Source organism: Phalangium opilio, unplaced genomic scaffold (genome assembly GCF_054372755.1).
Source record: "Phalangium opilio isolate 3A_F unplaced genomic scaffold, DU_Popi_V2 ptg000095l_1, whole genome shotgun sequence".
Taxonomy (NCBI): Eukaryota; Metazoa; Arthropoda; class Arachnida; order Opiliones; family Phalangiidae; genus Phalangium; species Phalangium opilio.
Window position 1 is genome coordinate 1317155 of NW_028324200.1, and position 70926 is coordinate 1388080.

A 70926-nucleotide genomic window follows, 5' to 3' on the forward strand; every position below is an offset into this window, starting at 1 on the left:
CGTTCATCGGTGATAGGACAAGTTAGTTATAAATTGTCGATAACATAATTTAGCCCTATGGTTATAAATGAACGAGTAACTGGATAAAATAAAGAGATATGGTTGAAGACTTGGAAAAATTTAATATCGCTGTATATGTATAGATATAATGATGAAAAATAAAGGCGTTCATCGGCGATGGGAAAATTTTGTAAATTGTTTATAACTAAGTTTAATCTTGACCCAAGGTTTCACTCGAACTAGTTGGATAAAACTAAAGAGAAGCAGATATGGTTGAAGGTTTAAAAATAAAAGATATACGAATGAAAATTAATAAATCCATACCACAGTAACGATAATAAGTAATATGACTCTGTTTAAGTGTAATGAGAACGAGCTATTCACACCCCTTACATTAAAGAATAGTTCTCTTTGACTTAAAGCTAGAAAAGACAACACCCATTTAGTATAAAAGATCAGACTTAATGGACGAGTTATTTTATACAGCGAATCAAAGTAAGAGACACGCTCTTGTGAACGATACAAACAGGCTCCGCTCAAACTTCGTCCTATTTAAATATCTTGTCAACTGAATAAATTTCCCCCTTTTCCAAAATTGTATGTTTTACTTCAAATTAATTGCTAATTAGCTTGTTTATTGTCACCTTTTCCAAAATACTTGGGAAGTAATGACTATAAATTTAAAAAAAAAATAATATTTCCTTTATTGATTTAGGCTTACAAAAATGGAGAAAGAATTAAGAAATATGGGGGAAAACCTCAAAAAAATTGAGGAAACAACAAGTTTCCAAGGATGCCAGGTGTCCCAGGTATCGATAAATTTTTACGTTGGAGGCCGCCGGAACAATGGCACTGAGGAAAGAAACATTTGTACAAGTGGCAAAAAAATGGGGAATTTCCCGGAAAAAAAATTTCCTTTAACCTGGAGACGGGCTGAATGGTCTTTCGGGTTCGATTTGTTGCCATCTTTTTAAGTGGCGGCTAAAAACTTAAAACCCTTCTTTATGGAATAATGCCCGCATGAAAAGTAGCAAGAAATGTCCCGACGGGCTGACGGGCAACGCCGAGTGCCTTCGCTCCTTACAAAAATGGAGAAAGAATTAAGAAATATGGGGTAAAACCTCAAAAAAATTGAGGAAACAATAAGTTTCCAAGGATGGCAGGTGTCCCAGGTATCGATAAATTTTTACGTTGGAGGCCGCCGGAACAATGGCACTGAGGAAAGAAACATTTGTACAAGTGGCAAAAAAATGGGGAATTTCCCGGAAAAAAAATTTCCTTTAACCTGTAAACGGGCTGAATGGTCTTTCGGGTTCGATTTGTTGCCATCTTTTTAAATGGCGGCCAAAAACTTAAAACCCTTCTTTATGAAATAATGTCCGCATGAAAAGTAGCAAGAAATGTCCCGACGGGCTGACGGGCAACGCCGAGTGCCTTCGCTCCTTACAAAAATGGAGAAAGAATTAAGAAATATGGGGGAAAACCTCAAAAAAATTGAGGAAACAATAAGTTTCTAAGGATGCCAGGTGTCCCAGGTAACGATAAATTTTTACGTTGGAGGCCGCCGGAACAATGGCACTGAGGAAAGAAACATTTGTAAAAGTGGCAAAAAAATGGGGAATTTCCCGGAAAAAAAAATTCCTTTAACCTGGAGACGGGCTGAATGGTCTTTCGGGTTCGATTTGTTGCCATCTTTTTAAGTGGCGGCTAAAAACTTAAAACCCTTCTTTATGGAATAATGCCAGCATGAAAAGTAGCAAGAAATGTCCCGACAGGCTGACGGGCAACGCCGAGTGCCTTCGCTCCTTACAAAAATGGAGAAAGAATTAAGAAATATGGGGTAAAACCTCAAAAAAATTGAGGAAACAATAAGTTTCCAAGGATGGCAGGTGTCCCAGGTATCCATAAATTTTTACGTTGGAGGCCGCCGGAACAATGGCACTGAGGAAATAAACATTTGTACAAGTGGCAAAAAAAATGGGGAATTTCCGGGAAAAAAAATTTCCTTTAACCTGTAAACGGGCTGAATGGTCTTTCGGGTTCGATTTGTTGCCATCTTTTTAAATGGCGGCCAAAAACTTAAAACCCTTCTTTATGAAATAATGTCCGCATGAAAAGTAGCAAGAAATGTCCCGACGGGCTGACGGGCAACGCCGAGTGCCTTCGCTCCTTACAAAAATGGAGAAAGAATTAAGAAATATGGGGTAAAACCTCAAAAAAATTGAGGAAACAATAAGTTTCCAAGGATGGCAGGTGTCCCAGGTATCGATAAATTTTTACGTTGGAGGCCGCCGGAATAATGGCACTGAGGAAAGAAACATTTGTACAAGTGGCAAAAAATGGGGAATTTCCCGGAAAAAAAATTTCCTTTAACCTGAAGACGGGCTGAATGGTCTTTCGGGTTCGATTTGTTGCCATCTTTTTAAGTGGCGGCTAAAAACTTAAAACCCTTCTTTATGGAATAATGCCAGCATGAAAAGTAGCAAGAAATGTCCCGACAGGCTGACGGGCAACGCCGAGTGCCTTCGCTCCTTACAAAAATGGAGAAAGAATTAAGAAATATGGGGTAAAACCTCAAAAAAATTGAGGAAACAATAAGTTTCCAAGGATGGCAGGTGTCCCAGGTATCGATAAATTTTTACGTTGGAGGCCGCCGGAACAATGGCACTGAGGAAAGAAACATTTGTACAAGTGGCAAAAAAAATGGGGAATTTCCGGGAAAAAAAATTTCCTTTAACCTGTAAACGGGCTGAATGGTCTTTCGGGTTCGATTTGTTGCCATCTTTTTAAATGGCGGCCGAAAACTTAAAACCCTTCTTTATGAAATAATGTCCGCATGAAAAGTAGCAAGAAATGTCCCGACGGGCTGACGGGCAACGCCGAGTGCCTTCGCTCCTTACAAAAATGGAGAAAGAGTTAAGAAATATGGGGGAAAACCTCAAAAAAATTGAGGAAACAATAAGTTTCTAAGGATGCCAGGTGTCCCAGGTAACGATAAATTTTTACGTTGGAGGCCGCCGGAACAATGGCACTGAGGAAAGAAACATTTGTACAAGTGGCAAAAAAATGGGGAATTTCCCGGAAAAAAAATTCCTTTAACCTGGAGACGGGCTGAATGGTCTTTCGGGTTCGATTTGTTGCCATCTTTTTAAGTGGCGGCTAAAAACTTAAAACCCTTCTTTATGGAATAATGTCCGCATGAAAAGTAGCAAGAAATGTCCCGACGGGCTGACGGGCAACGCCGAGTGCCTTCGCTCCTTACAAAAATGGAGAAAGAATTAAGAAATATGGGGGGAAAACCTCAAAAAAATTGAGGACACAATAAGTTTCCAAGGATGCCAGGTGTCCCAGGTAACGATAAATTTTTACGTTGGAGGCCGCCGGAACAATGGCACTGAGGAAAGAAACATTTGTACAAGTGGCAAAAAAATGGGGAATTTCCCGGAAAAAAAATTTCCTTTAACCTGTAAACGGGCTGAATGGTCTTTCGGGTTCGATTTGTTGCCATCTTTTTAAATGGCGGCCAAAAACTTAAAACCCTTCTTTATGGAATAATGTCCGCATGAAAAGTAGCAAGAAATGTCCCGACGGGCTGACGGGCAACGCCGAGTGCCTTCGCTCCTTACAAAAATGGAGAAAGAATTAAGAAATATGGGGGAAAACCTCAAAAAAATTGAGGAAACCATAAGTTTCCAAGGATGCCAGGTGTCCCAGGTAACGATAAATTTTTACGTTGGAGGCCGCCGGAACAATGGCACTGAGGAAAGAAACATTTGTACAAGTGGCAAAAAATGGGGAATTTCCCGGAAAAAAAATGTGATTTAAATACTTATTTAAACTTATCGCGGATTCCTAACGTTATTTTTGAGGGGGTTTCAATGTGTCCGCGACAAGGATGCGATTATTCAGGTTTCAGTATGTGAATAATCAGGGAAGGAAATGAGGTTTACGCGGGAGGTGACGGAAGGGGTGTGGGGGTCAAGTCACCTCCGGCGGACACGGGGCAGTCGGCACCTATAGGGTAGGATCGCCGACATGTGTCGTATGCCCTTAAACCCAGAAGCTTGGCTTACCGAAGTGCGCCACACTCCCGGCTATTCCTAACGTTTCTCGGCGCAACTGTTATTGATTTAAATCTAGCTTCTGCTATAAGTTAATGGTAATGAAGTTTTATTTTTTAAAAAAGTGGCGAAAAAAAAGAAGAAATTAATGAAAAGGAACAGCCAGGCCCAAGCTCTTATATGGAACTAGACCCATGAATTTCCTCATATATTTTGGTGCGTTTTTCAGGTTTTTTTCCCGTAAGTGGAATAATGACAAAATTGCTAGGCCTAACTTCAGTTTCAAAATTTTCCAGCAAAAGTGAACAAAATTTTCGAACAAAGTAAACTTCATTGGTTTGTACAAGAAAAGGCTCGCTTGGAATGCTTTAAAGGGAATGCAACCACTAAAGCCTTAAGAAGATGGAAGGGAAGAGGGTTAAATTAAATTGTTCAATACATATTTGAAACCATTCCAAAAGTAACAAACAATTCCTGGAAAAAAATAAAATTAAACTTTAAAATAATAAATAAAAAATTAAAAAACACCTTTATTCATTGTATAAATTACAATTTTAATTTTAATTTAAAAACATTAATTTTTTTGTAGCAATATTTGTTAGTTATTGTTATTTATTATTATAAATGATTAAAAACAATAATAATATTAAATAATCACAAGAAAATTAATTAATAATTATCCATTAATTTTTTTAATTGAGAAGGAATTCAATGTTTGTCTGGTTTCTTTTACGCGGGATTTGTATGCATCTACAATTCCCAATGCAAAAACTGCAGCATTTATTAACCCTACTATCTACAAATCATCATTAAAATAAATTAATTCGGACGTTTTTTGGTGTATTGAACTAAAGTCGATGTTTTACCGATTTCGGCATAAGCAACAATTTTAACGATTTGATTTAGAGCTAGCTCGTGGTTTATGATACGGATCTGTTGACTGATTAGACGCGTTCTCCCATCTTTAATGCATTGAAATTCATAATATATTTATGTGGTAATTTTCAGACTCGGTAACTAAGGGTATCGATGCGTCAGACAATGGCATAAATGTGAACAGATTACCATGTTATCTTACAAGATTTATAGCTTTGCCCTCGCGTATAACTACACCCACTTAGCCTTTTTACATATACATAGATTTGATTGGATGGGGGATAATAGACCTTTTCAACGTAAAAAAGGGGCTCGTCAAAGTTACCAACCCTCGGGATCGGCACGTACAAGCCATCAGTCTCCGCGCACTCTCAAGATACAAAGAGACTAAAGCGCAGGCGCCAAAAAGCAAGATGGAAGGCAGTTTTACACCCCTGTTCTTTTCACTTCAATACCCTATAGTCCTAAGACAACAAGTTAAAATACACGTATTTATCAATGCATTGCTGTCCAACATTACTCCGTCTAGCAATTTGCATATCTTTCTGGGTTTCAAACCACGAATCAGGCATAATACAGCCTATAATGAATGCTAAAATCGATGGAGAATTTCATTTCCGGTTGAATTTACCCCAGACGTAAAAATTGTAATCTTACCCTTTCCCGACTTTGTGTTTCAACGTGGCGAAATAATAAATGCACGCCAAGTAATAGAAACATTCCAATAGGTTATTTAGATAACAGGAAGACTTTGAGTGCGTAAGCAGTTTTAATATTCTGCTTATATCCTCGAAAGTTTCTGATATCGCTACAATAGCCGCGATAATCGCGTAAGGATTGAGGTCATTGTCTGATTCGACCTCTGGGAACTGCTTTTTAACAATTTGCGGTGATATTTAAGATAACCCATCATTTCTGCGTTAGTTTTACGTTCGGCTCGAGTATTTTTCTTTTCAAAAATAGGGATATCTTCAATGATTCCAAAAATAAGCTCTTCTGGATTACTATTACTTGAACATAATGGGCTTCCACCAAAGGTTCACGGAATTACGCATTTTCTTATTCCTTAACGTGAATCAATCGCCATATACACCCTAAATTTAAAAAAGTTCTGAAATAGGTGTTCGCTAGAAGTGAAACGTAAACAATAGCTTTGTTTAAAATTATTTTAGGAATAAAGTTTCTTAAATCCACTTATCTATAGTTAATGTAAAATACTGACGAATAAAATAATTATAATCAATTATATTTATTTAATTATTTAAGATAAACTTCTTTCTTTGAAGTGACACAAGTAGGATTTTATGTAGAACGAGTAATGAAGATTTCATCTGAATTGAAACACTATACGCATATCGAAGTTAATATAGAACGAGTAATGAACATTGCATCTGAATTCAAACACCATAAGCGTATCAAAGTTAATCTACATTGAGTACGATGAAAAGATCTCTTACATAATGATAACAATTTCTTTTTGCAGAATTCTAAATGAAAATATTTTAAATATGTTTCGGCATTACGATTCTTTTTGTAGTTGTGTAGCTATAAAGCTCTGTCTCATCTCAATATTCCAGAAACATCTTTTGATATTATTATTTCAAATTGGGTGTTTACTTTTTAATTCAGCTTTACTACATTTATATAATAATAATCAAAGCTTTTGTCTTTGAAAGGATTTCCACACTACGCGTGTGGCTTATTTAGAGGTGGGCCCTTTTACAATGCATAGGAGGGTGGTGGCTAGCCCCTATGCCACAGCTAACCCACAGCGCCCTATACTAACTACTACCGTTAACCTCTGCAAGTTTTGATGGAAAGGAGAAATCGGGTTAGACCGCGGAGGAAAACTCCTTTTAACAAGTGGGGAGAGAACTTAAAAACTCAACGCAGAAGGATTTGTTCCATGATTTTCCCCGGTGTCACAATCCGGGACCGAACCCGGGATCCTCCTGATGCGAGGCGAAAGAGCTAACCGCTTCGCCACCCTAATTTCCACGTTATATAGTGTAAACGTAAATTTAGACTCCACTAAACAAAAGGATGTTAAGGCTAGTTAGCGTTAGTTAATCCATGGTGTGTTAGGTAAGTTTCGTTTACGTTTTGTTTTATCATTTTAAATCGAAAATAATGGTTGTTAGATCATTTCATTATCCATTTAAGACTACGTCGTAAGGATCGAAAGACGTTGAATATGGCTTCAAACAATGGGCTTTGGTGGACTGGTATCTTTGAAGCTCTATCTAACGTCTTAGGCTCCACATAAATTCCGGAGTTTCCGTCTTAACATATATCAAGCAGACGATAAGGTGGCCTCCTTCTTTTTGAATAAGGTCTATTTTAAAAGCCAAAAATATGGATTGAATTTCTATATTACTCATAGAATCTTGAATATCATGGAGCACAAGATTACGCACTATAAATCAATACCCAAGGGCCATGCAAATTATTTATGAGATGTCACAATGGAGACGATCTCCCGAGGAAATATCACCTTTGACTGTCAAAGTTGTCAGTGGGTCATTTTTTGCGGCTAATGCGTCTCGCTATTTCAACCTGCGTACTCACTGCAGAAATATTTTGGAGCTTCAAAAAATACTTTTAAAACCATGTGGATACTAACCTTCATTATATTGAATGCATAAAAAACTTATAAAGGCATCATCAAATTTGGCTTCGACCTAAAATATTTGTATTGACCATTTCGATGTAACTAAAGGCAAGCGCACATCTAACATCATCGGACGGACCGCACGGATCTTACGCATCGGATAATTTTTTTCAACTGCACACACGTAATTCGCAGCATTCGGATTTCCGAAATTCCAACGAGCATATGAGCAATTGAGCATGCGCGGAGGAATACTTGGGAAGTTTCAAAAGACGCGAAATATACATCTAGGCTTAACATAGTGGCTAGCTGTGTTTCTTTTTGTTTAGAAAAATTAGCGGTTTTATCTCATTTTTCCGTTTTAAATTGCTTACCGAAAAAACGTTTCAACTTTTAAAGAAATCCTATGAAAAATATTAACATGTACAAAAATGGGCCTAGCCTCGCCTCGTGCCCTCTCCGCCGTTAAAAGTTCTGAGATCCCATGTAGAGCCACGTCTGTATTTCTGTTCTCATTCAATCGCCAATTGAACAATTTTGTTATAAATAAAGTCCTTCTCCTAATTAATAACCAATATTCTTTGACTCTATCTGAGACGAAATATCTTTCATTTAATTAAATTTAATTGTTTAAATATTGTTTTTCTCGTTTATGATTTTCATATTAAAATTTGGATAAGAGTTTCCTTCCACATAATAAATTGAAGAATTAAATAAACCTAACCTTAATATCCTAAATAAAGATTGATTTAATACCTCCTACCTAAATTACACGGATCGCTTTCCCTTTACATGACTCAATAATATTTAAATTACATTAATTACTCTTGTGCTTAATTTGTAATAATTAATATAACATCCCTAACACTATACCTTGAATTATTACACTAGCCCGTGAAATTCCAAGTTTCCAAACTAAATAGAGTAGAAGTCATATATCACGATTGACATTAAACTCCAGAAAGTTGCAAAATCCCCGTACCAGGCTACAGCATTAACACGTGCCAAACCAGAGCAGTATTTTCAATTCAAGCATTGGCCTACGTAAACTACGTGCATGGGTTTTCCAGAAAGTTCTAGTTTTAAACTCATAACGTCATCAAGATGCCTCGTGATTCGTCCAGAATCTACTGCCTCAGAACCCATTGGTAAAAAGGATAAAAGCCCATTCCGGGGGCTCTTCACGACATTCGAGATAAAAATATCACGGCGAAGCCCTGTGCGGTTAAACCTCGGATCACACTAAATTTTATCATACCGTAATTCTTTACCCCTACCGGAGTACGGACATTCCTAGTGCGTGAAAGTGCGCGAAAGAAAAAAAAGAGAAATATTATATATCTTCATCGGACTCCAAAAAACCGTAAGAAACAATCTAAGATCAATTTTTTGAATAGAAACTTTAACGGAAAATTGTTTGCAATTGAGAATTGTCAATTTTATTATTTCGACATTGATGAATAATTAAGAAATAATCCCCTTAATGACCCCTTACAAAAGATTTTTTTAAAGAAAAGTTAATTTTAATGCATGCGCTAAATTTACATTTGGTCCTAACTTAAATATTTTCAAGTAAATGGCAGAAGGAGGTATTACCCTAAAAGAAATTAAGACCCCGGGAACTCCAGTCATTGCTAATCAAGGTTATAAATTCGAGAGAAATTTAAGATGTAAGTAAAACTAATGAAATTAATATCCCCTACCAGAATAGGTTTAAACATAAGTTTTTAGGTCCAAAGTTATCTTTTTCTATCTTAATAAATATTGATTCTTTGCAACTGATCTTATTTGACTCTTTTGACATACAAAACGCGGATACGCTTTTGGTCCAAAAATTTTATGAGCCACCCCGTTTATTTTTATAACTCACTCGCCACTACTAACTGCAATGATTCCCTTAATGAGTATACTCGAGGTTGGACCAAGGGTGTGAAGTAACGAAGGTTGGATCTTTATGATTTTCCCCCTACCAAAGATCTAAACTTTATTACCTTCGAACAAAAAGGCTTATAAATTGGCGCAGTCGGCAGGATTCGAAACTGAGAAATCTTATCAAGTTTAAGGATTTCTAATCGTTAAAGAGCAAAGTCTGATTATGTTAAATGTGTTAAGATAGGTCAACTGAAAAAAAATATAAATAAAAAGAAATTTGAGCAATCACAATGACGCAAATAACCCTTGACTCGTCAGATCTATTCCTGTATATATCCATTATCGTAAGTGTGGTATCGATATGAATATTCAGAGATACGATTTTAAATATTTTGATAAATGGCGTTAAAAACTTAGTGGTTTCCGCCCAACGTTCCCCTACCGACAAAACCCAGGACGATGAAGTACGACATTTGGTACGGCAAAACATTGACTCACAACGGGTATTTTCCAAAACGCTGGAAGCGCTACGGGACAGTTTGAAAGGCTTAGAAGATCGGAAATATTCCCCATCTTCATCGAAAAGTTCCAGCGAACATTCAGATAATGAAAACCCCCTTATCGTTTGAAAAGTCATTCCAAGAGAAAAGAATATTATAATTGCCCAACGGAAAGAATTACCCCAAGACCTATATTAACGTCAACCCCTTATGACCCAATTAATCATGAAAGAATGAAGAAAGTCACTCTACCTCCCCCAATAAACGATGACCCTCTTTCGCAAGAACCTTCTAATACTATAGCGAAAGAATTACACACTCCCGCTATTGAGAGGACAACGAGACTTGAGAAAGACGCTCTTTTCCCTCCATTTCGACAAAACGATGAACAAGAAACTTCCTTTCAAGAAAAATTGAGATCCCTTTGTTTCCCCTTACCCAAAGAGAACAAGAGATAAATAACTTTCCCTCTCTAGATCTTACAAATCTTACCAGAACCCCTCATTTTAGACCCAATCAAAGTCCACCTTCTAGACATAGAGCCTTACCCATTCCTCCCTTTACAAGCAAATTTAATGGAGAAGCAAACCGCATAGAATTTTTATATAGCGTAACGGACCCTATTTTGTTCATAAACGAACATAGAGGAAAGCTAGAGGGTTACGTAAGAAACAAACTGAGTGAGAAGAAAGGTATTAAATGGTACCTTGTTGTACACGCGAGATACACGCGTGAGTTACGGAACACGGGCGCTGTGACTGAAATTAGTCCGTACTTTCGTGGGTTTACACACGCCACTATATCACCAGACGTTATTCCGCGACAGGTCAACGCCAGTCGGGATAAAATAGTCGAAACTTTGAATGCACTCGAGTCTAAGGGGAGTGGTTGGGAGATTGACCGTATTTTATACATTCAAATTAACATTATCCAATACCTACCGCTAGTAGGTGGAACGTATTTCCAATTACCGTCTGTAATTGAAAACAAAAGGGCTACCTACCGTGAACGTTAAACCGAAAGATATGCGTGACAATAAGTGTTTTTTATGGTCGATTATTGCCAAAATCCACCCAGTTGTAGGCAACCCATGGAACTAACTAACGCTAAGGACGGTCCGCAAGCGTGAATATCTGAGAAATGTTCGGTGACAACGCACCCTAGCGAGATTTTGGTGCGAACCGGAAAAGTGATTCAATTTTTAAAAGGGCGGGGGGGGGGTAACAAAAAACCTTAAAAGCAGTCTGCTATTTCATAATTATGCTTAGGTTTAGGAAAAGCGATAAACTCTGCATATCTCATGTACTATTTATGAGCTTGGCGATTGTCACTTCTACAACCACTATACACACATATCCATATTTATAATTATTTTAAAAACAACGGTACAACCTTTAAAGTGTTAAATACTTAGTTCCGTAAATAAATTATGTTTAAAAGTTAGGGATAAAATGAATTTCTAAGCGTTAGTTAGTTCCATAGTAGCACAATTTACACAAAGGTTACGCCATGGTTAAGCTACGCCTAGCATAGCGGACGACTTCTACTGCGGATCCCGTATATTAGTACGAAAACTAAATTATAGGTGGCGTTAAGAATTACCTTATTTCCGTTTTGAATCACCAAATTTTAGGAGGGGGGATTTAAAAGCGGGAGGGTTTATCAACGAATGTTTTTCAGAGAGACTAATGTAAGTTCTATTGGTGCGGACCGTCCCTAGCGTTAGTTAGTTCCATGGGCAACCCATCTCGTATCGCCCATTATCAACAGTACGAGAATGAACTAAACTTGTGTGGAATTACATTCCCATTTGAACTCGATTCGTTTAAACTTAAACGTTTTGAGGAGGCGAACAATTTGTCTATAAATATTTTCGCAAATGAAAAGGGGTACTTCCCACGTTACGTGAGTTAAAGACAAGTTCCCAAAGATAGGGAGGTTGATTTTCTCTTGGTGTCAAACGGGGAATCAAAACATTTTGTTTTGATTCGCAACCTAAGTCGCCTTCTCAGTGGTTTCACCAAACACGCGCATCAGGCATTTTACTGTCGTCGGTGTTTAAAACGAAGCGCGTCAATTCGTACCCACGAAGAACACGTGCGTGAGTGTAATGTTCATGATCCACAACGTGTGATTATGCCACACGACGAACCTATTTTAAGATTCAAAAACTTCGGATGGAATCAAATGGTATTTATTTTTCTTTGTTTAGCTATTTATATAATTAATGGTGTGTGTGTACAACTATTATTCCTTTACAGGTTCCATATATTATCGTTGCGTACTTTGAGTCCTTACTTTCAAAAGTCTCAACATGTTTGCCTGACACGTCACTATCATCGACAACGACCTTGGCTTTGCATAAAACATGTGGATTTTCATATGTTATCATCGGTCCAACAGGTTAGATGAAAATTCGATAAACATACTTCGGTTTATCTAATACATAATTTATTTTCAGGGAATCACGTAAACATGAGACAAATAGAGGTGATGATGGAGCCATCAAATTTCTAAAAATGCTCTTGGACGAATCAGACGTTATAGGTGAAAAATTGAAAGTGAACATCCCGATGCAACTAACACCAGATGAGGAGGCGGCGTTTCAAGCATCCACTTGTTGCTACGTTTGCGAAGAACCATTCACAGAACGATCTGTGAAAACACGTGATCACGACCACTATACAGGCGCATATAGGGGGAGCGCATGTCAAGCATGTAACCTCAAGTTAAAAGCGCCTAAATTTATCCCAGTCGTCATGCACAATCTTAGCAGGTATTTTTTTTTAATTCTCTGTTGTTATTTGTGTGATTGGTTTCTCTATATACAACAATTTCCATCCATAGATATGACGCGCATCTTATAATGCAACATATCGCCATTATTAAAGAAAAGAAGATTGACTGTATCGCATCCAATAGCGAGACCTATATTTCATTCTCCCTCGGTAGTCTTCGATTCATCGACAGCATTCGTTTCCTTCCCGCATCCCTCGAAACCTTAGTTTCCAACGTAGCGAAAGGGGGGCAAACTAAATTCCCCTTGTTGAACTCCGTTTTCAACCCAACGGAGGAGTCATTTCTGGTTCGAAAGGGGGTGTATCCATACTCGTACATGGATTCAGAGGAGCGCTTCCTTGAGAAACAACTACCCACAATAGACTGTTTCCACAACGATTTAACAGACGAACCCCTGAGCCAAGACGACTACACTCACGCACAAAACGTGTGGCGAGCATTCAATATTCAAAATTTAGGTAGATATATATTTTGTTAGAGAAGATTACATAAAATAACTAAACCATATCTTTACAGGGGAGTACCACAACTTGTACGTCTTGTCTGACACCCTACTTTTGGCCGATGTCTTCCAGAACTTCAGGAAGATGTGCATGACGTACTACCACCTTGACCCAGCTCACTCCTATACCGGTCCCGGTTACGCTTGGCAAGCGGCTCTACACATGACAAAGGTGCGGTTAGATCTACTTTTGGACGAAGATATGCACCTCTTTATTGAAAAGGGAATTCGAGGGGGAGTTTCAATGATAAGTCACCGACTTGCAGAAGCCAATAATACATATCTAGATGGATATGATAAATCGAAACCAGAAGGATACATATGTTATCTGGGTATGTATTTTAATCAAACTTATATTGGAGATAGCGACTAACGTACCATATCAGCAGATTGCAATAACCTCTACGGGACGGTCATGTGCGACGCATTACCAATGAAAAAATTCCGATGGGTTCATCCCACGGAGGATTCCGAACGTGACGTTTTAGAGTGTACGGATACAGCACCAGAGGGATATATAGTAGAAGTGGATTTAGAATACCCCGAATCACTCCACAATGAACATAACTGCTATCCATTGGCTCCGGAATCGATGACGATAAAACCTCAGATGCTCTCGGAATATTCCAAGAACCAGATGACATCCTTGAATATAAAAATTAAGGAATCTTTGCCAAAATTAGTCCCAAATCTATTCAACAAGGAGAGATACGTGGTGCATTATCGTAATTTGAAGTATTTCGTATCGAAAGGGTTAAAAATCACCAAAATCCACCGGATCTTAAAGTTTGTGCAAGGTGCTTGGCTAAAGGAGTACATCGATTTTAACACTGAAAAAAGGAAATTGGCTACAGACGACTTCGAGAAGGATCTCTTCAAACTACTGAACAACGCAGTATTTGGTTTACAATTAATAAATAATAACAATAATAAGTAGACTAATAAAAATATATTTTATTAACTAATTTAAAAAGTAATTTTTTTTAAATACGGATATCATCATTTAACATATCGACAATATTTTTATGAAGTTCGTACTCATAAGCCTTAAAATAGCGATTGACTGGTAACTCCAATTTATGATATTCAAGAGGCTTTCGAACAGCCACATGATTGTCACGACTTGCATCACGTGTCACCTGAATTTCAAATTTGTTAAAATCTTCGCTTATATTCACCCAGTGATTTGGAAAAATTATTTCCGCTAAGCCGACTTCATACTCACCACTCAAGTTCAACGGTTGATGCAAATAATTTTTAAAACTCGACTAAGTATTTTTTGGATATATATCTAAACATGTATTAGAGGCTAAAGTTAAAAAAGTCGCCATTCATAACTAACGCTTGTTGGTAAACTAACACTACTTTCTTAGACTTACATTATTTTATATTTAAAAATATTGTCAATGGTTCGATGGCTTTTTTCAGGATTAGAACTTGTCTCCTTTTGGTTACCGCAACAGTAAACCCTGCCTTTACCCATCGAGCCATTGACAATCTTAAGAAACACGTGATTTTTTAAGTAAAATGGCACAATATTTGGGTGGATGATGTCATAGCCGCCATCTTGGGGTGGCGGCCAACTTGGATGCCTGCATATCTAAGTAATTCCTACTACTCATATTCTCTGAACTATTGTAAAATGCCTTTGTACATAATCATGATTGTGGATGGCAATCTAATGAACGAAATTGTGGCTTTGGCTATCGTATAGGGAAACGTCACAATCTGTGAAAACTGTTTTCGAGACGTTCAAAACCCATAATCAAAATTGGTCAAAGATAAAAAGTGTTATGGTTGATAAAGACCTATCAGAAATTAACGCTTTGAAGGACTGCTTTCCTGGAGCCTTGGTTGAAATTTGTTTGTTACATGTCTTAAAGGCAATTAAAGCCAAGATTAATTTGTTAAAATTGCCAAAGGTAGTGGAACTAGCAACTAAGGAATATGCACAAAAAATTGCCTATTCACTCACGGAAGAAAAAACCGATTTATGTACTAAGAACGTCGGATCGTAGCTTTAGCCTCTAGTACCATCCTCGCATACTTTATTGAGCAACTTCGTCTGCTTACATTTTGACTCCACCCACAAATTCTGTATATAGCGACTTCTAGAGATCGAAAATGTCATTCTTATCTCTATTTTCGTGGTTAAATATTTTTCCGAAATTGCGCCAGTGTTAAAAAGCAAAGTGGACAACAATGGGATATAACTCCCGATTTAATGGAATTAAGTTTTAAAGTTAAGAATATAAATAATTGATGTTTCTTTTTTTAAGTATCTAGCTTTTCTTTCTTTGTACTATTGTAGCAAATTCACTACCCATCCTCGACAACTTTGCATGTTTCGATGTGAGTGGCTTATAATCTCAAAAAAATGGATACTTCATAAGCAGGTAAATAATAATAACTTATAGTTGTACTACAATAATAATATTAGTACAAAGAAAGAAAACTTGATACTTAAAAAAAGAAATATCAATTATTTATTATCTTAACTTTAAAATTTAATTCCACTAAATCGGGAGTTATATCGCATTGTTGTCCACTTTGCTTTTTTACCACTGGCGCAATTTCGGAAAAACATTTGTAACCATGAAAATAGAGATAAGAATGACATTTTCGATCTCTAGAAGTCGCTATACACAGAATTTGTGGGTGGAGTCAAAATATAAGCAGACGAAGTTTCTCAAAGTATACGAGGATGAGTAGTGGATTTGCTACGTTCAACGTTCTTCTTACATAAATCCGTTTTTGACGGAAGGTATTTACAAAGAAAACGTTGAGTGCATGCTCCTTGATGAACGGTTAGTATCTGCACCAGCGTTCGTCAAATATCTTCAAGACAACTGGTTGCCTATAAAGGAAATGTGGGTGTTGTGCTACCGAAGACAAGACTTTAATTTAGGAGATACTACAAATAACCGCCTGGAATCGCTTAATCATAAAATTAAAAGCGTATGCCATAGAAACGCACCCCTAGACGAGTTCTACATCGATCTCAAACTCCTGTATCATTTTATTGAAAATCAGCATGATTTCGAAAAATTCAAAGCTAAAACCAAGACAAAATTTCAAAAATTAGACACAAACGACAAAGACGTCCTCCACGCCAGTAAAGTAGTTGCTGAATTGTGTGTACCGCAGATGTTGGATAGAATAACAAAAAACTTATTGAAAGGCGTCACTGTTGCCGATTGCTACCCTATTGACGTTTCAAACGATAAGGGGAGTTTTCATTATCTGAATGTTCGCTGGAACTTTTCGATGAAGATGGGGAATATTTCCGATCTTCTAAGCCTTTCAAACTGTCCCGTAGCGCTTCCAGCGTTTCGGAAAATACCCGTTGTGAGTCAATGTTTTGCCGTACCAAATGTCGTACTCATTCCCATTCGACCTAAAAAACCCGCACTTTGGCGGATTTACGAGTCTTTCCCCGAAAAACTCGCACTTTGGGTTTTCCTGATGGAATTTAAATAAAAAAATGCCGGGAACTCAAAGTGAAAATTAAATTAACTTAAAACAATTTAAGGCCTACGTAAAATGAACACTAGATCCAAACATTTTCTAAATTATTATTTTAAAACTAAGGATTATAAGAACAAAATAGTAATAAATGAGGAAAATATGACCAGGGATAGATATACTTTTTTTTAAGACGGAATAAACAATGTTTGGCCCTTACTTCAGTCCGACTCATAGACGAGTATATATAGTCCCTTCCTTCAACACGTAACCAAAAAATTAAATTATCTTATTGGCTCACCAAAACTACGTATTGGTGACGTTGAAGTTAAGATCCAGCGCAGTCAGCATCGTTCTAGCTTCCATTACCTCACTGTCAAATTCTTGCTGTTTAGTGCAATACTTCAGCATTAAACTGTGATACGATTCCAAAGATGAAGTGTGCGAGAATGCATTTACTTGCTTTAAATCTTTCAAAAGATTTTTATTGTGGACTATATTCACAAGCGCATCGTGAGGATCTGTGTCCGCTTCAAGCCACTTTTTCCTTCTTTCAGCATCATGGGATAACTTTTCGTGGATACAGGATTGAAAATGTGGGAGGCTGGGAAAGGTGTGTATATTTGTCACATGAAAGCAAACAGATTTCCACATGTCTATTAAAACATCAACATCGCCGTTGCACATTTCCGAACAATACCACAAGTGCCGGCTCAAAGATTTAACCCATGGATCTAAGTCTTCGTTTTTTTCTTACGAGCAGCTAATTTAATTTTGCTTCGAAGATTCTTAGACAGATGCCATACGTCAAACTGATGATTTATTTCTTCGTAATTTTCTCTAAGAAATTTTCCAATTTGTATGTGCCGATCACTGGTTAGCAATTTTCACCCCACAGTCATACATTTTTCTCAAACACCTTTTCAGTTCCATGTTGGTTGATTTATAATTGGTTTCTGCCTTATTGACTATTTCGAAATGAATGCATTTGTTTGTGTTTTGCTCCATTAAGGTTACAGTGCAATATTCTGAATTATGGCCTGGTGAATCATAACGGCCATCAGTAGAGACTTTTATTTCTGGACACTGTTTTAACTCCTCTATTACTTCAGTTTGTTCTTTTCTCCAAGCTCTCTTTATTTCTGGAACTACAAAATTACGCTGGATATCATAATAGGTGGTTTTTCCAATACCCACCAATCCCATAAATTTAAAAATTGAATCAACTAGGTGAAAAGTAGCCCCAGAGAGTAATATACTAGAAACTAAAAGCAAGTTTCCGGCAGGCACTTTACCCAACAAGGGCTGTGATTTCCAAATACCCTCATGTCCATTTGTACAAATTAATTTAATTGTTAATTGAGTTCCTTCATTTACACTCATTAACGATTCAGAAACGTCTATTGGGATGGTACAATTATTTTCATGGCAACGTACTCGACATAGCAGTTGATCAAGTTGACTCTCGAAAATTATATATTTTTTTCTTGAACTAAGCTCTCTTTCGCAGTTATTTCTGATTCTAAGAGGGAAGTGGAAGTACTGTCGTAACTGGGCTCGTACAATGAGGCATTAGCTGACACAAAAGTATCTTGCTCCAAATTGTCAGACTCCTCAGAAATCAGGCTCAAACAAGGTGATAAAAGTGTTTATGGCCCTTTCAAATTTGCCTTGGGTGTAGAAGTTAAAGCCGCTGTTCTTGGTTCATTACGTATTGGGCTCAATGATTGTAGTGATGAAGCTGCATAAGTGTGGTCTTTCATAGCCAAAGTGACTATTTTTTATAGAAGTCATCCAATTCTGTTTGGATACTTTCTTCCGTACAAGTATCTGTCCCAATGCTAACTTTCTCGGCATCATCCCACAAGTTACCAACGGTCTGTACCTCAATTGACCTTGAAATAGGTATTGCACTTCTACAGAAACTCTATTAGTTAATATTTCTTCTGACACAGCTTGGTCTTCACCGAGAATATCTATTGCTTCAGAAGCCCATTCACTCGTTTAGGGGAGATTCAATGAATTTCATAGTTTTCATAAAAGGGGGAGACCGCCTTTTACCCCTGAATTCATCCACCGTTCTCTACCCGGTGTCGGGCTGCCAGATTTTCTGTGAGCCAAACCTAGCAGACGATTTTTCAGTATACCTTTGATTCTTCCTATAGAATGACGGAACATTAGTTTAAAAATGAGTTCTAAAACGCCAAAACAATTTTTGAAAGGCTATTTCGATTCGCTTCTTGATGAAGACAAACTAATTTATGAAAAAAAGTTCCTAAAGTTTGTTGGTTTCGATCCTTACGAGGAGAAACTTGATAATTATACCAGTGAAGCATCAGAATGGCCAAGGGTTCAGTTCCCAGATATTTCTATGTATCTGTTACAATGGGCAAATAGCATTGGTGACGTAGCCATTACCCCCTCTGAAATAGCTCTATAGCTTTGCGCGTGCTGACAACTGATATTGTATTTCAGCACGCGCATTCTTTACGGAAGGATTAGGCTTAGCTAGTTTTATGGTGTAAAAGAATTCTGTGCATTTTACTGTTGCTGCTACCATGTAAGTTCAATCTCTATTTAAATCAGTGTTTACTGTTATTGTCCAGTTTTGGCCACTTCATGACAAGCTCGAGTTACAAACTAATGTTGAACATTTCTTATGAACTTATGAGTTATCCATGCTCGGTCTAGACAATTCCATTCTCTTCCCTCGGCTATGGCACCCTAATTTTTCCAATTTTTCCACCGCCTAAAATTTAAAGGGATAGTTCAGCCTCAGTTTATACATAGTTTACAGACTAGGACGATTCATACCATTTACACAGTACGCCAGGCTTAAGGTGTTACGCAAGGAGGCCTGACTCACTGAATGAGTCTAAAACCAGGCCTCCTTCTGTAAATGGTATGAATCCTCTTAGTCTGTAAGCAATACAGGATGAAATTTACCATAGTCTTACCTTTAAGTAAAACAAAGGTTAATACCAAAATAATAAATGTCTTTATTTCAAAATCTAGTCAACAACATGGATAGACTGATATCTATCTCGGATAATTGTAATATTACTGTGAACGTATATTACGAAGGAGCTTACGAAGGACCTGAAATGGGCCGCGGAGAAAGACGTCATGAAGGGCGACACCCAATTGTTCGAGACCACCATGATAATATCAACCGTCCACAAGACCAGGTTGAAGAGGACCAAGATCCGCCTCTAGAACCAGAAGAAATGGACCAAGAGAATTTTAGGGAACAACCCGCCGCACAGCCGCGAATACGGCGGCCTGTTGGCCGACCTAGAGGTGGTCGGCAAAATTTGCCAAGAAATAAAGGACGAGTGAATCGCAACCAACGTCCTCAAGACGCCCATCTTAGGCCATTAAATCAACAAAAATTATAAGTAACAATTGAATATTTTATTGCTAACTATGAAAATATGTTTAAATTGTGTTTATATGTTATGTTGTGTTAATAGTATTATTACTTTACCGAGTTAATGGTGAAGAAGTTGCTATTTTTACGGTAAACCTAAGTTAAATAATCTCACGTGATGGCATTTTCCACTCTCACATATAATAGGCTTTTTGGTTATAATTACTAAATGACATTACATTAAATAGTAGTTAACTATCCAATTCCTAGTTTATCCACATAGTCTGCATTTGTAATTAATCAAGTTGTTTCTTATCTAATTCAAATAGGCTGACAAAGAAGTCGAAAATACAATGCTACATGAAAATAAAATTTTCATGAATTTTGAAAATATCTTATAAATTCATGGTATACTTTCTTCTACATTTAAAGCTGAGAATGGCTCCACGTGCGATAAAAGTATCGGAAAAACAACGTCTAGTGATACTAGACCATTTTGAGGCTCACCTTGAATTAGTTTCTGCGAGGTTATCTGCGGAATACACAAAATTCGCGCAAGATAGATCGTGGGCTCAATTGGCAGAGATGTTAAATACGGATGCACTTTGTGCAGTGAAAGACGTGAAAAAATGGAAGAAGGTTGGTACACCTTTGACGTGGTTTTGTGTTAAGTACAGTCATTTGACTATTGTTTATTGCTTCAGTCATGGGCTGATTGGAAATCGGACACCAAAGGGAAGGCAGCTGCAATTAAGAATTCAGCCTGTGGGACCGGTGGTGGGAAGAAAAGCCCCGTAGAATTAACCGAGATTGAAAAACATCTTCTAAGCATAATTGGTGAAATGTGCGTTGAGGGTAACGCTTAGCTAATGGAATTTGGGTTCGGTAATCAAGCTGCCCAAGAAGTAAGATTTAATAATTATCTTTAAATGTTTATGCGAGGAGCAAATCAGTCGCTTAACGGTGTGTACACGGAATAAATCACACTTCTTTTATATTAATATTCATTTGGCCATAATCTTAACAAAGAGCAGTTGTTAAAAACGGATAATTGAATTATAATGTGCCTTCTAACATGCCTATCTTATAATAATTTATTAAATGTAAATTATCCCGATTAGGAACTAAAATCTCATTCGCATGCGGAAAAAAGCATTCGCAAATTGCTGACGACAGTTTGTCGAAAATCGTCCTTTAAATTGAAAGCCAGTGAATGGCTGTTGGACGAACACACCGGCTGCTCATGCGCCGAAAAAAAATCAAACTGCGTCGCCGAAGGTCCATAAGTCAAATCCATCAACTAGTTAACAATATGGATCGCCTATTTTAAATTTCCGAAAATTGCACGGTAAGAGTTCAACTCTTTAATGGGGATGAAGCTAATCGCGTAAGAAGCCGCCGAGGTGATAATAGGGCCATAGGGCGACCCGCCCGAGGCCGTGGGGCGGCGATCGGTCGACGATCTGGAAGACTCCAAGGCCCTGGGCCGACCCTCCACCTGGAATGCGATGTGGAAGGCCCCGAGGTCGTGGTATTGGAAGGCCTCGAGGCCGTGGTATCGTGCCACCCCAAGAACGTGGGGATATCATGCCACCCCAAGACCGTAGGGATATCATGCCACCCCAAGACCGTGGGGATATCATGCCACCCCAAGACCGTGGGGATATCATGCCATCCCGAGGCCGTGGTATCGGCCGTGGTAGAGGATGTCGGTACGGCCACTCGGGCTTGCTACAAGAGAACGAAGACGAGTCCGTGGTATAAATCATTTATTGCTTAAAGGTGAAAATTTACAATTATATTATACAATTCCGATAAAAGGGGCTGCTGGAAGCCAAGGGGGATCGTTGGAGCCTGTCCCTGGGTACGGAGTCGTTTTGTAAAGCCTTTCCCTCTCCCTATCCGTATTGGCTATGGGGGGCTCGAAAACGGGGGAATATCCTGGTAAAAAATATGAAGTCATTCATTGGATACACTGCTTCGCGCCGTCTCGCCCCAGAAAAATAATAACAAAAAACATATGTTAAAACCGGTTGGAAAATGTTCGATTTTGGCCCTTGGTCTGTCAAGGAGACCGTGACACGTGCATTTTTCTTACCAGTGGAGATGTAGACGCGATTTCTCTTTTATAAAATCAAGAATAAAAGCGTAATTAAGGATATTTCGGTAGATCATAATTATATCAAAAAATACAATTCAAAGAAACCGACAAAGGCCCAACGAAAAAAGATTGAGGAAGGTTAGTGAATATTTACAAAACTTGGGAGCCAGCTTGCCAGTACCCAACTATCTATTGACAAACTTGTATAAAGCGCGTGCTAATATAATACTTTCTTATTTTTTCAGGCATTAAACTTGATGAAAAGTACTTATAAGAAAATCTAGGGGCGATTCTTTGTAGTTCTTCAGATTTACAAAAGGTGACTTTTGTTGGGAGGCCGAAGCCAATTGTTGTAAGTTCTTAGTGCCATGTTATAATGTTAGCTCCCAATTAAAATTAATATCTCTTGTGTTAGGACGCTTTAGAAGAAATCAAGAAAAGTAAAATTACAGAGCTTTCAGAAGATGGATTCGACTTTTTATCAGATTTTATGGATGACAAACCGGGGCTTTTAGATAAAGAAAATTTTACAGTAAAAGACACGGGCTTTTTACCAAAGGAGAATTTGCCGAGGAGTTAAAAATGTCTTTTTTACATATGGAGCCATTTAGGATGCTTGGACCAAAGGATCAGGGTGTATCGACTTAAATTTTTACTCAACGTCTTTTCAATGAACTTTATTCTAATTATTTGGAAAAAGAAAAATTCGCTAAGAAGGTCAAAGAAACACAAATCAAAAAGTCAGACTTAAGTGATGCAGCAAGAGACAAAGAATTGAAAATAATTCAACAGATATCTCGGTACACAGTGAACCAATTAATTAGCCTCTACGGAAGCCCAAAATTTTCAAGAAAGTGCTTAGTTAAGAAGAGTGATGCAACCGAAGCATATCACCGGTGGACTGCAACTCAAGATAGGGGAGGGTTGTTATATTTGTCAAAACTAGCATATGAGTTTTAAATATATCTGTGATAAGATAGTTCCTTTTGTGCAGTGTGATGCACCTTTAAGAGACAATGAAAATAGAAATGCTAAGATCATTGATATTTTAGAGGAAGATATATTTATAATGGAAAATTGGGAAAAACTATGGGGGGATGAGAAGAAAAATTTGAAATCGGCCAGGAGAAAATATTTTAGAATTCTTATTAACTGTCACTTGAAGGGATTAACGAGAAGCATAAAAATGTATACCAAAATGCAAAAAAGGACAGTTTAACTAGCAACGGTATAAGGAAAGAGCTTAAAGTTCTAACCCATAGAAATTTAAATAAGCCTTTTACTAAGAGTAAAGAAAACTTGATTGATTGATAGATGTATTTATTTATTTATTTCTCCAATAAATTTTCTGATTTATTATGGGTTTGTGCAACATCTTGTGGCTCTTCATGAAGTTCCTTACGAGCAATTGTTTTTCGGTTACACCGTTTTTTCTGGGTTGGCGTGCAATTTCCATTTTTAACTTTAGGTATAATGGATTTCATGAGTTTAAGTCTTTTAGCCCCTTGCCCATATTGACTAACGGTGGGATTTTCCCTAGAACCACCAGATCCTCTCTGACGTCCAAAATAGTTTTCAACCAAATCCTGATTTAAATTCGCTGTTAATATGTAGGGTGCTCCTTTTTCTATCAAAAATTTTACAATCTCTATAGTTGAATAAACTAAAAGAATTAAAGAGAGTTAGAATTTGGGATTATTCTAGTTTATTTTACCTGTTATTCTTATGCCTTCAAGAGTTTCCCTACCAAGTAGCATTTTATTCAGATTCCCATTCGTCTAAGTAACCGAGAAAATCATCCTCTAGCCACTAGAAATAATTTAAAGTTCTTAAAATTTCTGGAATTATACATTTTGTTAGTTTTTGTACTTTAATACCTTAAAACGCCAGTCAGTTAAGTTCATCAATGGTTTTAATTCAGGTTTCTTCTTTGTGAAGAATGCGTAGGTGTTAGAAATATTCAAGATGTCAAAAAAAGCGTCAAAAAGTCTTACAAACTTGACAGCCTCTTCCGCTTTATCTCCCAACCAATTGCTCGACAGCGTTGGCGGTAGTACTGCTCAGGATTTGGGTTGAAAGCTTTACTCTCATACAACTGTGTGCATTAGGATACACATGATTGTATGTCAACTCAGGCGCTAACCTTAGCAAGGACTTTGAATCAATTTCATAAGCATCAACTATATGCTGCCATAGCAAATGTTTTCCAATTTTTTTAAAAAGTCTGATTGGTTTAACTGAACCATCTTTGTGTTTCTTCATTTTACCACTGTTGTTTAGTCCATTTTTAGATGTTTTATGTGACAAACATCCGACACGAAATACAAGGGTTCACCGTTATTGAAAGGATTTTTGGTTTTATACCCCACTCTGTGATTGTTTACTTCTCTATCAATCTCCGTACAAATTTTAATTAATTTCATATTCGTGGAAGCTTTATCGTATACCACAGCGAGAATTCGAAATCCCGCTGTCTGTAAATTCTCGATTCCCTCCCAAATTAAGGAAATAACTCTCCTGCGTATAGATTTCCACAAGGAAATAACGAGAATGGATACTTAAAATTGGTCATCAGTCCTCTGACCATGTACTGAAGAATTTGATTTGCCAAGTTTATGTTTGCAATTTCAACCTTTCCTTTAATGTTATTATCTAATTCAATGAATTTATTTCGGAATTCATTAAGATTTGCAGCTCCAATTAATTCTCCTGTACTGCTGTTGAATGCCAGTTCCTGTTTTATTTGAATTTCGTCAAGGATTAACGTGAAATACTTTTGGTGTTCGTCCATATTTTCTATATCAATTTTTCCTCTCATTTCCAAGAGACTGGCATCGTTAAATCCACTTTTTGTAGTTAGGTCCACAGAGTAATTATAAAGAGTTCGCTGGGAAGGCAATGCAATTACTTGACGCACGGCTTCGTATGCACAAGGAGACCTAGCTTTTATCGAAATACACCACTGTATTATTGCTGGATGCCATTTTCTTGGCCTGGATTTTTTGGTTTGGAGTATTTTCAATTGTTCGCTCATCAATAACTTTTGGAAAACCGATTTGCTCTCAAATGGATTTTTTCTGATTATTTCTTCAAAATCAAGACTTGCCTCTACAACATAAAAATTGCGTCCTTTTTAAAGCTCTTCTTTACCTTCAATTCCAATACATTATTCCTTTTTTTAACGCCTTATTTTTTATTTAATATTTTAACTCTGTCTTTCATCTGTCCTCCCGTGATGTAACGAAAATTGGCACGTTTTCCAAAGAATTTTACTTTTCGTTTTCGATTCTCTAAAACAATCTTCGGCCAAATTGTCATTTGGATAGCTCTTTTCCCCATTTTCACCCCGTTTGTGGCCGCCATTTTTCTTTAAGGGGAAAAAATTGAGAAAGGGTCCTTTTTCGTTGTCAGTTTCATATTTTTTGAGGATTTGCACATGGCTGGATTTTAAATATAATATAAATTAGGTTTCAAGCTTTAATATAAGCCTAATTTCATAATTTTCCACCTATAATCTATTTCTAAACTTCGCACCGTCGATTTTTGGCATTTAATAAAAAATATTTTTTTGCCCCTCGTTTTAAGGCCCGATACTTGTCCATCTCGTAGCGTCGTATTTTTAAGGTTTAGACTTAAAATGAATGCTTTGTTTTCTTAAATATTACCAGAAGTATATAATACTTCTCTTCGAGAGAAGTGTACCACAAAGTGGGGTAAGTGTAACGTCATTCTTCTCAACATCGGAACATTTGGAGCAAGGTTACTAAACCGAATCACATATATGATAAATAGTTCCATCATCATTACTCTATTAGCGTATAAATATTTGGCAAGACGCGCTTGTGGATTTTTGTCCCACGTTAGGGGACGACGTTAGGGATTTCTGGGGATTTAGTTCCAAACAGTTAAAAAATTCATCTTACGGTGCGATGCCCGTCTGAAGTTTGAAGAGCGTGAAAGCAAACGGAAAGGGTGAGCCTGGGAAGAATGACGTTACATAACTAAAGTATTAAGAGGCTACAGAGTGTCGTCCTTCCTCTATTATCCCCTTCTGATATTACTTAATTGTATAAAATTTCAATATTATAATTGCGTAAAAGTCCGCATTTACGAATTCAATGTTTTTTGTTGAAGGGACGCGCCATGCATTTGAATTTCGTTCCCTCGAAACTACCCCCTTTAACGGGCCGGAGGGTTTTTCTTTATCACCGGCTGTTTTCGGTCGCTTCAGCCCCGAAAACCGTTGTGGTGAGAAATTTATTAAAAATGTATGCGGTCAGTGTTTTGTTTTTACATTTTAATGCTTCTAATCGTGGTGCGCGTCGAGGTTTACGAATCCAACGTGTGTTGCGAAATGAAAATAAAGGGTTGATACTATATGATCTATGCTTTAAAAGGAATTTGACGGCGACAGTCAAGCAAAACGGTATTAGGCCTTGCCAAAAGTTGACTGAGCAGTCTGAGCTATAGTGAGCCTTCGTCAGATTATCAAATGTCAATGATATAAGAAATTGACCCTCGGATATCCTGTGATGAGGAGATGGTTATAAAGTTAACTTTCGATTTTGTAGGTAGATACTGTCTAGTGACACTTAAAGTAACGATTTAATCTTATAAACAGACTACCATCATAAGCCCATATCTTAAATTAACCGATGTTGATATCAAAGCTTAATTGAAATACCAATACCAATTTTTTTAACTCAATAAATCTTTAATATCAACATCAAAAATTATCTACTGAAAGAGATATCTACTTATATTCAATTCAAATTTCTCGCAACATTTCAAATTAAAGACTAGAAATGTGCAAATGAAGTTCAAGCCGATTAATTGGGAAAATTGCTACATTGGTCACCGTTACCTATCACAGATAGATTTGCATCCTTCAGTAGTGTTTATTATGCTTGTGAAATGGTAAGCGAAATCTGTGATTAAAGTTTAAAATAGACATGGGCAAAAAGTTCTTTATTCATATCAACTCGATTACCTAATTTCTAAATTTGACCTAAATTAACAAAATATTCTCTTCATGATTAAAAATCTTGTTTGAAGCAGCAAGCCATCTAATCCTTATTTACCTTCTTTTTAAAAAAGTAGGTTGGTACCTCTTTCAGTAGATGATTGATTGATATTTCAGTTTCATTGATTTTTTTGGTTCAGTGTCCTTCCTCCGCCAACTAGAATCATATAGAATATCGTGGTCGGATTTAAAATACTAACTGTAAAGTCAGTTGGAATTTGGAAGGGTATTAAAGCTCCTTGCTTGTGTTTTTGAGCTAAGCCTTGGTTGTCTTGGAATTTCAAACTGATATTCGCCGTCGCGCGCCAACATATAAAAATTTTGTAATGGCACGTGCAGCCTTTTACTGTGCTAAAGTCTCGTGACTAGGATCTTCCCAACAATTCTTAAGCCTATTTAAAATTAGATTTTAAACAGCGCAGACAGTGAACGAAACCAACCCGCTTTTTTAAAAACCAAGTTTTAGTAAACCGCTTTTTGAGCCTAGAACGACTGATAGCAGTTTATACAACCGGTGAATACACCGATATGATACTAGCTTTAGGCTATTGTGAAGGAAACTACGAAGCCGCATCGCGTCGTTACGCGGAATTGTTTCCATATAATAGGCGTCACCCAGATTCTCGCGTGATATCAAGAACACAGGAAAGATTGCGGGCAACTGGAAGCGTTTTGATTCAAGGGGTGGATCGTGGACGTCCAGCATTAAGAGCAGTGGCAGTCGAGGAAAATGTTTTGGATATGGTGTCAAACGACCCCACTCTCAGCACTACACGTGTCAGTAGGATGCTCAACATTCCCCAGCCGATCGTTTGGCGAACCATTCACGATGATAATCAACACCCATACCATTACCAAAGAGTGCAGCAATTGCGACCCCTCGATTTTCCAAGGCGTTAATTGTTCTACCAATGGCTCTTGGAACATCATGATGTGGACGACCATTTCCGTGGCCGTATTCTCTGGTCGGATGAGGCACAGTTCACAAGGAAGGGCATTCTAAACTTACACAACTTGCACTATTGGGCTCACGAAAATCCGCATCTCATTCGCAACGCAAGTTTTCAAGAAAAATGGCGTATAAACATTTGGGCCGGTATGCTAGGCGACACCCTGATTGGTCCATTTATCCTTCCGTTTCGTCTTAACGCGGAACGTTATTTGGAGTTTTTGCAAACGGATGTTCAAGATGTGTTGGACGAACACTACCATTGGCTGATCGTGCGCAACTATGGTTTCAGCACAATGGGGCACCGCCGCACATTGGCCGTCAAGTGCGGGCATATCTAGACGAGACGTTTGGCCCAAGATGGATTGGCCGAGCGGGACCCACGCCTTGGCCTGCCAGATCGCCAGACCTTACACCACTCGACTACTTCCTTTGGGGCCGCGTGAAGGATTTAGTTTACGCAACGGAAGTCCCTGACGAAGAAACCCTTCCCGCGAGGATCTTTGGTGCGTTTGACATCATCAGACAAAGAGGTGAGACAAGGAGGGCATGCTTTTCCATAGTCCGACGGTCACGGCTATGCGTAGACCATGAAGGGGGACATTTCCAGCAATTCCTATAATAAGAATCCGCGAGAGGTATGCTCGACCACTTCACTTCGCCCTCGCCTGGGAAATGCTTTGGTTCATTCCTAGCTTCCTGCATTACTTCTGATTGCTGCGGTTACATTGCGCCCAATGGTAGAGAGTAAAAAGCGATTCGAGGGCGCTGGTATGGCCCTCCACTAATTACAGCGCTTAATCAAAAACTAAACTGATAATGGCCACTTGTCGTCAAGGTCGTTGCGATGCTACTTTAACTCTTGGATTCACCACAGAAAAGAATTGGCGGGTTATTACGTCCACTCTTCATAAACTTTCCAAATTACCGCCAAAGATGTCAGAAAACCACTACAATTTAAACTCTTGCGCGTTTTGCAGCTTTAATACCCTTCCAAATTCCAACTGACTTTACAGTTAGTATTTTAAATCCGGCCACGAAAGCAAACAAAAGCCAGCGATGCATCAAGTTTTGAGAATCCAATGTGAGAACAGACTCTCATTCCATGAGGCAAAACACGCTACACCGTCAAAAACTGACATTTAGTTGATTTCTTAATTTGGCTTCTGACTTTACAATTTATACGTTACATTGCAGTAGAGCCCATGTGTTCCGTAACTTCTTACTCCATTGACGATCAAATTGTTAAAATTAAGTTTTGATCCGCTTTAAACAAAAATACGTGTAATTTTGCTTGAAAAGCTTCACTTCATTTTGCGATTCTCAGAAGAGAGTGGAAATAAAACATTAAACCTTTGGTAAGGTTTTTCTCAATCCGGCAAGAATCTTCCCATTTGGTCCTTTTTTATTAATTTGCAATCCATTTCCCCATTGGGTTAGGTTTTTCTCAATTCGGCATGAATCTTCCCATTTGAACCCATTTTCAAGCTTACATTGGTGGAGGACTTCTTTATGGAGTTCACGGGGAAGTAAATCGCGAGCGCTATTACTAAACACGTGAGTCCCCTTAAAAAATGAATTCAACCCGCTGGGCTTTTGTTTTCGAATTTAATTCATTTTAAGGGGTCATCCGTAAATGATCCTTATCAGAACTTTTAAACGGTGGCCTGGATGACAAAATGCCATAGAACATTTTCGACTTAAAATCGCTCATAGAACCCGCAGTAGTTCGGTTATACCACCATTTTAGAATCACCCTGTATATGGAATAGAGAAAGAGGCCTTAGCACCTTCAGCCAGCTTTACTATCTTAGCACATTGGAGCCTAGCAATTTTTCGTTCTTGTATTAATTATATTCATAATTAACGATACTGTATTTTACTGACCATATACCCCGTTAATACAAATTTAGCCACAATGTGATGGGTGTATCGTTCCCAAGTTGTCGTTCAATGCACCGCGCCATGGAAAGGAACGAACCTAACAGTGTCAGTACTTTTGAAGGCCTTGTTCAAGCGCTAAACAAGGATCCCAAAGCGGAACAATACAGGTATGATAAGAACATTCTTAATCGTAATCTTTTTTGCAGGGCATTCTACCTGTGTGGAATACTTTTTCGTATCAGGGTATATGATGCAGCATTTTATGGCGGATATGAAGTCAATCTTCTTAGATGGAACTTTCGAAGTTTTTTTTGAAGGCGGCCCACTAAAGCATTACGTCAGCGATTTTTTTCCCTTTGATCGCGATAGCAAGATTTTATTCTTATTATTTTTTAAATACGTAATCCCTTTTGTGTACGCTTTCATGACCAGAAAAACAGCGGGGGCGTATGATGAGGTTCTTGATTTCTTATGCCGAGAATACCTCGATTTTCAGTCTACTGACATCATGACTGACTTTGAAATGGGAATGCAAAGGACTTAGCATGACCATTTCCCTTTGGCGAGGCTACGTGGGTGTTGGTTCCACTACACACAGGTTATCGTTTTTAAATTCCATTTCAAAAAAATAGAAAAATGCCAACCCCGTGAAAATTTCTTCAGGCAATTTATCGCAGAGTCGCCGCGAGCCCTGAACTTCACCGTCATTATAAGACAGAGAGGGCCTAGCCACGGGAACAGAACAACATCCGCGATTTAATCAAATGATGATGGTGTTGCCTCTTTTGCCAGCTGTCCAAATTCAAGAGGGAATGGACGTAATATGAGATGGCATTGGTAGACCCTTTCGTGACCATGCGCTAAAAATTTACAGAACGTTTTCGGTCGAGCTTTATAGCCATTTTTTGACAAAAGTTTAATTTTTTTAATTGAATTTAGTAATACTAAATAGTATCAATACATTGGGTCATACGTTCAAGATTATTGAATAGATACTGTGACACCTTTTGTAATTTCCGTCCACAAGGCGAACAAACAACGATGTGGAGTCTTTCCACGCATATGGTTGTTTACAAGTAAATACGTTAAAAACATTTCAATTTCGATTCTTAAGCTAACGTTGTGTATATAAAACCAAAAATTTGGGATCAATTGAAGACAGAGAGCGTTGAGACATTGAAATATCAGAAGAGAGGAGGTCCATTCGAACAGGGCATAACGCGTCCCATCTAAATAACAAGTAAGTCGGGATAACACAAACAATGTAAATACCTTTGTAAAGATAAACTTAAATCAATCCGAATTTTATAGTCGCCTAGCAATAGTAACTGAACAGCTAGCTCGTGATGAGATAAATGTTCAACAGTTCTTACGTCATGTAAGACATCTAATAAATATCCTGATGTTGGAGAACCAGAAATTGGATTGTAATATTAACATAAATTAAACCTAAAGCCATAATTGGGTCTGTTTCAGCAAGCTATAGAAATGAACACTGTTTTGGATGTTGTTGAATCATGTCTCTGGTTCTATATTCGAATAGATTTTCAATATAATAGTTTTATGGTTGTCCCAATTTTAACAATTTGCAGAGAAAATAAAAATGTAAATTCGATACCCCCTATTCCTGTCGCCCAGCGCATCCAGAATCTTTGTCGCCCAACCCCAAACACTAGGTTTCAAAAACCCAGATATTCTCAGTCCCCAAACACTAGGTTTCAAAAACCCAGATATTCTCAGTCCCCAAACACTAGGTTTCAAAAACCCAGATATTCTCAGTCCCCAAACACTAGGTTTCAAAAACCCAGATATTCTCAGTCCCCAAACACTAGGTTTCAAAAACCCAGATATTCTCAGTCCCCGAACACTAGGTTTCAAAACCCAGATATTCTCAATCTTCAAACACTAGGTTTCAAAAACCCAGATATTCTCAGTCCCCAAACACTAGGTTTCAAAAACCCAGATATTCTCAGTCCCCAAACACTAGTTTTCAAAAACCCAGATATTCTCAGTCCCCAAACACTAGGTTTCAAAAACCCAGATATTCTCAGCCCCAAACACTAGGTTTCAAAAACCCAGATATTCTCAGTCCCCAAACACTAGGTTTCATAAACCCAGATATTCTCAGTCCCCAAACACTAGGCTTTAAAAACCCAGATATTCTCAGTCCCCAAACAGTAGGTTTCAAAAACCCAGATATTCTCAATCCCCAAACACTAGGTTTCAAAAACCCAGATATTCTCAATCCCCAAACACTAGGTTTCAAAAACCCAGATATTCTCAGTCCCCAAACACTAGGTTTCAAAAACCCAGATATTCTCAGTCCCCAAACACTAGGTTTCAAAAACCCAGATATTCTCAGTCCCCGAACACTAGGTTTCAAAACCCAGATATTCTCAATCTTCAAACACTAGGTTTCAAAAACCCAGATATTCTCAGTCCCCAAACACTAGGTTTCAAAAACCCAGATATTCTCAGTCCCCAAACACTAGTTTTCAAAAACCCAGATATTCTCAGTCCCCAAACACTAGGTTTCAAAAACCCAGATATTCTCAGCCCCAAACACTAGGTTTCAAAAACCCAGATATTCTCAGTCCCCAAACACTAGGTTTCATAAACCCAGATATTCTCAGTCCCCAAACACTAGGCTTTAAAAACCCAGATATTCTCAGTCCCCAAACAGTAGGTTTCAAAAACCCAGATATTCTCAATCCCCAAACACTAGGTTTCAAAAACCCAGATATTCTCAATCCCCAAACACTAGGTTTCCAAAACCCAGATTTTCTCAATCCCCAAACACTAGGTTTCAAAAACCCAGATATTCTCAGTCCCCAAACACTAGGTTTCAAAAACCCAGATATTCTCAGTTCCCAAACACTAGGCTTTAAAAACCCAGATATTCTCAGTCCCCAAACACTAGGTTTCAAAAACCCAGATATTCTCAGTCCCCAAACACTAGGTTTCAAAAACCCAGATATTCTCAATCCCCAAACACTAGGTTTCAAAAACCCAGATATTCTCAGTCCCCAAACACTAGGTTTCAAAAACCCAGATATTCTCAATCCCCAAACACTAGGTTTCAAAAACCCAGATATTCTCAATCCCCAAACACTAGGTTTCATAAACCCAGATATTCTCAGTCCCCAAACACTAGGTTTCAAAAACCCAGATATTCTCAGTCCCCAAACACTAGGTTTCATAAACCCAGATATTCTCAATCCCCAAACACTAGGCTTTAAAAACCCAGATATTCTCAGTTCCCAAACACTAGGCTTTAAAAACCCAGATATTCTCAGTTCCCTAACACTAGGCTTTAAAAACCCAGATATTCTCAGTCCCCAAACACTAGGTTTCATAAACCCAGATATTCTCAGTTCCCAAACACTAGGCTTTAAAAACCCAGATATTCTCAGCTCCCAAACACTAGGCTTTAAAAACCCAGATATTCTCAGTTCCCAAACACTAGGCTTTAAAAACCCAGATATTCTCAGTCCCCAAACACTAGGTTTCAAAAACCCAGATATTCTCAGTCCCCAAACACTAGGTTTCAAAAACCCAGATATTCTCAATCCCCAAACACTAGGTTTCAAAAACCCAGATATTCTCAATCCCCAAACACTAGGTTTCATAAACCCAGATATTCTCAGTCCCCAAACACTAGGTTTCAAAAACCCAGATATTCTCAGTCCCCAAACACTAGGTTTCATAAACCCAGATATTCTCAATCCCCAAACACTAGGCTTTAAAAACCCAGATATTCTCAGTTCCCAAACACTAGGCTTTAAAAACCCAGATATTCTCAGTTACCTAACACTAGGCTTTAAAAACCCAGATATTCTCAGTCCCCAAACACTAGGTTTCATAAACCCAGATATTCTCAGTTCCCAAACACTAGGCTTTAAAAACCCAGATATTCTCAGCTCCCAAACACTAGGCTTTAAAAACCCAGATATTCTCAGTTCCCAAACACTAGGCTTTAAAAACCCAGATATTCTCAGTCCCCAAACACTAGGTTTCAAAAACCCAGATATTCTCAGTCCCCAAACACTAGGTTTCAAAAACCCAGATATTCTCAATCCCCAAACACTAGGTTTCAAAAACCCAGATATTCTCAGTCCCCAAACACTAGGTTTCAAAAACCCAGATATTCTCAATCCCCAAACACTAGGTTTCAAAAACCCAGATATTCTCAATCCCCAAACACTAGGTTTCATAAACCCAGATATTCTCAGTCCCCAAACACTAGGTTTCAAAAACCCAGATATTCTCAGTCCCCAAACACTAGGTTTCATAAACCCAGATATTCTCAATCCCCAAACACTAGGCTTTAAAAACCCAGATATTCTCAGTTCCCAAACACTAGGCTTTAAAAACCCAGATATTCTCAGTTCCCTAACACTAGGCCTTAAAAACCCAGATATTCTCAGTCCCCAAACACTAGGTTTCATAAACCCAGATATTCTCAGTTCCCAAACACTAGGCTTTAAAAACCCAGATATTCTCAGTTCCCAAACACTAGGCTTTAAAAACCCAGATATTCTCAGTTCCCAAACACTAGGCTTTAAAAACCCAGATATTCTCAGTCCCCAAACACTAGGTTTCAAAAACCCAGATATTCTCAGTCCCCAAACACTAGGTTTCATAAACCCAGATATTCTCAGTTTCCAAACACTAGGCTTTAAAAACCCAGATATTCTCAGTCCCCAAAAACTAGGTTTCAAAAACCCAGATATTCTCAGTCCCCAAACACTAGGTTTCAAAAACCCAGATATTCTCAGTCGCCAAACATTAGGCTTTAAAAAGCCAGATATTCTCAATCCCCAAACAGTAGGTTTCAAAAAGCCAGATATTCTCAATCCCCAAACACTAGGTTTCAAAAACCCAGATATTCTCAATCCCCAACACTAGGTTTCAAAAACCCAGATATTCTCAATCCCCAAACACTAGGTTTCAAAAACCCAGATATTCTCAGTCCCCAAACACTAGGTTTCATAAACCCAGATATTCTCAATCCCCAAACACTAGGTTTCAAAAACCCAGATATTCTCAATCCCCAAACACTAGGATTCAAAAACCCAGATATTCTCAGTCCCCAAACACTAGGTTTCATAAACCCAGATATTCTCAGTCCCCAAACACTAGGTTTCAAAAACCCAGATATTCTCAGTCCCCAAACACTAGGCTTTAAAAACCCAGATATTCTCAGTCCCCAAACACAAGGTTTCAAAAACCCAGATATTCTCAGTCCCCAAACACTAGGTTTCAAAAACCCAGATATTCTCAGTCCCCAAACACTAGGTTTCAAAAACCCAGATATTCTCAATCCCCAAAGACTAGGATTCAAAAACCCAGATATTCTCAGTCCCCAAACACTAGGTTTCAAAAACCCAGATATTCTCAATCCGCAAACACTAGGTTTCAAAAACCCAGATATTCTCAATCCGCAAACACTAGGTTTCAAAAACCCAGATATTCTCAGTCCCCAAACACTAGGTTTCAAAATCCCAGATATTCTCAGTCCCCAAACACTAGGTTTCATAAACCCAGATATTCTCAGTTTCCAAACACTAGGCTTTAAAAACCCAGATATTCTCAGTCCACAAAAACTAGGTTTCAAAAACCCAGATATTCTCAGTCCCCAAACACTAGGTTTCAAAAACCCAGATATTCTCAATCCCCAAACACTAGGATTCAAAAACCCAGATATTCTCAGTCCCCAAACACTAGGTTTCAAAAACCCCGATATTCTCAGTCCCCAAACACTAGGTTTCAAAAACCCAGATATTCTCAATCGCCAAACACTAGGATTCAAAAACCCAGATATTCTCAATCCCCAAACACTAGGTTTCAAAAACCCAGATATTCTCAATCCCCAAACACTAGGATTCAAAAACCCAGATATTCTCAGTCCCCAAACACTAGGTTTCATAAACCCAGATATTCTCAGTCCCCAAACACTAGGTTTCAAAAACCCAGATATTCTCAGTCCCCAAACACTAGGCTTTAAAAACCCAGATATTCTCAGTCCCCAAACACAAGGTTTCAAAAACCCAGATATTCTCAGTCCCCAAACACTAGGTTTCAAAAACCCCGATATTCTCAGTCCCCAAACACTAGGTTTCAAAAACCCAGATATTCTCAATCCCCAAAGACTAGGATTCAAAAACCCAGATATTCTCAATCCCCAAAGACTAGGATTCAAAAACCCAGATATTCTCAGTCCCCAAACACTAGGTTTCAAAAACCCAGATATTCTCAGTCCCCAAACACTAGGTTTCAAAAACCCAGATATTCTCAGTCCCCAAACACTAGGCTTTAAAAACCCAGATATTCTCAGTCCCCAAACACAAGGTTTCAAAAACCCAGATATTCTCAGTCCCCAAACACTAGGTTTCATAAACCCAGATATTCTCAGTTCCCAAACACTAGGCTTTAAAAACCCAGATATTCTCAGTCCCCAAACACTAGGTTTCAAAAACGCAGATATTCTCAATCCCCAAACACTAGGTTTTAAAAACACAGATATTCCCATTTCCCAAACTCAAGGTTTCAATCCCAGGTATTTGCAACCTAAAAATAAGTCTTAAAGCCCAGATATTCCCAGATGAGGAACACTTGCTTCAAATCCCATAAATTTCCTTTTTTCAAAACCGATTTCGAGTCAAAGGTATTTCTATTATTTTCAATTCAAGGTATATCTAAACTAGATTAAATACCTCTTTATTTGCAATATTAAAAACTATTCTAATCCTTACATCTGAAACATGTCTACTCATAAGAACATTGCCTTGAAACAAAGATTTCAAATCGCAATTTATGTTTTTCAATCAAATTGGAAGGGAGAAGTTCGTCTGACGTGGCTTACAAAGCCAAACCTTCCATACCACGATATTGAAATATTTAAAAAATATTAAGCATTAATGCCATAAATCCTTACGAAAAAACTTTCCTTGTTTCACAGCCTCCTATTCGTTCTACAGTAGTCAATGTTTTTACACATAATTTTGAGATATTTAATCTTTCATCGGCAACTTCGAGAGACAAAGGTTTCTGTGTTCTAACTAAGAAAGCCGTTTTTACGTTCCGAGAGCGCATTAAGGCTCCTCAGAGAAGTCCGCACTTCTCTCGGAACTTCATATACTTTTACTTCAATTGAATTTAATCAACTTAACGTCACTTTATTACAATATAACCTAATTTCAACCCATGTTAAGCGGCACGGTGACTATCGAGTACCACCCTGCCCCGCGGTCCTCGAAGAAGTGAAAACGAAGAACTTATTGCTGAGTAACGTAGAGACTAGAGAGAGAGAGGCGAGAATCGGAAAATGGCGATTTGTCAGCGTGCTTGCCAAAGCAGGGGTTTTATAGAAGGGATAAGACACATTACCTAGAAATCATTACACTTCTCGTCTCTCGTGCCTTTTGGATTATGGTTTTAATTGCTTCTGACATATTTTGGCGGTTTTCGATGCATGTTTCAAAAAAATGATAGTTTCTATACAATTCTCAGTTCTTTGATTCTTTGACAATAAATTAATATGAAAACGCCAGGGAAGATAACGTATCCGACTACACACGAATAATTTCCCCATAACGACCCGGGAGCAGGGCAGGAAATAATCGCAGGACACTGGACATTGTCCAATATAATTTCAATATGTGCCATAATTTTTTTTTAATTTAGGGGGGTCACTGGACAGTTTGACCAATAAAGTTTCCGAAGTTTTGATATCTTGGCCATGGAGAAGCGACTCAATTTTTGCATAATTCAGCAGACAAAATCCTATCAATTTTCCATTCAAACAGGGGGTCACTGGACACTTGTCCCATAAGAAATGTTTCTTATTTCCGGCCCTGCCCGTGAGTCAGTTATCGCCATAGAACTGTAAAGGTTCTATTATCCCCTCTGACACTATTTTACCCCGAAAAGCCGAAGCCGAAGCCGAAGCTCGAAGTCATTTAGAATATTTTAGCAGACGACGTATAGGATGAATTCTCCAATTTTAGATTTTGAGGTAATTCGGGAATATGTTAGTTATGGGTTTTGGGGTAATATAGTGTTCCCCCATTTTCCATTAAGAACTTAAGGCTGGCGAAGCTGGGTAAACGTAATACTTGACTTGTAAATGATATTCCTTAAGTTTAACTGTAGGTTTTGTGGTTTTAAATAGCGCTGTTATAATTTTGTTACTATTTTAAACATGGAGCTAAGTTTTATTATTGTTATTCGTACAGTTAGGCAGGAATAAAGGTCTTTCAAAGTGAGATATAAAAAGCCCATATTCATTCCCTTACTCATCTTTTCCAATGGGAAAGGAAAAGAACCAAGGCTTAATGATTATAAGCTTTGTTAATTTATAATAACACATCATTCAGGAATAACAACTATAGAGAGCTTTCATTTGGGGAAGGGGGTTGAAATACGTGACGTAGACAATTGAAGATGTAGCGCCATCTTTTGGGACATGAAACGTTCCTTTTAAATTTAAATATCGCGGCTTTCAAGCCGCCATATTGGAGGGTGGTCTGTATCGTTTTTCGACTGTTTCGAAGGCAGGAAACGTGAGCCAGAGACGCTCGCTAATTGAATGTACGCCACCAACACCGGCGAGACCGACGTAAAAAGTTCAGCTCTGCGAACATTTTTTCTCTCTACGCCTCCTTCGACCAGCGCGGTTGGCGCGAAAATTTGCCAAGTGCGGACAGTGGTTTTTCTCGGCGTGCGTGGCGAGCGTAGCGTACGTAGCGTGGCGAGCGAGAATTTACGCCAAGTGCGGACAGTGGTTTTTCTCGGCGTGCGTGGCGAGCGTAGCGTACGTAGCGTGGCGAGCGAGAATTTACGCCAAGTGCGGACATACCTTTACTCTTTCGCCGCTTACGCTTTGTCGCGTCCTCCTAGAATTAATGACCTAGATGGCATCACTAGAAAAGTAAACATAACACACCATCCTTAGAAAGGTATAAAAACAGGACCCCTTGATTAGATAAGGCATTCCAGTACCGGGCACGCGGCTCCACAACTTCGGACTATGAACTATTGACTCTACTCAACTAAGCCGCGTTTACACGAGACTCTTTGAAACCGTTTTAAACCGTTTTGAAATGTACAAAAAATAATATTTAGCTGATAAAACGACATAATTTTCACGAGAAAATGCTAATATTGGGGTTTCTTTAGTAACTGGGGCAACTAGAAAATTATGCAGCTAAAATGGTTACGTAGATAAAAGTATGGACTGTGTTCAGATCTATGCAACATTGTACTAACAATAGTATTTGGACAAAGTTAATTTTCTCTGTTTTTCATCGAATAAAATGAAAATGTGGGAAATATTCTTTGATAATTCGAGGCAGAATGTAGTTCTGTAGCCAGTAAAGACAATTTTAACTCAATATTACGATAATTGTGGTTAATTTTTGCATTTCAAAATGTGTTTTGATCCTAACTTAGCTAGACCAAAATGGATATACTAAGGCAAATCATCTCCACGGCACCGAGCTCAGTATCCTAAGCTTGGAGCAGGTAAATCCTGCTGCCTCGAAATCGAGGCTTTCTCGGTCTGGAGTGGACCGAAAGTAAATTACACACTTAAATTATGCCTACATTTAGATTAATGGAATAGTCAGATTTCATTACATGGCCTCTTTTATTTCAGGGTTATTAAGATCATACACATTTTTAACACATTTAAGAATGTTTTGGAAAAGGTAGCAGCTAATTAATAGGAGAATATTTTGGAAAAGGTAGCAGCTAATTAATAGGAGAATATTTTGGAAAAGTTGGCAGCTAATTAATAGGAAAATATTTTAGAAAAGGTGGCAGCTAATTAATAGCAGAATATTTTGGAAAAGGTGGCAACGAATTATTGGAACCATGGTTTTTGGAAAAGGTGGCAGCTAATTAATAGCAGAATATTTTGGAAAAGGTGGCAACGAATTATTGGAACCATTGTTTTGGAAAAGGTGACAGCTAACTATTTGGAGAAAATTTTGGAAAAGGTGGCAACTAATTAATAGGAGAATATTTTGGAAAAGGTCGCAACGAATTATTGGAACCATGGTTTTGGAAAAGGTGGCAGCTAATTAATAGCAGAATATTTTGGAAAAGGTGGCAGCTAATTAATAGCAGAATATTTTGGAAAAGGTGGCAACGAATTATTGGAACCATTGTATATTTTGGAAAAGGTGGCAACTAATTAATAGGAGAATATTTTGGAAAGGTGGCAGCTAACTATTAGGAGCATATTTTGGAAAAGGTGGCAACTAATTAATAGGAGAATATTTTGGAAAAGGTCGCAACGAATTATTGGAACCATGGTTTTGGAAAAGGTGGCAGCTAATTAATAGCAGAATATTTTGGAAAAGGTGGCAACGAATTATTGGAACCATTGTTTTGGAAAAGGTGGCAGCTAACTATTAGGAGAAAATTTTGGAAAAGGTAGCAGCTAATTAGTAGGAGAATGTTTAGGAAAAGGTGGCAGCTAACTATTAGGAGAATATTTTGGAAAAGGTGGCAACTAATTAATAGGAGAATGTTTAGGAAAAGGTGGCAGCTAACTATTAGGAGAATATTTTGGAAAAGGTGGCAACTAATTAATAGGAGAATATTTTGGAAAGGTGGCAGCTAACTATTAGGAGAATATTTTGGAAAAGGTGGCAACTAATTAATAGGAGAATATTTTGGAAAAGGTGGCGGCTAACTATTAGGAGAATATTTTGGAAAAGGTGGCAACATATTAATAGGAGAATATTTTGGAAAGGTGGCAGCTAACTATAAGGAGAATATTTTGGAAAAGGTGGCAACTAACTATTAGGACAATAGATAAAATTATGGTGGAGGAATACCAAATGGGGGGTGTGGGTTAGGTGGTAGAGATAGACGAAACCAAAATTGGCAAAATGAAGTACCATCGAGGCCGTAAAATTGACGGACAATGGATGGGATGATAGACTGGAAGCGAACGCCGTGGAGGGAGGTTCCGCATCGAATTATGTCCGGATAATTGCCGCGATAGTACTACTTTATTGACTATTACTTTATATTGAAAAGAAGTATTTGTCGAGGAGGTGTTCAAACCAAGGACTTGGACATGCACCTATGCGAGTATTTGTGGCGCCGTGAAGCTTTACGATGTGGACATGACGTGTTTTTTCACTTTCTTTAATGTGTTCAAAATTTGTATGACCCTAACAACCCTGTAAAAGAGGCCATGTAATGAAATCTGACTATTCCATTAATCTTAAATGTAGGCATAATCTAAGTGTGTAATTAACTTTCGGTCCACTCCAGACCATTAAAGCCTCGATTTCGAGGCAGCAGGATTTACCTGCACCAATCTTAGGATACTGAGCTCGGTGCCGTGGAGATGATTTCGCTTATCCATTTTGGTCTAGCCAAGTTATGATCAAATTCTTTTTGAAATGCAATAATTAACCAAAATTATGGTAATATTGAGTTAAAATTGTCTTTACTAGCTACAGAACTACACTTTGCCTCGAATTATCAAAAAATATTCCCCACATTTTCATTTTACTCGATGAAAAACAGACAAAATTAACTTTGTTAACGTTATGTCCAAATACTATTGTTAGTACAATGTTGCATAGATCTGAACACAGTCCATACTATTATCTACGTTAGTATATTGGCTTCATAATTTTCTAGTTGCCCCAGTTATTAAAGAACAGCCCAAATATTATTTTTTAAAAAGTGTTAGGCCTTTCCAAAACAGTTGAAAACGGTTCCAAAGTGTCTCGTGTAAACGCGGCTCTAGTAAACTCGCGCTAATAATTATTTTAGTATATCTTTTACTTGTTATTTAATAAACTATAATTATTGCACATACGCCTATTTATTCACGTTTATCAGTAGCCTATTTATTCACGTTTATCAGTACATAACAGAATGGCGACGGAGGCAAGATCGTAAGTTAGCGGGAAATATTTATTTTGAACTCTAGATACCGGAAACCGATCCCGCGTAAAAAGACCCCTTAGTTCTGTACGTTATAGACCTTTCAATAAATTTCTCTCTTCGTGGTTCCCCCCCCCCGGCACGAGAGAAGAGGGGAAACTTTGATAGAAAATTTTTGGCATAGCGCACCCGTCCACGCGCTTCACGAGGCAAGCTGCTCGCCTCGCGCCACAGTCGGTTAAAAAATCGGTCGCGCCATGCCAAAAATCCAGTTTTTAACGGGTTCTTCTTTGGGAAACCGATGAAAACTTATATTTTTATTTGAAAATGTGTAACTATAGCATTCGGGAATGCAACAGGCATTTCCCCTAACATGGTTGCACGACTTAAGTCTTGTGCTTGAAGTTTACATCATAGAGATACATAGAGTCACAATTCATATCGCGAATAGAAGCCGCTTATCAGTGGCGTCACGTGTTTTCTGAAGAGTAAGGAAGAAACGCTAAATAAACTAAAATTAAGTAATAATTATTTCGAATAAAATATAATGACGATATAAATAAAGTTTAGGAATGTGCAATTATTTGTGGTCAAGTCGAAAATTAACGGTAAGCAAATGATTTTAATAATTTTTCTCCATAGATAAAAATAGGAGTTATTTATTTTCTTTTGAAAGGCGTGAATTTTTTTAACTTATTGCCCTTGAAAGAGAATTAATTTGGTAAGCTTTTTTCTCACTGCGTCTTTTTTGAGTTCATTGTTTATATCCATGCTGATTTTGTGTAAACGAATCTTCTTTTGACGATCCGTTTTAACAAAGAATTCACATGATGCTGCGAACCTAGTTCATCATCGAACATATGTTCAGACAAAGATGGAAATACATCAGCATTGAGAAGCTGCCTTAAAACCAAACACTCAATCCTCAAATCTATGTTCTTGGCAGAGGTGTTTATCGGCCCACAATATCTTAAAGCCTTCTCGGTTAAACCGCAAATCTTTACTACACTGTCGGACGGATGGCGAAGTCCTCCGTTGTCTTTCAAATGTAGGAAAAGTTGGTTTGGGTGTTTCTCATAGGTTTCATTTGAAAAGTTAGAATGTCTTTCAGTTTCGAGCAAAGCGGCTACGCATTTCTGGCATTTTAGTTCTTTTTGAAGTTTTTTTACCACATAACCACTCATATAATAAATGATATTTTCTCTGAAATTGTTAGATGATGATGACGTTTCATCATTAAGAAAGATAATAAAGTTGTCAATGTCATCTAAATCAAAAGAGTCTTGCTGAGCTTCAGCTATGTTGGTTTCTGTGATTGGAACCAAGACCTCGCATAGATTTGGGACGTGAGTATTGTCTAAAGCAATGACATTTCCACTTCTTGACGTTTCAATTTTTGTCACTAGTGTGTTTTTATACGCTGCGGTGAATTGCCGACAGCTTGGATTGTTGTTCCAGCCTCCTCTCTGACGGATTGTATTAAAATACAACTCTAGATGGTCTTGTGACAGTTTGTACGTCAAAAGGTACTTTTAAAATTAACAAATAGTTTGACATTGATCATGAGAGCTTTAGTTTATTTAACATTATACTTCAGTGGTGCGTCATTGGGAGCAACATATTTCTCCGCAATATCCAACACACTGTGAATGACGAGTGTGAATCCCAAAATGGCTGTTTTTCTTGGACTTTCTAGAATTAAGTTGCCTTCTATATCTGTCAAATTTAACAACAGTTCCTTCGTCTTTAATAGATCCCTTTTTGTAATATCTAGGTTGGAAGGTCGGATTGCTGCCTTAAAACCTTTAGCCATTGGGTTTCTTGAATTTAAAACATCAAACAATCTATACAAGACAAAGTGAAGTTGCATCTCAAAGTTTTCAAGACTGGACAATGAAGTGTAAGTAGTACCTATCAATGGATGATATAAATCTTGATGTTGGGGCACTGCCTTGGTATACTGGATCCCCTCCCTCCTTCAGAAACTCAATTCCCTTTGCTACGGAGCTACTTCTGGTTTGCGCTGCTTTACAAAGCTTGTTTGCCAAGGTTAAACCCTAGTATACTTGGTAGGCATGTAGGGTGGCTACGTACCCCAGTCAATTCGCTAAGTAATTATGCAGATTATTAGCAAAAATGAAAAACCATTTAGAAAGTGTTAGTTTTGTGTACTTCGGCCGTGCGTTGGTCAATTAAAACACCATAATGCTCCCATAAATTTCTCAACAGTTTACGCATGTGGCATGCATCGAGAAGAAAGTGTACTCTTTCACTGGGATCCACTGGAAGGGGACAAATAACATAGTTGGGCAAAGTTTATGTCCGAAGCGAAAACTAAAGAAAATAGGACCATATCAATTGTACCTGGGTTTGGGAAACTGCTCTGTACGGCGTCTTTTGTGATGGTAACCCCAAGTAACTGAGCCATCGTGATATTGCTTTTTGGTCCATCACCCACAAGAGCATTACATTTGGCACCTGTTATGTGTACATTGAAAAGACACTCAGTTACGAGAGTTTTTAGCATAGAGCTAGGGGTTCCGTAAACCGCAGGAAATCGCGGACTGGCACTTTCCAATGGCCAATTATTGCTACAGCCATGAAAACTAGGGCCGATGTTGCAATCTCGTCAGAATCTTGGTCATTGTGGCCTAACCCCAAGTTTACGTAACCGGATAACTCTTTCCCTGTCCATTCTGTATGTTTTTTGATGGACATTTCATCCATAGATAACGCTATTAATAGCAGGTGTTTTGATTTTAGCACCTCATTTTTGTTGTATGCAAAGCTTTCAACAGTGAAACCAGGTTGGCCATCAATTTTATTTACCCATTCACGTAAAGTGTTTGGGTGGGGCAAGCAAAGCGTTTCCCTCAAATATTCATACGCTTTGGGCGAATGAAAGTGGACCGTCAAGGCAAAGCTTCGAATTAACTGAGGGTGTTTTTGTTTTGTTGGATTTTTCACTCCTGAATGTCGTAAAAGTTTAAACATTTCTTTCGCAGTTGGTGCAAAGCGCTCTTGAATATCCACCGCATTTTCTTCTAAAAGAAGATTTTGCTTCCTCACTTCATTGAGGCAAGAAAGTTTTAAATTCTTTCGCCGTCGTGTTTGGTGAGCGACCTTGAGCTTTTTTCGAAGAGTTTTGTTTTTGTTTTGTTCTTTTTGTAGTGCATATTGAAGCGCCATCAAATGCATGGATGTTTCACTGAATTTCTGTTTATTGGAAAGTAAATTTCACGACGAAGAATTTAATAAACGCCTGGCAACATTGTGGTACGCATGGTACAACTAAAAAATAGGATGTGTATCTATCTTTCCAGTCACTCCAAGTCGTTAAGCCCTCATTACAGAGGATATGAAACACTATCGTAATTCCAAGTGTCTCGAATCTCTAAGTTCCTGTCCATTATGAACAGTGCTGAGAGAATGATACATCAGAAAGAGCCATTCAAATCGAATTGCCGAAAATATTATCCATATTTTCATTTCATATAACAGAGAAAACAAATTATTATGGTTCTGAGAGGAGCTTCCCATTTTGGTTGTTGTTCTCAAAAATATATCGCAATGAACGGGCCTAGATAGATACAGGAGGCAATGTAGGAAATATAACGCAATGCACGGGCCTAAAAAGATATAAGAGACAATGTACGAAATATAACGCAATGCACGGGCCTTGATAGATATAGGAGGCAATGATTTAACGACTTCGGTACTTGGGTTTATCTTTAATATTTAAATAAATATAATTATTTTTAATTATTTTAATCGCCAGTAAATAACTTTAAAATAGTTAAATCGTTTAAAATAAAGTTGTTCCTATTATCTTTCGAAACTTTGCTAATATTGACGTTTAAAGTGAAGGGTACCCCTCTTGCCCGCTTTTTTCAAATTTTGGGGTATATATACGTTTCGTTTCCATTATAAAAATAGATAAAAACGCATTCGCGTGAACCTTTGGTGGAAGCCCTGCCATTGGGAGGCTAGACGTTTCTCGTAACCCTAGCCGATCGCCGCGTATATCTTGGAACCAAACGATGACGGAGGAAAAGAAGCCAGAATGTACTGACTGGCGTCCATGTGGAATGGACAAAAGACCTGAAGATGTTGGTGCAATGAAGCTGGTGTCAATGTGGAATTGACGAAGAACAGAAGATGGTGGTGCATAGAACCTGGTGTCAATGTGGAATTGACGAAGAACAGAAGATGGTGGTGCATAGAAGCTGGTGTCAAGGTGAAATTGACGAAGAACAGAAGATGGTGGTGCTTAGAAGCTAGCAAGTACAGACTAGTGTCCATGTGGGATGGACAAAGACTAGCAGATTGTGGTCCTTAGAAGCCAGTTAGTAAAGACTTGTGTTGGTAGATGAATGGCCAAATTTCCGTGAACCGCGAACGCGTTCCGGAAATCGGGTATTTGTTTGCTCCAATACGCAAACTGCGAACGCGGTCACGTGGGGTCTGACAGACACACAGACAGACACACAGACACGGCCGGTGTAATACCTCTCCGTGACATACGTCACTCGGAGAGGTAAAAATATGAAAGTTGCAACTTGAATTTCCCGCCTTTTTTCAATAATTAGTATAGGGAAAAAATGAAAAACACAAAAAAAACAGAACATTTTTATTTTTAGTTTCCCCGTCCGCCATTAGATGGCTAGTGTCGCTTTATTCCCCACCCTACCGATCATACATGCCGAGGGGCAAAATTCGATTTTTGGCTTCATTGAGTCTCGAGCGTTGAATCAAAGGTAGTGTATCTAGGCTATAATAGTGTATTTCTATATCTATGTTTTTCTTGTACTTTTTCTCACTGTGGGTGGCAGGATTGTGTTTGATATACCGCTGACTAGATTGAGGGGCATGTTTTGAACAGTTTTATCACAGTTAGCATCTATTGATTCTTCCACGACAACCTTATTGGGCTTTCTTCTCTTAACTGTCTTGGTGAACTTTTGCTCATTAGAAGTATTACTTTTTTCAAAAATAGTTGAGAGGTTCTTTCTCTTCGGTCGGTTGGTCTGTTTTAGAGCTTGCCTTTTTTGGGAGTTGTATCAGTTGATCCATAGTTTATGATTTTATCTATAACCGGATCAGAGATTCGCTCACACGATGAAGACTTTGGCTATCACAATTAACTTTGGTGACTTTATTTTCACATTTATTAGTAATTTTTTTAGTAGAAACTGCAGCATAGAGGTCATCTCTCTTCTCACCCATAGTTTAAAGAAAGATATCACAGTTTCATCATTCTGATCATGCTCAACTGGAAGGCACTGGGTAAAAAGGAACCATAATTTTGGCATTTTTCATTAATATTTTTAGGACATTCCTTAAGCATGCTCTTTCCAAACATCTTAAATCCATCAACACTGGCATACTTTCTCGCTTCATTATTTAGCCTACCCAAAAATTCTAAAAAGCAAAACTTGGGGAATGACATATGTCCATTATCGCGATCTTTCAATTCTTCCGGTAGAGTTTCTTTTTCATCTCCCTGTAGACTTAATGCAAGGCCAAGTTTGTAAAGTTTTCGCTCTTTAATTCTTCGATCTAGGGGGTGGTGGTTATTTTCCTTGGCAAGCTTAGAAACGTTTACTATTTCTCTCATACATCCACCGCCCAACCGCAGAAGAGATTGCGGTGGTTCGTTAATCATTTCTTGTCCAGAGAGTGAGAAAAGGTTTTCATTAGTAAACCTCAGTTGTTTACAAGCAATGGAATTTTTAATTAAATCGTCATCGGATGGTATTTCAAAGATGAATTCAGATTGTTCGAACCATTCTTCATCTTGACTAGCACAAATGTTTACAACTGGTTCACTAGTGGCTTCGTCCTCTGCTGCGTGAGTAGTTATTTGAGAAATTTCACCAGTTGGAGATAGCTCCTCAACAACGATTCGCTTAAATTGTTTGGTGGAGTTTTTGATTGAAACGCAGGAAAACGTTTGAATTGCGCCGCAATCGCATTATTTTTCAGGTCTTCTCTCAAAAACGTATCGGCGTATGTCAAAAAAGGCTGCGACCATTTGCTACGATATTTCTCGTGCTGTTCTTCAAACTGTTCCTCGTTTTCACGTTGTAAAAAGGCATCCTAATGAAGCCGATATCCTTTAGGGTCTAAGTAATACCACCATTTCTACGCAACCAATATTTTACATCGTTTTTCATGTGGTTGTGACAAAACAATAAATTATCGTACGCCACGGAACAGCTTTGTTTAACAGCTTTGATGATACCCTTTTCTCTATCGATAACCACGGGAACATTTTTACCCAAGGTTTCAAAATCCAGTTCCAGCACTAGACGTGAACAAGCTCTTATGAATAGCTCCGAATTTATTTTGGAGTATCATAAATAAATTAAGTTCGCTGCCTGTTTTGTATTCCTCGGCAGTGCCATTGGTTCGATGTCGCTAACTTTCGGTTGCTGGACCTCTTTCTCAAGATTTTTTAGGTCAACTTTCACCTCTGCTGTTATTTCCCTAAAAGTTTCTTTTGGGTCATTCTTTTGATCTTTAACTTTAGAATTCACGTTATTTAACGTGGATCGATTAGTATGATACCAGGGAACTTTTTTGTTTTGTTTTGAATTTCCATGTGGTCTTTCAACCCATACTGTTTCATCACCTTTGTAGTGAATTAATACAGGATATAGGCCATTCGAACGATTTTTAAGAGTGTAAACATGCCTTTGAAACTCCCTACTACCTGCTTTTTCAAATCCAGGTCTAATATCGCAGTACAATTTGATGATGTCTTGGGACGTTTTGGTAGTGTGAGAATTTCTCCATTGCATTCCGTCATTGGCTGCGTTCAGTAACACTCATCAGGAAAAACATCGATGTTTGGGAAAATGAAATCGGTGTTCTTTTGACGTCATGATGACGTTGCAGTTGTTGAACGGCACAATTTTGTGTAATCGATGCTTTTCAAAATGGCGACGATATTATGATAACGTTACTGCAGAGGCTTAAATAATAAATCCGAAATATTTACAAATATATTGTACTTCAATTTATCAATTAAATCAAAATTCTGTCAGAATCCATTTTTTGCCGAAATAATATATTGCTTTTTAGTATTATTATCGATAAGGATAATATTTGTCAATTCTACATTATTTTAATTGTCGCGGCGCAAAATGACGAAATTTACGTCATGAATCCGATGCTCATCAAAAAAAACCTCCTCTCACAGCTGATTTTTCTGATGGGCATCCGATGAGCATCATGACGTCACGCCCAAAGACGCGAAAAACCGTTCAGTAAGACATCGATGTCATCATTAAGTCATCGATGTTTTTGATGCCGGTTACTGAACGCAGCCATGATATAGATCTCTTTCCTTCATTATGTCATCGGTACAAAGTAAAAAAATATCGCCCCCTTTAATTTCATTTTTTGGGCAAAATCTCAAAACGTTATTTTTTATAACCCCATTTTTTACATCCATTAAAATATTTCGAGCTTCTTCTGGTTTGAGGCTTCATGAAATACCACTTTTATATGAAAGGGTTTTTGAAGTTCCCAAAATATCACGCGCGAAATTTTCAATTTCGCCCTCAGATTCTGCTGGACAATTTGGATTTTCATTTCCGTCAAGGAATTGAGCCACAATGTGGTTTTCTTCTAATAAATTACTGTCATGCAATTCATTTCCAGAGGGGTTCCATTCTCTTCCCATGGACGTGGTTTTAGTGCAATCGGTCTCAATAGGTAATTCCTCGACCCCTCGAACTGAATTCTTTGCAGTTAAGCTTGTTTAAGAACAGTCATCACCATCACCAAATCTTTCAGATTGATCATTACGTTTATGCAAAGAAATGTTGTCACAATCGACAGTATCATTGTTCAACGACTCTAAAAGTTCGTTTACTGACGCTGAAAAATCCATAAGGAATTCTTTCTGATCAAATTTTCAGAACTCATTTTTAACGTAGCTTTTATTTTCGCCGATAAAAAGTACTAAATTTGTACTCGGCAGGATTTTTTATTCAAATCCGTGAAAACTGGCTCTTTAATGAAAGGCTCAGTTTAGAGGCACTTGGCTTTCCTTATATAATTTTGCCAAGAAAAACGTACAAAATTTGTACTTGGCTCAATTTTTCTACGAATCTATCTGATTCAATTATAAAATTAACCGAAAATACAGTTGAAAACAGCTAACGGTTTTATCGCTTGTAATAAAAGCGTTTTGGACCTCCTATTAAGAATCGTGTTTGGCTGAATCACGATAAAAAGGCTTTTCAAAAGCTGTAAGACAACCTATACGAAAGCAACGTGCGGAGGTCCCAGACGCCAAACAGATTCTGACTGGAATAATTTTGCCGCTCTTCGGCGAGTGGATGAGCAGAGAAAATTAATAATTGGAGTGGACGCTTCGCGCCATCTAGGTTTTCATCCGATAGAACACTTTCACTTTTTATTTCTGTAAACCCCTTTCAAGTATTCCCCCCTAATAAACACAAGTGACTCAATGGTGAGAACAGAAATTATAGTCTATTTAATTAATTACTTTAATGACCATTAGAGTCGGGATTGCTATAGTGTTTGGAAACGTTTCATAATTATTCTAGAAAATTAATAATTCGTTTTAATCCTGATTAGTTGTTTAAATTTAGTTAAATTAAATTTCTTACAATAGGCCAAAAAAGTTCAGAATTTTTCGAATCACCCGACGGAAAGATCCGGTTTGATTATTGGTTGAAAAAATAAATTTTCCTTATTAGTGAATTAAAATACATCTACGTCTCCTTAAATAGTGCTCCTTGGAAAACGGCATCAGCTTCCTTTTAGGTCCGCTTGGGGGCACCCTAGAGCGTGGTAACGTTTTTTTTTTGTCGTTTACTACAAATTCGGAGGGATTCGCGCGATGCCGTCAAAAACGGTTTAGCTTTGGACACGACAACAACAGTAAGAAAATGAACGCGTTAAAAATTGACAATCTCGTCGCAGTGTTACTTAGCCCGGAAGGGTTAATTACGTAGCGGGCTTTGTTTAAAGCGGAAGAAATCGGCATTAGAAGCATAAAATTATTAAAAAATAAGGTACGTTAAGGTTAAACTTTACTTTAGCTTGCGCATTTAAAAGTTTTTTCAATAAATATCAGATGGACCCTAAAAGGCACACCTTTCACAACAGCACACTTTTCACAACGCCTAAAAATACCCATTTCGTCGCAACAAAAACTCTACCAAGCAAGCGTGGTAAGGGTATATTTTTTCTCACGATGAGCTTATGCGAGCGGGGTCGTAAAATAGTGGAAAAGATTACAACTTGAAAGTCGAACACGAAACCATGGAAGCTACCCCCTTAATTTTTCGTCTATTTGGCCTACTGTAGTGGATTTTCAGAGTAAATCGTCAACATATTTTAAACTATATTTATAATTTGAATTTGAATTTGAATTTGAATTTGTTTTAATTGTCGCGTGAGAGGTTCCTAACACCCTTTCGGGAACACCCTGTACATACACTTTATGCGAGATGAACACAACATAAATTCGCAAGGTATCACCAGCATGTTGATTATTTGATGTTGTAAAATACGCGTAGAACTTACCATCCAAAATTGTAACCCTATCATTAAGCCTGTTTCGTTCAGAAATTTGAGACCAAAAGTAGGCCTAAACGACTGGCAGGAGCCATAAACTTGGATAAGTTCGTTATCCAATTTCGCCTTCCGTTCTAATTGTCTTGGCACTAGCCATGTCCTTTGTATAACATAAAATTTAAAGATAATAAGTGTAGTCAATTTATTTAATCAAAACTAAATAGTTGGTCGGGAAATAAGTAGGCGCTATATGATATGAGGTGCTTTCCTACTAAATTGGGTTGGCAGAAATTTTTGGAACCATCTCAACAAGTTATTGAAGGATAAATTATTTTATAGGCCTAATAATGCCTTTATATAATAATTTATGATAATGCCTTTATATAATAATTTATGATAATGCCTTTATATAATAATTTATGATAATGCCTTTATATAATAATTTATGATAATGCCTTTATATAATAATTTCTAATTATGCCTTTATATAATAATTCATAATAATCCACACTATAAAGAGCAAAAACATAAAATGGCGGTGGATCAGAAATTAGAAACATATTTTAAACAACTAGTCCTAGTGGCAATGGTTAAAGGTCATTTTTCGTCCCTTTTTCGCGAAAGGTCCGAATGTAATGGCCATGTCTAAAAATTACAGTCAAAAAATAAAAATATTCAAAACAAGTTTAACTACAATAAAAAAGGGGTACGGGGGGGAGAGAGCGCGACTGCTTGGATTGGCAGGCGAACTCTCGGGGAGACCAAAACCACCTAAAATTACACTCTGAACTTACTGCAGCACAGGGGATACAATGAGTAAAGGTCAGGAAAACAAAATATAAAAACTTGGGCTTTAAACTATAAAATCAAAAGTAGAAGTTGAGTTCGGGTGAAATCTGTATCATCCACTCTCGCTTTTAGCAAAGTAATAAACTTTCAAACGGGTATAAAAAACTAAAGGGGCATTGACAAACACGAAAAAGGGATTGTGAAACGATATAACGGTTACATCCCTCGCCACTTACATAAAAAATATATAGGTATAAATAATTTAGCTTAATATCTATATCAAAAGTTGCGATATTTTGATGGATACTTGAAACTGAAACTCAATTAAACTCTTAGGGAGCAATTAGCAACATACAATTTCTAAGAAAATATGAGAAAGACCATCCATAAGGTTGTGTAAGAGCTCTAGATTTGTCGATTCTAGTGGACTTTAAACCACGAACTTATCTCTTTCCCAATAAAGACTGACATGGCTAGTTATAATGTTTGGGCATCGGCGTGTGTCAAGCAGCGGTTTTACTTCATCCTAGCGAACTAATCAATCTATGAACATAAAAATAATTGATAAAGAATGAACTACAAAATTATTTAAAACAAAAATTGTAGAGTCAAAATTAAAAATAAACTATATAGCTAGTTGCAAATAGAAAAATATAAACCAAATAGCTGCATCTGTAAAATAAATAATAAAATCCCTACAATCAGAGTGGTTCTGCGTCGGCTTAAGACGGCGACGGACTTCTTGGGGCCTCCGGCTGGATATTCTTTGGCCAGGGAATTCTCAGTACGGGACCTCCTTTTATTTATAACCCCTTTTACCAAACCTAACAATAGCACGACGCACATCTTAGTCCTACCTTAAGTTCTATTTTTTTTAAAAATATAACACTACTACGTTAAAACCAATTGCTTGGTTGCCAATACAGTAGTAATACATAAAAGTAAAAGGGTCAAAGGGTAAAGATAATTGCACTATGGCTAAGGTGAGTCGGACTTGAAGAAATGAGAAGAAAGGTGCACGATTTTGGCGACAGTGAGTCGGACCTAAATTTAAAAAAGTAGGAAGAAAGGGGCGCGATTGTATGGCGCTAGAACACAAGACACTGGCAGTGGTTGAAGGGTTTAAGGAGATGATCGGTATGACTGATAAGGAAATTAGTAGAGGAATAAACTCGAATTTGCTCCACTGCCTAAAGTACAGAATTTTTCGAATCATCCGCCGGAAAGATCCGGGTTGATAATGGGTTGACAAATATCTCATAATCAGCGTGTGCCTAAGGGTGGTTTGGAGTGGTTTTAAATTAATAAAAATTACTTGAGGAAATAAAGTGTAAAGTTACAGGGGGTGAAATAAAGGCGATTTTTTTAACAATACCACTTGTTTATATTGTTAAATAAAATGAATTAAGCCAGGATAATTAAGAAACATAAATTGGCCTAAGATGACTAAAGTACAGAATTGTGGGCGGAGTTAAGTTAGCTCCCGACACCTGTAGAGCCTTTTTCAAAACGCCATTATTTAAGGGGATGAAAATAATTAACTAGTTTTAATGAAGATTAGTATCGTGATTGATATGATATTTGAAGACTAGCTTATTTTATTTTTTAAAGCGATTAAAAAGTCGAATATTTTTCATATTTGGTTTCGGTTGTTTTGAGGTTACCAAAGGGTAGAAATGAAAGTTTACCTCATTAATAAGTTTAATTACAATTATATTCGTAATCTAAATTGTGTCAGGAGACATTGATAATTAAAATTTAACTGTTTCAATTGTAAAAATGGCCTTTCTTGGGGTGCCTAAGGGTGCGAAAATTTCAAATTGGTGCTAAATATTTATAAAAGATGTTGAATAAGCCTTTTTTCCATGATAATTACTCGTTCTAAATCGATTGTTTTATTTAATTTGCCCGACTTTCGGGAATAAACTTGAGTTTTCTCGACTGACTAAAGTACAGAATTTTTCGAATCACCCGCCAGAAAGATCCGGTTTGATTATTGGCTGACAAAATATCTGATATTCAGTGGGTGCCTAAGGGTGGTTTGGGGTTGTTTTAATAAGGATTGCTTGAGGATATAAAGTGGCAAGTTACAGGTGATGAAAAGGGGTGTTTTTTTTTTAAAAAAACACCACTCGTTTATATTCAAATAATGAAACGAATTAGGCCGGGATAATTAAGAAACGTAAAGGGGCCTAAGCTGACTAAAGTACAGACTTGTGGGTGGAGTTACGTTGAAGATATATTTCGAGCATGCACTACCGACATCTGTCGAGCCTTTATCATATCAATTAAAGATGAATATTTATCATATTTGGATTTCGTTGTTTTGATGTTACCAAAGGGTAGAAATAAAGGTTAATCTCATTAATTAGTTTAATTACAAATGTATTCGTAATCTATGTTGTGTCAGGAGACATTGATAATTAAAATTTAACCCTTTTAATTGTAAAAATGGCCTTTCGTAGGGTGATAATTAAAATTTAACTCTTTCAATTGTAAAAATGGCCTTTCGTAGGTTGCCTAAGGGTACGAAAATTTTAAATTGGCATTAAATAATTATAAAAGATGTTGAATAAGCCTATTTCCATGATAATTACTCGTTCTAAATCGATTGTTTTGATTAATTTGCTCGACTTCCAGGAATAAACTCGAATTTTCTCGACTGACTAAAGTACAGAATTTTTCGAATCACCAGCCAGAAAGATCCGGTTTAATTAATGGTTGAAAAAATATCTGATAGTCAGCGGGTGCCTAAGGGTGGTTTGGTGTTGTTCTAATAAGAATTGCTTGTGGATATAAAGTGGAAAGAAAAAACACCACTCGTTTATATTCAAATAATGAAACGAATTAGGCCGGGATAATTAAGAAACGTAAAGGGGCCTAAGCTGACTAAGTACAGACTTGTGGGCGGAGATACGTTGAAGATATATTTCGAGCATGCACTACCGACATAAGTTCAGCTAGCTAATTGGACCAAGTCATCTTGCGACTTATTGCCACTTATCTAACGCCTTTACAATGCATAGAGGGGTGGTGGCTAGCCCCTATGCCACAGCTAACCGACAGCGCCCTATACTAACTATTACCGTTAACCTCTGCAAGTTTTGATGGAAAGGAGAAACCGGGTTAGACCGCGGAGGAAAACTCCTTTAACAAGCGGGGAGAGAACTTGCAAACTCTACGCAGAAGGATTTCTTTCCAGATTTTTCACCCGGTGCCACATCTGTCGAGCCTATATCGTATCAATTAAAGATGAATATTTATCATATTCGGATTTCGTTGTTTTGATGTTACCAAAGGGTAGAAATAAAGGTTTATCTCATTAATTAGTTTAATTACAATTATATTAGTAATCTATATTTTGTTAGGAGACCTTTATAATTAAAATTTAACTGTTTCAATTGTAATAATGGCCTTTTTTAGGGTGCCTAAGGGCACGAATATTTTAAATTGGCGTTAAATAATTATAAAAGATGTTGAATAAACCTATTTCCTTGATAATTACTCGTTCTAAATCGATTGTTTTAATTAATTTGCTCGATTTGCGCCAATAAACTAGAATTTTCTGGACTGACTGAAGTACAGATTTTTTTGAATCGCCCGCCGGAAAGATCCGGTTTGATTATTGGTTGACAAAATATATCCTACTCAGCGGGTGCCTAAGGGTGGTTTATGATAGTTTTAATTAGGATTACTTCAGAAAATAAAGTGGTAAATTTTAGGGTGTGAAAGTAGGTGTTTTTTAAATTATTACTACTTCTTTATATTCAAACATTGAAACGAATTAGTCTCGGATAATTAAAAACCGTAAAGGGGCTAAGGCTGACTAAAGTACAGAACTGTGGGCGGAGTTAAATTGAAGATATATTTCTCGGATGCACTCCCGACATTTGCCGAGCCTTTATCGTAACGCATAAAATAGGATTAAACTTAATGATTAGTTTTAATGAAGATTAGTATCGTGATTGATATGGTATTTGGAGACTAGCTTACTGTATTTTTTAAACCGATTAAAAAGTCGAATATTTATTTTACCTGGATTTTGTAAATTTGAGATTGCCAAAAAATAGAAAAAAGGTGAAGCTCAGTAATTAGTTTAATTAAAATTATGTTTGGAATAGGTGTTGAGTTAGTCTGTTACGAGATCTTGATAATTAAAATGTACGCGTTTAAAAGTACAGAATTTTGTCAAATAGCAGTTGTTTTGAGGTTACCTAAGGATGGAAATCCAAGTTTATTCTTAATAATTAGTTTAATTACAATTATATTCGGGATTGTTTTGGTGTTCGGAAATTTTTTTAATTAAAATTAAAGCGTTTACAGTGTAGAAATGGCCTTATTGAGGGTGCCTTAGGGTGTGAAATGTTTAAAAAGACGACGAATAATTATTCAAGATGTTGAATAGGGCTTTCCCCATCATGATTAGTTATTATAAAGGTTTATTTTAAATAATTCACACTTAATTAAGGAAAAAACGCAAATTAGCCAATCAAACTAAAGTACAGAATTTTTAGAAACCCCCTCTACGCAGCTTCAGCGCCTTCTGTGTCTAATTTCTCGAAGTACGCGGGTCCCGAAAGGTGATTGTAGTAAATTATTGTTGAAAAAAAAAACTTCAAAAGTTTAAAGAGGTGATTTTAATAATACTCTTTGTTTATATTTAATTAGATAAAACAACTTTCCCGGGATAATTAAAAATATAATAGCCTAAGCTTTCTAAAGTACAGAATTTTGGGCAGCGTCAGCGGGCCTAAGCCGACTAAAGTTATGAATTGTGGGCGGAGTTAAGTGCTCTTACCGCCGTCAATGAAAATAATTTATTTTTGAAAAATTAATCGATTTGAATGATAAAAAAGCTTTAATTCCTAACATATTAATCATTTTTAATTATAATTTATTGTATTTTACTCCCCATTGGTCTCCTTGGTGAAAAATAACGTTTAGGAGGAAATATCCTCTACCGCCGTTTCAACCGACTGTGATTTCCGACCTTAGGCAACCTTAGGCACATTCGCGTTTTTCTGTACTTTAGTCTTAGCCGGAAAAGCTGAGTAAGTGGATGAATATGTGCTATTTATATCTCACTTTGAAAGACCTTTCTTCCTGCCAAACTGTACGAATAACAATAATAAAACTTAGCTCCATTTTTTAAAATTGTAACAAAAATATAACAGCGCTATTTAAAACCACAAAACGTACAGTTAAACACAAGTCAAGGATGAGGTTCAAGGTTCTTATAGAAACTTCGTATTATAAGGTTGGCTTATAAAGCAGTTTTTTAAAACGAAAAATCTGGCTCGAAAAACGGGGGGCAATACTTTGGTTTTTTCCCTTCTTATGACGTGGTTGGATCCCGGGGAACCAAAGGAAACAAGACTTCGCGTTTGAGCATCCTCTCGAATAGGAGGAAAGTTAAGCGCGGGAAGCCGGGAACCCAGTCACGAGTGCGAAGTTTGGCCGGGGACTTTCGTCAAAAATTAAAATTAAAAATATCGAGCTTTGAAAGTTTTTCAAGTTTTAAATAAGGTAAGAATAAACCCCTTTTATGCTAATTTCAAGCAATACATGAGTGGTATTACTATTAAACTCTAAAGTTCATAAATTATAGCGGCCAAGGCTTAGCTCCAACTTTCCATTTAAGAATTAAGATTGAACATCAATTCAATTGTAATCTGCCTAAGTTCAGACTGCATCTCATTTTAAGTTACAGCTGAAATAAAATGCCTGGCCTGCGGTGCTCCGTGCTTGACTGTGATAATTCATTAATAAGGACAAAAGGTATATCGGGAGAAGAAAATTGAAAAGCTCACTATGTAGAAAACTAGAAACAGAATATTTATAATTCTCAGATACATTTGTGATAAATTTGGTTCTACAGTTGATACAGTATTACACTAGCGTTTTTAGGCTAGTCAATAAATTTATTTGTAAACAAAGTGTCCTAATTACAACACATGTTAAAGCTAAAGTATGTGATAAACTTTCACAATTTCCTAAATTTCTACCTCATTTTTGTATGGATTAAAACCTTTTTAAAAATAAATGGACTATTGAGAGCTGAATACACGGAAACATAAATAAAACAAGCTGGCCGGGAATTAGATGTTTGGAGGTGCTTTGGAAAAGGGGGAGGAAATAGGGGATGAATTTTGTGCTAGCGACGGGGCGACATCTATGAGAAACATTCGATCGTAAATGTATCCGTTAAGGCTTCTCGCTTCTTATTGGTTAATAATTTCGTCTGCTCCAGAGCTCCTAAAATTGCTGTTAGGGAAGGACACGGGCTAAGAAGTCGTGTTATTTAAACTTATCACTAATAACAACCAACGCGTTTAACAAAAAAATCACGTTTTGACTTAAAAATGAGTGTGAAAGTTAGTAAGAGGTGTTGCGTAAATGACTGCCAAAGTGTTGAAGTCGAATCCCAATTAAATGCAAAAAATACTAACACCGAGGCGGAGCCACCATTCGAAAAGCTAAAGGAGTTACATTTAGGTAAGTATTGGCATAATCGAGTACAAATGAAGCTATATTAATCATTGATTTTTAGATCATACCTAGCATTCACACTTAAGGAATCAAGTTAAACACCTTATAACGGAAATAGATATGTTGCGAAGTAAAGAGAAGACCTTAGTTGAAGACGTAAAGAAATCCCTCAACAAGATTCACATTTTGGAAGTTGAAAATAATCAATATAAACAGGAAATATTGCAACTCAGGGAAGAAGCTGACATATTTCATTCTGCTAATGTCTGTTCCACCTTTAAGAGTATCTATAAACTGTTTGGTCACTTTAGCCCTTCTCTTAACTATTTGTCCAAAATGTGACGCAGTTAATCTTTCTCTTCTCTCAGCTCTCCATAGCTGCGTGTTGGCTTGGTCTCTCGTTTTCTCTTCTATCTCATTTGCTTCATCTAATGAGACTATAAGTGACTCTGGAAACTCTGTTTCCTTGTTATGGACTTGAATTTCTTTAGTTGGAAGCGAGATTCGTAAGATTTCATATGTTGGCTCCTCAGATTGAATTTCTTCATTATAGTAGCTAATTGGTGTGTAATTCAATGGTGCATGTTTACGCTCATTCAAAATCGATTGCCACATTGGACGCTTTTGAAGATATTTAAAGTCCTCGGATAGCCGCTGAATTTGTTTTTGATCTTCAAGAGGTGTCACTTGTTGAACCATCGATGAATAGCTGGATATGCAGAGTTTCCTTGGCCTTCTACTCTTAGAACATTTTTATCTGGGTTATGCTTCAAAAAATTCAAAATGCTAAATTTGGTTGTTGAAAGGTTCTTTCTCACATTCAACTTTCCCCATTTTTGGGCTATTTCCGTTGGAGAAAGATCATTGGGAATAAACTTTGCTCCTTCCATTTTGCAATCTACCAAAAACCATAAGGTGGCAGCCACGTGGCAGCATACCCCACATTGACCAGACTTGCACTCGCAAATAACTTTAAGGACTTCGCCAAGTACTGAATGCATAACAATATGAATGTTATAAATTTTCTGAATTTTGTAAGATGCATGCACTCGGGATTTGACATGCACCACATTCTTAGATTTCTCGTGAGACAATAAAACATTTGTCACTCTCTTTGCTTTGAACATTCTATACCCTTTGGTCTTGTGTTTCTGGCTCTTTCTACGGGTATGATGTTCGTGAATAATGGTATCATTAAAAGTATTCGGAACACCCTTCAGCTGCTTTGTCCAGTTCCCCCTCGGTAAATTAAAATCATTGGTAACTTCTCTTAGAGGCTGTGGAATGGGACCAGACTGCAAACTAGAATAAAAATTACCATTTATTTTTTATTATTGGGACATAAGCCTTGGCTTAGAAAAATTAAAACCAAGAAATAACTTTGTTTTTACCTTAATGCTATATCATTTTCTGGTTTATCCATCTTGTTATGCTTGAATAATATTCGAATACTATTTAAATAATGACTAGAAGGGTATTATCACCAAAAGAAAAGGAAGAAAAACTGATAATGCATCAAAACATTCAAATTCAAAATTCAAGCTACTGGTCAACAAAATCAGTCTGCTTTACCAGTGCGGACAGCGAAAGTAACCGAGATTTTGAATTTACGTGACCGGTAAAACTGCTTAGTCCCACTGAACGCAGCTTAACCAACCAATAGGAGAGAGCACCTTTTACCCAGAATGCACTAGAGGCTCGCTAGTAACCGTTAAGAAATTCAAACCATTTTTTAGCGTGTATTTATAGAATCAAAAATTAAGAAGTTATATATTCATTTAGGTCTACTGTGTTAAGAATTTGGAAATGTATACGTTATAATATGCAATTGAAAAATATTCCACTTCACGCATTTTGCTAAGACAGACATTTTTGAAATCCGCGTAATACCCCCAAAAATGTACTTCCCAAAGGCTGTTGGGATCCAGCTACGTCACTCGCGACTGCCCGGAGCAGGGATAAGGGAGTCAGATGGATTGGAAATGATGATGGGCAACCTGCGGCACCATATCTCTCCCAGTCTACCTCGCGCACGCCCCTACCCTTCCGTAGGCGATTGCTAAGTGCTGCGGCGTAGCGCCATTTTATTTGAATGAGAACTAGCTTCTATTTTTGAGATAGAGGGAGCGTCCTTTACAATTTCGTCCGGCACGACCCTACCTAACCGCTGGGGATGATGGGAGGACTATGGTGCCGTAGGTGGGGGTACAAAGGCAACGCTTAAGGTATGGGGGTTTCCACTCCATTACTCTCTCCTTCAAGCCCGGAGAGGAGAGAGAATTTTTCTTTCAGCGAGACGTTGTTTTTCGCAAATAAGCACCCCTTGGATTAGGGGTACGTTCAGTAACGAAAATCTCAAGGAAATCGCTGTTTTCTTGACGTGTGGTTGATGGGCTCGAGACGTCACAGTGACGTAAAAGGCTGTTGAACGGAAAAGTGACATTTTGAAGTTAGCGCTGTTTTAGAAATAGGAGTTGGGGAAACGTCTTGCTGGCCCTCAAAACGTTACGAAGCGCAAATGGCCCTTTTTAATTATAAACGAGCTCGCAAATAATGAAATTGTATAAGAAAATTATGCCTATTTGAATGGTAGAAGTAGTTTTGTAAAGAAAACTAAATTACTGAGTAATACAATTACTGTAGGAATAACATTGTTGGAATTTAATTTTTAAATCCCGCGCCATCTTTTCGTCTGCAAAGTGTTCAACAGTCAAGCGCTACGTCACGCCATCAAAAAAACCATATCGATTAGATGGTTTTTTTGATGGGCAAGCACTGAGCATCATGACGTCAAAACCGGAAACGCGAAAAAGCGTACAGTAGGAAAAATCTCACATCGCTTAGTAAGCGCTGCCATCAAAGAGGGTTACTGAACGTACCCTAGGTTTACCCAGCTTCGCCAGCCTTAACGGCAAACGGCGGAACACTATATTACCCCAAAACTCCTAACACATTTCCGAATTACCCCAAAATCAAAAATAGGATAAATCATCCTATACGTCGTCTGCTAAAATGTTCTAAATGACTTCGAGCTTCGGCTTCGGCTTTTAGGGATGAATTGTGTCAGAGGGAGAGGGGATAATAGACGGTTTACAGTTAAACGATAGCTGACTCACGGGCAGGGCCGGAAATAGAAATATTTCTTATAGGACAAGTGTACAGTGACCCCCCGTTTGAATGGAAAATTTATAGGATTTTGTAAACTGAAGTGTGCAAAAATAGTGTCGCTTCTCCATGGCCAAGCTATCAAACCTTGGGAAAATTTATTGGTCAAACTGTCCAGTGAACCCCTTAAATTTTCCAAAAAAAATTAAGGGACATTTTAAAATGTCTAGTGTCCTGCGCTTATTTCCGGCCCTGCTCACCGGCCGTGATGGGGAAACTATTCGTGTGTAGTCGGATACGTTATCTTCCCTGGCAGTTTCATATTAATTTATTGTAAAAGAATCAAAAAACTGAGAATTGTATAGAAACTATAATTTTTTGAAACCTGCATCGAAAACCACTAAAATATGTCAGTAGCAATTAAAACCATAATCGAAAAGGCACGAGAAACGAGACGTGTAATGCTTTTCTAGGTAATGTGTCTTATCCCTTCTATAAAACCCCTGCTTTGGCAAGCACGCTGACAAATCGCCATTTTCCGATTCTCGCCTCTCTCTCTCTCTCTCTCTCTAGTCTCTACGTTACTCAGCAATAATTTCGTCGCATCCACTTCTTGGAAGATCGCGGGGCAGGGTGGTACTCGATAGTCACCGTCCCGCTTAACATGGGTTGAAAAAAGGTTATAATGTAATAAAGTTACGTTAAGTTGATTAAATTCAATTGAAGTAAAAGTATGAAGTTCCGAGAGAAGTGCGGACTTCTCTGAGGAGCCTTAATGCGCTCGCGGAACGTAAAAACGGCTTTCTTAGTTAGAACAGAGAAACCTTTTTTGCCCAAAGTCGTCGATGAAAGATTAAATATCTCAAAATTATGTGTAAATCATTGACTACTGTAGAAACAAGGAAAGTTTTTTCGTAAGGATTTATGGCATTAATTCTTAATATTTTTTAAATATTTCAATATCGTAGTATGGTTAGTTAAGGTTTGGCTTTGTAAGCCACGTCAGACTTCTCCCTTCCAATTTGTTTGAAACATATTAATTGAAATCTTTGTTTCAATGCAATGTTGTTATGAGTAGACATGTTTCAGATATAAGGATATGAATAGTTTTTAATATTGCAAATAAAGAGGTATTTAATCTAGTTTAGATATATCTTTAATTGGAAATAATAGAAAAATCTTCGACTCGAAATCGGTTTTGAAAAAAGGAAATTTATGGGATTTGAAGCAAGTGTTCCTCATCTGGGAATATCTGGGCTTTAAGACCTATTTTTAGGTTGCAAATACCTGGGATTGAAACCTAGAGTTTGGGAAATGGGAATATCTGTGTTTTTAAAACCTAGTGTTTGGGGATTGAGAATATCAGGGTTTTTGAAACCTAGTGTTTGGGGACTGAGAATATCTGGGTTTTTGAAACCTAGTGTTTGGGGATTGAGAATATCTGTGTTTTTGAAACCTAGTGTTTGGGGATTGAGAATATCTGTGTTTTTGAAACCTAATGTTTGGGGACTGAGAATATCTGTGTTTTTGAAACCTAGTGTTTGGGGATTGAGAATATCTGGGTTTTTGAAACCTAGTGTTTGGGGATTGAGAATATCTGGGTTTTTGAAACCTAGTGTTTGGGGACTGAGAATATCTGGGTTTTTGAAACCTAGTGTCTGGGGACTGAGAGTATCTGGGTTTTTGAAACCTAGTGTTTGGGGATTGAGAATATCTGTGTTTTTGAAACCTAGTGTTTGGGGATTGAGAATATCTGGGTTTTTGAAACCTTGTGTTTGGGGACTGAGAATATCTGGGGTTTTAAAGCCTAGTGTTTGGGGATTAAGAATATCTGGGTTTTTGAAACCTAGTGTTTGGGGACTGAGAATATCTGGGTTTTTGAAACCTAGTGTTTGGGGATTGAGAATATCTGGGTTTTTGAAACCTTGTGTTTGGGGATTGAGAATATCTGGGGTTTTAAAGCCAAGTGTTTGGGGATTAAGAATATCTGGGTTTTTGAAACCAAGTGTTTGGGAACTGAGAATATCTGGGTTTTTGAAACCTAGTGTTTGGGGACTGAGAGTATCTGGGTTTTTGAAACCTAGTGTTTGGGGACTGAGAGTATCTGGGTTTTTGAAACCTAGTGTTTGGGGATTGAGAATATCTGTGTTTTTGAAACCTAGTGTTTGGGGATTGAGAATATCTGGGTCTTTGAAACCTAGTGTTTGGGGACTGAGAGTATCTGGGTTTTTGAAACCTAGTGTTTGGGGACTGAGAGTATCTGGGTTTTTGAAACCTAGTGTTTGGGGACTGAGAATATCTGGGTTTTTGAAACCTAGTGTTTGGGCACTGAGAATATCTGGGTTTTTAAAACCTAGTGTTTGGGGACTGAGAATATCTGGGTTTTTGAAACCTAATGTTTGGGGACTGAGAATATCTGGGTTTTTGAAACCTAGTGTTTGGGGACTGAGAATATCTGGGTTTTTGAAACCTAGTGTTTGGGGACTGAGTATATCTGGGTTTTTGAAACCTAGTGTTTGGGGACTGAGTATATCTGGGTTTTTGAAACCTAGTGTTTGGGGACTGAGTATATCTGGATTTTTGAAACCTAGTGTTTGGGGACTGAGAATATCTGGGTTTTTAAAACCTAGTGTTTGGGGACTGAGAATATCTGGGTTTTTGAAACCTAGTGTTTGGGGACTGAGAATATCTGGGTTTTTGAAACCTAGTGTTTGGGGACTGAGTATATCTGGGTTTTTGAAACCTAGTGTTTGGGGACTGAGTATATCTGGGTTTTTGAAACCTAGTGTTTGGGGACTGAGTATATCTGGGTTTTTGAAACCTAGTGTTTGGGGACTGAGAATATCTGGGTTTTTGAAACCTAGTGTTTGGGGACTGAGAATATCTGGGTTTTTAAAACCTAGTGTTTGGGGACTGAGAATATCTGGGTTTTTAAAACCTTGTGTTTGGGGACTGAGAATATCTGGGTTTTTAAAGCCTAGTGTTTCGGGATTGAGAATATCTGGGTTTTTGAAACCTAGTGTTTGGGGATTGAGAATATCTGGGTTTTTGAAACCTAGAGTTTGGGGACTGAAAGTATCTGGGTTTTTGAAACCTAGTGTTTGGGGATTGAGAATATCTGTGCTTTTGAAACCTAGTGTTTGGGGATTGAGAATATCTGGGTTTTTGAAACCTTGTGTTTGGGGACTGAGAATATCTGGGGTTTTAAAGCCTAGTGTTTGGGGATTAAGAATATCTGGGTTTTTGAAACCTAGTGTTTGGGGACTGAGAATATCTGGGTTTTTGAAACCTAGTGTTTGGGGACTGAGAGTATCTGGGTTTTTGAAACCTAGTGTTTGGGGACTGAGAGTATCTGGGTTTTTGAAACCTAGTGTTTGGGGATTGAGAATATCTGTGTTTTTGAAACCTAGTGTTTGGGGATTGAGAATATCTGGGTTTTTGAAACCTTGTGTTTGGGGGCTGAGAATATCTGGGTTTTTAAAGCCTAGTGTTTGGGGATTGAGAATATCTGGGTTTTTGAAACCTAGTGTTTGGGGACTGAGAATATCTGGGTTTTTGAAACCTAGTGTTTGGGGACTGAGTATATCTGGGTTTTTGAAACCTAGTGTTTGGGGACTGAGTATATCTGGGTTTTTGAAACCTAGTGTTTGGGGACTGAGTATATCTGGGTTTTTGAAACCTAGTGTTTGGGGACTGAGTATATCTGGGTTTTTGAAACCTAGTGTTTGGGGACTGAGTATATCTGGATTTTTGAAACCTAGTGTTTGGGGACTGAGAATATCTGGGGTTTTAAAGCCTAGTGTTTGGGGATTAAGAATATCTGGGTTTTTGAAACCTAGTGTTTGGGGACTGAGAATATCTGGGTTTTTGAAACCTAGTGTTTGGGGATTGAGAATATCTGGGTTTTTGAAACCTTGTGTTTGGGGATTGAGAATATCTGGGGTTTTAAAGCCAAGTGTTTGGGGATTAAGAATATCTGGGTTTTTGAAACCAAGTGTTTGGGAACTGAGAATATCTGGGTTTTTGAAACCTAGTGTTTGGGGACTGAGAGTATCTGGGTTTTTGAAACCTAGTGTTTGGGGACTGAGAGTATCTGGGTTTTTGAAACCTAGTGTTTGGGGATTGAGAATATCTGTGTTTTTGAAACCTAGTGTTTGGGGATTGAGAATATCTGGGTTTTTGAAACCTAGTGTTTGGGGACTGAGAGTATCTGGGTTTTTGAAACCTAGTGTTTGGGGACTGAGAGTATCTGGGTTTTTGAAACCTAGTGTTTGGGGACTGAGAATATCTGGGTTTTTGAAACCTAGTGTTTGGGGACTGAGTATATCTGGGTTTTTGAAACCTAGTGTTTGGGGACTGAGTATATCTGGGTTTTTGAAACCTAGTGTTTGGGGACTGAGTATATCTGGATTTTTGAAACCTAGTGTTTGGGGACTGAGAATATCTGGGTTTTTAAAACCTAGTGTTTGGGGACTGAGAATATCTGGGTTTTTGAAACCTAGTGTTTGGGGACTGAGAATATCTGGGTTTTTGAAACCTAGTGTTTGGGGACTGAGTATATCTGGGTTTTTGAAACCTAGTGTTTGGGGACTGAGTATATCTGGGTTTTTGAAACCTAGTGTTTGGGGACTGAGTATATCTGGGTTTTTGAAACCTAGTGTTTGGGGACTGAGTATATCTGGGTTTTTGAAACCTAGTGTTTGGGGACTGAGAATATCTGGGTTTTTGAAACCTAGTGTTTGGGGACTGAGAATATCTGGGTTTTTAAAACCTAGTGTTTGGGGACTGAGAATATCTGGGTTTTTAAAACCTTGTGTTTGGGGACTGAGAATATCTGGGTTTTTAAAGCCTAGTGTTTCGGGATTGAGAATATCTGGGTTTTTGAAACCTAGTGTTTGGGGATTGAGAATATCTGGGTTTTTGAAACCTAGAGTTTGGGGACTGAAAGTATTTGGGTTTTTGAAACCTAGTGTTTGGGGATTGAGAATATCTGTGCTTTTGAAACCTAGTGTTTGGGGATTGAGAATATCTGGGTTTTTGAAACCTTGTGTTTGGGGACTGAGAATATCTGGGGTTTTAAAGCCTAGTGTTTGGGGATTAAGAATATCTGGGTTTTTGAAACCTAGTGTTTGGGGACTGAGAATATCTGGGTTTTTGAAACCTAGTGTTTGGGGACTGAGAGTATCTGGGTTTTTGAAACCTAGTGTTTGGGGACTGAGAGTATCTGGGTTTTTGAAACCTAGTGTTTGGGGATTGAGAATATCTGTGTTTTTGAAACCTAGTGTTTGGGGATTGAGAATATCTGGGTTTTTGAAACCTAGTGTTTGGGGACTGAGAATATCTGGGTTTTTGAAACCTAGTGTTTGGGGACTGAGTATATCTGGGTTTTTGAAACCTAGTGTTTGGGGACTGAGTATATCTGGGTTTTTGAAACCTAGTGTTTGGGGACTGAGTATATCTGGGTTTTTGAAACCTAGTGTTTGGGGACTGAGTATATCTGGGTTTTTGAAACCTAGTGTTTGGGGACTGAGTATATCTGGATTTTTGAAACCTAGTGTTTGGGGACTGAGAATATCTGGGTTTTTAAAACCTAGTGTTTGGGGACTGAGAATATCTGGGTTTTTAAAACCTTGTGTTTGGGGACTGAGAATATCTGGGTTTTTAAAGCCTAGTGTTTCGGGATTGAGAATATCTGGGTTTTTGAAACCTAGTGTTTGGAGACAGAGAGTATCTGGGTTTTTGAAACCTAGTGTTTGGGGACTGAGAATATCTGGGTTTTTGAAACCTAGTGTTTGGGGACTGAGAGTATCTGGGTTTTTGAAACCTAGTGTTTGGGGACTGAGAATATCTGGGTTTTTGAAACCTAGTGTTTGGGGATTGAGAATATCTGTGTTTTTGAAACCTAGTGTTTGGGGATTGAGAATATCTGGGTTTTTGAAACCTTGTGTTTGGGGACTGAGAATATCTGGGTTTTTAAAGCCTAGTGTTTGGGGATTGAGAATATCTGGGTTTTTGAAACCTAGTGTTTGGGGACTGAGAATATCTGGGTTTTTGAAACCTAGTGTTTGGGGACTGAGTATATCTGGGTTTTTGAAACCTAGTGTTTGGGGACTGAGTATATCTGGGTTTTTGAAACCTAGTGTTTGGGGACTGAGTATATCTGGATTTTTGAAACCTAGTGTTTGGGGACTGAGTATATCTGGATTTTTGAAACCTAGTGTTTGGGGACTGAGAATATCTGGGTTTTTAAAACCTAGTGTTTGGGGACTGAGAATATCTGGGTTTTTAAAACCTTGTGTTTGGGGATTGAGAATATCTGGGTTTTTGAAACCTAGTGTTTGGGGACTGAGAGTATCTGGGTTTTTGAAACCTAGTGTTTGGGGACTGAGAATATCTGGGTTTTTGAAACCTAGTGTTTGGGGACTGAGAGTATCTGGGTTTTTGAAACCTAGTGTTTGGGGACTGAGAATATCTGGGTTTTTGAAACCTAGTGTTTGGGCACTGAGAATATCTGGGTTTTTGAAACCTAGTGTTTGGGCACTGAGAATATCTGGGTTTTTGAAACCTAGTGTTTGGGGACTGAGAGTATCTGGGTTTTTGAAACCTAGTGTTTGGGGACTGAGAATATCTGGGTTTTTGAAACCTAGTGTTTGGGGACTGAGTATATCTGGGTTTTTGAAACCTAGTGTTTGGGGACTGAGTATATCTGGGTTTTTGAAACCTAGTGTTTGGGGACTGAGTATATCTGGGTTTTTGAAACCTAGTGTTTGGGGACTGAGAATATCTGGATTTTTGAAACCTAGTGTTTGGGGACTGAGAATATCTGGGTTTTTAAAACCTAGTGTTTGGGGACTGAGAATATCTGGGTTTTTAAAACCTTGTGTTTGGGGACTGAGAATATCTGGGTTTTTAAAGCCTAGTGTTTCGGGATTGAGAATATCTGGGTTTTTGAAACCTAGTGTTTGGGGATTGAGAATATCTGGGTTTTTGAAACCTAGAGTTTGGGGACTGAAAGTATTTGGGTTTTTGAAACCTAGTGTTTGGGGATTGAGAATATCTGTGCTTTTGAAACCTAGTGTTTGGGGATTGAGAATATCTGGGTTTTTGAAACCTTGTGTTTGGGGACTGAGAATATCTGGGGTTTTAAAGCCTAGTGTTTGGGGATTAAGAATATCTGGGTTTTTGAAACCTAGTGTTTGGGGACTGAAAATATCTGGGTTATTGAAACCTAGTGGTTGGGGACTGAGAGTATCTGGGTTTTTGAAACCTAGTGTTTGGGGACTGAGTATATCTGGGTTTTTGAAACCTAGTGTTTGGGGACTGAGTATATCTGGAGTTTTGAAACCTAGTGTTTGGGGACTGAGAATATCTGGGTTTTTAAAACCTAGTGTTTGGGGACTGAGAATATCTGGGTTTTTAAAACCTAGTGTTTGGGGACTGAGAATATCTGGGTTTTTAAAACCTTGTGTTTGGGGACTGAGAATATCTGGGTTTTTAAAGCCTAGTGTTTCGGGATTGAGAATATCTGGGTTTTTGAAACCTAGTGTTTGGGGACAGAGAGTATCTGGGTTTTTGAAACCTAGTGTTTGGGGAGTGAGAATATCTGGGTTTTTGAAACCTAGTGTTTGGGCACTGAGAATATCTGGGTTTTTGAAACCTAGTGTTTGGGCACTGAGAGTATCTGGGTTTTTGAAACCTAGTGTTTGGGGACTGAGAGTATCTGGGTTTTTGAAACCTAGTGTTTGGGGATTGAGAATATCTGTGTTTTTGAAACCTAGTGTTTGGGGATTGAGAATATCTGGGTTTTTGAAACCTTGTGTTTGGGGACTGAGAATATCTGGGTTTTTAAAGCCTAGTGTTTGGGGATTGAGAATATCTGGGTTTTTGAAACCTAGTGTTTGGGGACTGAGAATATCTGGGTTTTTGAAACCTAGTGTTTGGGGACTGAGTATATCTGGGTTTTTGAAACCTAGTGTTTGGGGACTGAGTATATCTGGGTTTTTGAAACCTAGTGTTTGGGGACTGAGTATATCTGGGTTTTTGAAACCTAGTGTTTGGGGACTGAGAATATCTGGATTTTTGAAACCTAGTGTTTGGGGACTGAGAATATCTGGGTTTTTAAAACCTTGTGTTTGGGGACTGAGAATATCTGGGTTTTTAAAACCTTGTGTTTGGGGACTGAGAATATCTGGGTTTTTAAAACCTAGTGTTTCGGGATTGAGAATATCTGGGTTTTTGAAACCTAGTGTTTGGGGACTGAGAGTATCTGGGTTTTTGAAACCTAGTGTTTGGGGACTGAGAGTATCTGGGTTATTGAAACCTAGTGTTTGGGGACTGAGAGTATCTGGGTTTTTGAAACCTAGTGTTTGGGGACTGAGAATATCTGGGTTTTTGAAACCTAGTGTTTGGGCACTGAGAATATCTGGGTTTTTAAAACCTAGTGTTTGGGGACTGAGAATATCTGGGTTTTTGAAACCTAATGTTTGGGGACTGAGAATATCTGGGTTTTTGAAACCTAGTGTTTGGGGACTGAGAATATCTGGGGTTTTAAAGCCTAGTGTTTGGGGATTAAGAATATCTGGGTTTTTGAAACCTAGTGTTTGGGGACTGAGAATATCTGGGTTTTTGAAACCTAGTGTTTGGGGACTGAGAGTATCTGGGTTTTTGAAACCTAGTGTTTGGGGACTGAGAGTATCTGGGTTTTTGAAACCTAGTGTTTGGGGATTGAGAATATCTGTGTTTTTGAAACCTAGTGTTTGGGGATTGAGAATATCTGGGTTTTTGAAACCTTGTGTTTGGGGGCTGAGAATATCTGGGTTTTTAAAGCCTAGTGTTTGGGGATTGAGAATATCTGGGTTTTTGAAACCTAGTGTTTGGGGACTGAGAATATCTGGGTTTTTGAAACCTAGTGTTTGGGGACTGAGTATATCTGGGTTTTTGAAACCTAGTGTTTGGGGACTGAGTATATCTGGGTTTTTGAAACCTAGTGTTTGGGGACTGAGTATATCTGGGTTTTTGAAACCTAGTGTTTGGGGACTGAGTATATCTGGATTTTT

The 70926-nt window shown here is 37.8% G+C and overlaps 5 protein-coding genes and 2 long non-coding RNA genes across 11 annotated transcripts; 6 read left to right on the forward strand and 1 right to left on the reverse strand.

The window, feature by feature from the left end:
- Positions 1-9033: 9033 nt before the first annotated feature.
- Positions 9034-20084, forward strand: LOC149635048 (uncharacterized). Its single transcript, XM_089850888.1, has 2 exons — positions 9034-9218; positions 19702-20084. Exons 1-2 carry the CDS (start codon positions 9125-9127, stop codon positions 20082-20084), a joined length of 477 nt encoding a protein of 158 aa, XP_089707014.1. The 5' UTR covers positions 9034-9124.
- LOC149635049 (uncharacterized) lies at positions 11602-16701 on the forward strand. The gene is made up of 8 exons (XM_089850883.1): positions 11602-12110; positions 12182-12323; positions 12382-12696; positions 12768-13177; positions 13236-13553; positions 13611-14154; positions 14936-15216; positions 15986-16701. The coding sequence occupies exons 2-8, from the start codon at positions 12289-12291 to the stop codon at positions 16699-16701; spliced, it is 2619 nt and encodes an 872-aa protein (XP_089707009.1). The 5' UTR covers positions 11602-12110; positions 12182-12288.
- A 410-nt stretch (positions 20085-20494) lies between the features above and the next one.
- LOC149635050 (uncharacterized) lies at positions 20495-20922 on the forward strand. Its single transcript, XM_089850918.1, has 2 exons — positions 20495-20695; positions 20761-20922. The coding sequence occupies exons 1-2, from the start codon at positions 20495-20497 to the stop codon at positions 20920-20922; spliced, it is 363 nt and encodes a 120-aa protein (XP_089707044.1).
- On the forward strand, positions 20883-22243 carry LOC149635051 (uncharacterized). The gene is made up of 2 exons (XM_089850889.1): positions 20883-20961; positions 21178-22243. The coding sequence occupies exons 1-2, from the start codon at positions 20926-20928 to the stop codon at positions 21340-21342; spliced, it is 201 nt and encodes a 66-aa protein (XP_089707015.1). The 5' UTR covers positions 20883-20925; the 3' UTR covers positions 21343-22243.
- Positions 22244-30735: 8492 nt separating this feature from the next.
- On the forward strand, positions 30736-31566 carry LOC149635052 (uncharacterized). The gene is made up of 3 exons (XR_016372394.1): positions 30736-31089; positions 31172-31253; positions 31325-31566. It is a non-coding gene; the product is annotated as an uncharacterized LOC149635052 (long non-coding RNA).
- Positions 31567-41967: 10401 nt separating this feature from the next.
- On the forward strand, positions 41968-44298 carry LOC149635053 (uncharacterized). Of its 3 annotated transcripts, none has more exons than XR_016372397.1 (5): positions 41968-42650; positions 42750-43275; positions 43370-43455; positions 43527-43829; positions 44159-44298. It is a non-coding gene; the product is annotated as an uncharacterized LOC149635053 (long non-coding RNA). The 3 variants fall into 3 exon arrangements; XR_016372396.1 differs by lacking the exon at positions 44159-44298 and having other exon boundaries at positions 41968-42537; positions 42606-42650; positions 43527-44022; XR_016372395.1 differs by lacking the exon at positions 44159-44298 and having other exon boundaries at positions 43527-44022.
- Positions 44299-59019: 14721 nt separating this feature from the next.
- On the reverse strand, positions 59020-60483 carry LOC149635054 (uncharacterized). Of its 3 annotated transcripts, none has more exons than XM_089850892.1 (3): positions 60157-60483; positions 59900-60067; positions 59020-59756 (listed from the first exon to the last, which is right to left on the reverse strand). In XM_089850892.1, the coding sequence occupies exons 1-3, from the start codon at positions 60186-60188 to the stop codon at positions 59738-59740; spliced, it is 219 nt and encodes a 72-aa protein (XP_089707018.1). In that variant the 5' UTR covers positions 60189-60483; the 3' UTR covers positions 59020-59737. The 3 variants fall into 3 exon arrangements, with proteins under 3 accessions (XP_089707018.1, XP_089707017.1, XP_089707016.1); XM_089850891.1 differs by having other exon boundaries at positions 59020-59501; positions 59584-60067; XM_089850890.1 differs by having other exon boundaries at positions 59020-60067.
- Positions 60484-70926: the final 10443 nt, after the last annotated feature.

What these genes read in the sequence shown, in the direction of transcription:
- LOC149635048 (XM_089850888.1), top strand. Translation starts at nt 9,125, where the DNA reads ATGGCAGAAGGAGGTATTACCCTAAAAGAAATTAAGACCCCGGGAACT. An exon ending in ATTCGAGAGAAATTTAAGAT is followed by an intron (nt 9,219 to 19,701) that starts GTAAGTAAAACT and finishes TTCAAAATCTAG; the next exon opens with TCAACAACATGGATAGACTG.
- LOC149635049 (XM_089850883.1), top strand. Translation starts at nt 12,289, where the DNA reads ATGTGGATTTTCATATGTTATCATCGGTCCAACAG. An exon ending in TGTTATCATCGGTCCAACAG is followed by an intron (nt 12,324 to 12,381) that starts GTTAGATGAAAA and finishes ATTTATTTTCAG; the next exon opens with GGAATCACGTAAACATGAGA. An exon ending in ATAAATAATAACAATAATAA is followed by an intron (nt 14,155 to 14,935) that starts GTAGACTAATAA and finishes GCTATCGTATAG; the next exon opens with GGAAACGTCACAATCTGTGA.
- LOC149635050 (XM_089850918.1), top strand. Translation starts at nt 20,495, where the DNA reads ATGGCTCCACGTGCGATAAAAGTATCGGAAAAACAACGTCTAGTGATA. An exon ending in ACGTGAAAAAATGGAAGAAG is followed by an intron (nt 20,696 to 20,760) that starts GTTGGTACACCT and finishes TTATTGCTTCAG; the next exon opens with TCATGGGCTGATTGGAAATC.
- LOC149635051 (XM_089850889.1), top strand. Translation starts at nt 20,926, where the DNA reads ATGGAATTTGGGTTCGGTAATCAAGCTGCCCAAGAA. An exon ending in GTAATCAAGCTGCCCAAGAA is followed by an intron (nt 20,962 to 21,177) that starts GTAAGATTTAAT and finishes TATCCCGATTAG; the next exon opens with GAACTAAAATCTCATTCGCA.
- LOC149635054 (XM_089850890.1), bottom strand. Translation starts at nt 60,188, where the DNA reads ATGGATAAACCAGAAAATGATATAGCATTAAG. An exon ending in GAAAATGATATAGCATTAAG is followed by an intron (nt 60,068 to 60,156) that starts GTAAAAACAAAG and finishes TTTTTATTCTAG; the next exon opens with TTTGCAGTCTGGTCCCATTC.